Here is a 72,089-nt window from a genome sequence, read left to right on the forward strand (position 1 = left end):
TTACCTGGTGACCAATGCCAGCAATGTCACTACTACACATAGTGTGGCAATTGTGAATTTCTCCTGGGGAGGGGTAACTGGCCTAAAAAAAGTTGTGGTTAGTGCTGATCTCCCAGTTGAATGTTTGTTGGGCAATGACCTGGAGAGCTCTCTATGGTCAGAAGTTGAGTACAGGACTCATGCAGAGATGTTAGGGATATCATCACATGTCCTTGCTGTGACCAGGTCACAGGCCAAAAAGTGCCTCTCTGAACCTCAGGTCTTGGATCCTGGAACAATGGACCAAGCACCTTCCAAGAAGAAGAACAGGAGGGTAAAGGCTGTGCCTTCCCAACTGCCTACAAGTGAGGATCAGCCTTCACAGGAAGATGATCTTGAGACCCCTGAAGGAACTGTCCCTGAAGAGCTTGAACCTGATCAGGTTGAGTTTCTGGGGACAGGGGGACCTTCTAGGGCAGACTTGGGGCAGGCTCAGTTAACCTGTCCTTCTCTTGACCCCTCAGACAGCAGGCTGCTGCTGAGGCTGCTGGGAATGCTCAAGGTACCCATAAAGTGTATTGGGATGATGGGCTCCTTTATTCAGAGGGTAGAGACCCCAAGCCTGGTAAAACCAGGAGGTTGGTTATACCTCTGCAATTTAGGGGCTTCCTTCTAACCTTGGCCCATGATATTCCCTTAGCAGGACACCTAGGCCAGAACAAGACTTGGGACAAGCTTGTCCCTCACTTTCACTGGCCTCACATGTCTGAAGATACAAAGGAGTTTTGCCGCTCCTGTGTAACCTGCCAAGCCAGTGGCAAAGCAGGTGGAACAACAAAGGCCCCCCTGATATCACTACCTGTGGTTGGGGTCCCCTTTGAAAGAGTGGGGATTGATATTGTAAGTCCAATGGATCCCCCTACAGCATCTGGGCACAGATTCATACTGGTGGTGGTGGACCATGCCACAAGGTACCCAGAGGCAATTCCCCTCAGGACCACAACAGCTACTGTTGTGGCCAGGGCCTTACTTGGAGTTTTCTCCAGAGTGGGGTTTCCTAAGGAGGTAGTATCTGATAGAGCTGCCAACTTCATGTCAGGATACTTAACAGCTATGTGGAAGGAATGTGGTGTCAACTACAAGTTCACAACTCCTTATCATCCACATGTAATGGGCTTGTTGAAAGGTTCAACAAGACCCTGAAGGGTATGATCAAAGGATTACCTGAAAAGCTCAGGCGAAGATGGGATATCCTTCTGCCCTGCCTTCTGTTCGCTTATAGAGAGGTCCCACAAAAGGGGGTTGGCTTCAGCCCCTTTGAAATGTTGTTTGGGCACCCTCTAAGAGGACCCCTGTGTTTAGTGAGGGAAGGATGGGAGTTACCTCTCAGAAAACCCAAGCAAGACATAGTGGACTATGTACTTGGTCTCCTCTCCAGGATGGCTGAGTATATGGAGAAGGCATCCAAAAACCTTGAGGCCAGACAAGAATTGCAGAAAGCTTGGCATGACCAAAAGGCTGTCTTGACTGAGTACCAGCCTGGACAGAAAGTATGGGTGTTGGAGCCAGTGGCCCCAGCAGCACTCCAAGACAAATGGTCTGGACCCCATACTATCATTGAAAAGAAGGGAGAGGTTACCTACTTGGTGGACCTAGGAACTCCCAGGAGCCCCCACAGGGTGCTCCATGTTAACAGATTGAAGGCATATGTTGACAGGGCAGACATGGGCTTGCTCATGGCTACAGATGAGGGGCAGGAGGAAGAGAGTGACCCTCTCCCAGACCTGCTGACTCAGAACCCTGAAGATGGCTCAGTTGATTGTGTGGCCTTAGATGGCAGCCTCACTGAACATCAGCAAAATGACTGTAGACACGTTTTGCAGTCATATAGACATATGTTCTCATTGACACCCAGTCAGACTAACTGGTGTATCCATGTGGTGGACACTGGTGACAGTCTTCCTGCGAAGAACAAGATTTACAGGCAACCTGACCATGTCAGGGACTGTATAAAGACTGAGGTGCAAAAGATGCTGGAATTAGGTGTTATTGAGCCTTCAGAGAGCCCCTGGGCTAGCCCAGTGGTTCTGGTCCCCAAACCTCCCACCAACGATGGCAAGAGATAGATGAGGTTCTGTGTGGATTACAGAGAACTCAATGCTGTCACCAGGACAGATGCACACCCTATTTCAAGGGCAGATGAGCTCATAGACAAATTGGCTTCTGCCAAGTATTTGAGCACATTTGACTTGACAGCTGGCTATTGGCAAATCAGGTTAGCTGAGGAGTCTAAAGCCAAAACTGCATTTTCTACCCCAGGTGGGCATTACCAATTTGTGGTGATGCCCTTTGGTTTGAAAAATGCACCTGCCACCTTCCAAAGGTTGGTGAATCAAGTCTTTACTGGGTTGGATGACTTTTGTGCAGCATATCTGGATGATATTGCTGTCTTCAGCTCCACCTGGGAGGATCACCTGGTCCACCTGAAGGAAGTGCTAGAGGCTCTGCAAAAGGCAGGCCTCACTATCAAGGCCACAAAGTGCCAGATGGGGCAGAGTAAAGTTGTATACATGGGCCACCTTGTAGGTGGAGGCCAAGTTCAACCACTGGAGAGTAAGATCCAGACCATAAAGGACTGGTCCCCTCCAACTACCCAGACTCAGGTCAGAGCTTTCTTGGGCCTGACTGGGTACTACAGGACGTTTGTTAAGAACTATGGGTCCATTGTGACTCCTCTTAATGATCTGACATCAAAGAAGATGCCCAAAAAGGTTCAGTGGACAGTAAACTGTCAAAAGGCATTTGATGACCTGAAAAAGGCCATGTGCTCTGTACCTATCCTGAAGTGTGGAAAAGTCAGCCCATAACGCACCTGATGCCCAGGCTGCTGGCGCAGGACGCCTCTTAGTTTCCATCTTGAACAATTACCAAATAAAGAGATGGGCGCTGGAAGCAGGAAGACAAGAATAGAGTTTTATTTCTCATGAGGAGAGCCTGTCATTTCGGACACTCGCATAGTGTCTTCAGGAGGTGCTCTAACAAGTTCTCTGAGGCTTCGTCTTTTATACACATGTTTATGATGCACAAACATTCCTTATTACAATAAGACGCTTTGAAGTAGGAAAAGGCATGCTTGGAATCCCAGCTTCAGGCCTATTCCCATACCAGTCGCTGAGATGTCATCCTCCCCTCCTGAATGTAACAAGAGAGATTGTGATCTCTCAGCCGGACATTCCTACAGGACACGAGGGCAGGAGGGGATGATCAGGTCAAAGGTTGGTCAGGTGATAAGGTGGGACACTTCGGTTGGTGTATCACGGTTTTGTTATGCTGGGCAGGAAAAAGGGGGGGGTGTACATCCACGAGGCTTGGTCTTAGGACTTGGGACCGGGTCAAAAGGCCAAGTGTAGCTGGGGGCTTGTCAGCAGAGGGGAAGGGTGTTCTTGGGAGGAAATGGGGGGGTGTGGGTCAAGCAGGAGTATTTTTTCTAGAGCAGGGTCACGCAGAGGGAGAGGGTCTTGTGGCCGATGCATGAGCAGTACGCGCGGGGAGGGGTGCCGGGAACAGATGGGCAGAGAGGCCATGGTGTCTAAAATGGCTGTCGTGTACGTGTGTGCATGGGTCTATGCTGGCGGGATAACACAGTCAGTGTTTAGCGATATCCGTTCTGCTTACAACAAGGGGTACAGTGAACACAAATGAACGCCGCTTATGTACATATACATTGCCATTTTCAACAGTCACCGCTTTTTTACATAAGCTAGTTCAGTTCTAAACAGTCGATACGATTGGCGGAATGCGGTACATATGATTTTACATTTGTTGGGTTATTCATACAAGTCTAGAGATCGGCATAATACTTAGTTGGAGTCAATCAGGAAAAATGTTCCGAAACATTATAGAATCAAGTTCAGACTTTCTCTCCGGTGACATCAACATACAGTAAAAGTACTCTGATACCTTCGGGTCTTATCAGTGCAATAAGAGACTTTTGGAAAACTAAATACATGAGTGACCGATGAAACATTTTTGAAAGCAATACAAAATAGTTGAGGGAGGGATTCAATTCGATACAAGCACTTAGTCAAGGGGTGGGTAGAAAGTTCAGGAAGGGGGTTTTCGTCACAATGTCTTTTTAACAGAGTCCGTCTTCTTTTGTTGGCGCTGTTGAGCACCGGCGGTGGAGCTATAGGTCCAGCTCGGATTCATCCTTACGCGTTGCAGGGTGCGATCAGTCCTCTGCTGTTAGATCACAGTCCTGTTTCCTAACTGATTTTCTTAGGGGTGCCTCATGCTGGGCACCTGCGTGTCTTTCTTTTTCCGTGGCAAAACCTTATTCTATAGTCAAAAGTTTATGCGAAAAGGGTGATGTTGTTGAATAAACAAGGGAAGAGAGGGCGGAGTGGGATCAGATCTTTGAGCACACCAAGGGACCACAAGGAGCAAAGGATGACGAGCAGGCAGGCCCATCGGTCGGGCTCAAAAGGGACGGGGACTTCAGGCACGAGTGGGTCAGCAAATCGAGGGCTTCAAGGCAGCCCTTCATTCCTTAATCTGCCGAGTTTGAGAGTGGTGCCTCGTCCCGCGTCTCGTTGCTCTGTGGCTCCATCTTTGGCTGAGGTCACACGTGCTTCATGATCTGTGGCCAGGCCGTGCGTCACGTCCAGCTCCTCTCCTCCGGTGATTGTATCTTTAAATGGGTACAAAACAAGTTTTTAGAAAAACTGGCAGGAGAAGACATTTATACATCTCAATTCCGTCCCCAATCCTAAGTAGGTGGGGGATAGGTTCATCGGTCACAGTCAGAAGTCATCACTTATGGAGTATGTAGGAGGGCATTTCCATTGAATTCGTAAGCCTATTTGGCGTTCATTCGTGACGTACGTGGAGAGAAATTGGACCCCTATCGACAGTGTATTATATCAAACTCGAAATCGAGTCCTTAGGTAGAGACTCGCCCTTTTTCTTTTTAACCCAAGTACTGACAATCTTACATTTTCCTTCGGGGTCGGCTAACTCTTGCAAGCAGGGGGTTATCATCATGAGAGAGGGGCAGGGGTTACACATGCTTTTCTTGGGGAGCGACCGTTAATCAAGGTCATCAATTACGCTTCGGGGGTAGCTGATATGGAGCTGGGGTTAATCGGGAGAAGCGAGGACGCTTTGGGCAGGGAGCTGGGGTCAATCGGGAGAAGCGAGGACGCTTTGGACAGGGAGCTGGGGTCAATCGGGAGAAGCGAGGACGCTTTGGACATCCGCACTTAAGTGCAGAGGGGTGAGGTAATCTGGGCAGTGGGAATTGTATTTCTAACGAGCTGGAAAACAGAAGACCATTGACGTTATAGTCCCCCTATGAAAAGGCCAGATTAGAAGACATCAGTCGTCTTACCTGTCCTTTCCTTCATTACCAACTCGGGTTCTATCGTTTTGCAGAAAGGAGAGGTAGTAATATGGCAAGTCACAATCGTTTTAGTTCCTGTCAATTTTGCCGAACACCTTTGTGTTCGAGGAGACCCAATTAGGTTTGTGCCGGGGGGGGGCACAACGCTACCATACAAGGGAGGAGGGACCAGGGGGGCTTTAGAGAGAGAGAGAGAGAGAGAGAGAGAGTGAGAGAGAGAGAGAGAGAGAGAGAGAGAGAGAGAGAGAGAGAGAGAGAGAGAGAGAGAGAGAGAGAGAGAGAGAGAGAGAGAGAGAGAGAGAGAGAGAGAGAGAGAGAGAGAGAGACCGCACTCTAAATGGTCCATTCGGTACACGTATGACATGGAGAGAGAAAGAGAGAGAGAGAGAGAGAGAGAGAGAGACGTGTACAATAATGGGTCATTCAGTGCGCGCACAACACAGAACAACAGGGGTTAAGTAATACGGAAACACAGGCAGAGGGATGACGTAGATCCATACATTACGTACACACATACTCAGGTGAGGGAGACAGTACATGTATTATATACAAAAATCCAAGACAAGACATATAACCGTTATTGGCCATAATGATCTCTTCCTGTATGCTGCGCATCCTTAGCATCCTACGCTCTTTTTACCCTTTTCTTTCCTTTTATTGTCGGCTGCCTTTACTGGTCTTTGTGGTTGTACACACTTACGCCTTTGGCAACCAGTCAAGAACTAACCTGGTCGGGCTAATGTGTTTCCAGGCTGAGGCAACAGTGGGTGTCAGTTGGGGGAACAATAGGGCAGCTTTGAGTTTCCGGTCCATGAGGGTGCGGAAAGGATGTAGTAATTTCCAAACACTGACAACATTCCTAGTCCTCCAAGCGGAGGGTACTAGAGTAAACCTCACCTCAGAATATTCTTTTTAAACTTTCCCTATTTAGTTAAGTGTAGAATGCTTAATCATAAGTGCACGTCATTTTTGGTTGTATTATTCGGGGTGCCAAGCGAGGTCACATTTTGTATTTTTCGCTTCAGGCTGTCCTCTCAAGTGCTAAGTTCAGGGCATTGTTCACTCATCGTGTGTAGGCACCATAATCGAACCCCTTTTTCCCATCTCTTCGTCCGCTAGATCACCATTTTCTTCTTCGTATGTTAATCGACGTTCCAATGTGACCTGCAGAAAGAGGGAAAAAGAAGGGGGGGCGGGGGCAGCATTTAAAAACCCATCAGCGCGCATAAACCCGAAAAGGCTTTTACTTACTACATACTCGGCCTATCTCCACGGAACGCAGTCCTTGCCAACTCGGCATTTAAGCCCAGATGGACCTTTTAGTGTGGGAGAGATGATTATCGGAAGCCGGTGGATAGCATAGGTCACCCAAGTGTGGTATTACGGATCATATGTAGGGAGGCCAGGTGGCACTCCTTCGGGGCGACTTAGGGGTATTTTTAGCACAATTTTCCTGATACAGGTAGCATATAAAGTATAGGCTGAATTCCAGGGTCTTTTAGCGGTTGCTTTAGGCTGTACAAAAATGTGCAAAGTACATACAACAAAAACCTGGACCATTCATATTTGCAATATTTCTGCGTACTATACTTTTTAACCCTTAACTAATCGAGCTGAGCCATTTCACCTGTAATTCAGTTATATCGGAAACAGTGGTCATTTATTCGAAACTTACCAAGTTACACGTGACAACTACGTACGTTTTCTCCAAAAATCTTTAATAAAAAATGTCGGTGCATAAATACGGGCCTACAACCCCGTGGGCCGGCCAGAACTGTACATGTGGGGATACTTATCAGTGGAAAACCTAATGGAGTCGGTGGTCGTTGATTTCATAATAAAAGTGCGACAAGTGCAATAAAATCATATCGAAACTTCAGTGTGAGCAAGTATCATAAGTGTTGAAATTCGAACTTTCAATAATCATGATGCGCCAAACTTAACAACAATTCATTGTCCGAATGTTCAATCAGCACCCATCTCACTTCAATTCATTGTCCGAACACATAATCAGTACCCATCCCATATCAATTCATTGTGTTTAAAAACTGTATACATATTTCATGACATCAAGGCTGAGCAATCGGGGTACAACAAGGAGTTGAAAGTTTCATTTGTACCAGCGCCATTTTGGGTGCAGCCAGGCAGATCCAGGCATAGTCAAAATCTCTACAAACTCGTGGTTGGCCCAGAACCTCTTTCGGCAGTCCAAAAGTTCCGTTAAAGGGCAACAGAAAGGATCGGCAGTATGAACCATCAGTCAAAAAAGGGGGGGGAGGCAACATTTTTCCCTGCCGGGTCATACTGGGTTTTTCACCGGAACTGATCCGAACTGTAGTCTGCAGGATTTTAGTCATTCAAATTGAGGCTGGCGTCAGCATGGGAGCGCCGACGTCCCGCGGCTACATTTTCATCGTTCCACGGGCAATCATGGCAGTCATTCCCCATCGGGGGTATCTGCGGGGGTCGGGGACCCCCGCGGCTCCTATAGAATCTTCAAGGTCGAGGAGAACTTTTATGATGGTGGGACTCGTTTCTTAATCAACAAGCAACCGGGCCATTCCTTCATGCTGGGCCCGCTCTTGCAGGGTCGACCGCCATTTTGAGAGTTCGGCAGCTACCGGCAATCGCGGGGTCAAATGAGCAGACGGGCTCCAACCTGTCGGGCGAGGCGTCGCAGCACCGCCACAGTGGACGAGACCCTGCTGGGTGAGTGGAGCGTCGCTGCACCGCAAGAGTGGACGAACCCTTTGCCGGGTGCGAGGAGCGTTGGGGGTGCAGCTGGGGAGCCTTCACCTGGGGAGGTGGGAGAGGCTCGTTCGCGCCGCCTCTCCCTCCCGGTGCACCCCACGGCGTCTCGCTTGACATTTGTTATGGCCGGACCAGGCGATGAGGACGAGGGGGGGGGGGGTCGGAGGCATGTACAAGACATCCCCCCCGTGTTGTCGCAGCCATTATTGAAGAAAGAAGAAGGGACGCCTGGCACATTTCGGGCCGGGCCTACAGCCGATGGCGGCCGGACGCTTCTTCGCCCCGGCCCCAGGAACGGGTCCCTTGGTTCATCCGGGGGACAGGCCTTGGCGCGTGGTGCCGCCTTCGGGCTATTTGCGTAGTGGTCCTTCCACCCCAGGCCGCCCCTGACGGTTTTTGTAGACTTTAAAATGCCCAAAAACTACTAGAAAGTAGCCCAAAGTAGCCCAACATTGCTACTTTGGGGAAGGAAGGACTGGAACGGCGTCAGGCAGACGGCGAAATGCATTGTGGGTTTCGTTTTGTCGTTGCAGCCGTTTGTCATGTAAATAGTTGCTTAAAGGTTTTTTTTGTTTGTTAAAAAAATAAAACATGTTCACCTGTTACTTCGCTATAGTGTTGTATATTTTTTATTATTCGCGTAAGGTTTGTCGTTAATTGGGCGGGGTGGGTGGTGGAGCCAAGCTGCCTCGAAGTCATAGCGTTGAGTTCGGCTTTCCTCACCAGTTTCATATTTCCTGAGGGGTTGTTCCCTATGTTTCCATTTCAGCGAGGTTGAAAAGAGATCTCATCAGCGGCCTACTGATTTCACTCGATTCCTTTTCTTTTCCCTAACGATTTTTATATATATATTTTTTTCTCTTTTTTTTTTTTTTATTTGCTAGCACGATACAGCGGCTAATCCGCATTTTTTTTTTCTTTAAGGAACTAGTTTACCAATCAGTGGGGAGTAGATAGGCATGACAGATTACAACGGGGGACAAAGGTCCGCATTACCTACCCTTCATTACTTGCAAAGACTAGACAGAACATTTCTATTCCACGTTATTTGCAAACAGAGAATGCCTCAAAAGAACTATTCCTTGAACAATAAATGTCCAGACGATCAATCAATCAGTGGGGAGAAAAACAGGCATGACGGATTACAACGGGGACAAAAGTCTGCATTACCTATCCTTCACTGTCTGCAAAGGGGGGGGCAGAATATTTCTATTCCTCCCTGTTTATAGACAGGGAATATCTCAAAGAGCAATAATCGATAAAAATCGATAACAAACAATCAATGGGGAGAAAGATAGGCATGACGGATTACAACGGGGACAAAAGTCTGCATTACCTACCCTTCACTATCTGCAAAGGGAGACAGAATATTCCTATTCTTCCCCGTTTGTAGACAGCGAATGTCTCAAAGAGCAACAGAGCAACCAATCAATCAGTGGGGAAAAAAATAGGCATGACGGATTACAACGGGGGACAAAAGTCCGCATTACCTATCCTTCACTATTTGCAAAGAGAGAGGAACGTTCCTATTCGTCGCTGTTTGCAAACAGAGAATGTCTCAAAGAGAACCAATACTTCAAGTAGCAACCGAGGCTAAATGAACCAATCAATGAACAATACCAGTATTTTAAATACTGATTCCAAAACAATCAATCAATCAATCAATCAGATGGATAAAGCCATCCTACCAATCGGACGTAAAGAGGTCCTACTTAACCTTACCCGGACCGGACCGTGTGGACAGTTCTTCGCCTTCCCTTTTTCCAGCGCCCGATCGTTCTCTTTTCTCCATGTTTTTACCGCAGCATTCCTGTGGGATTCCAGTCAGGACAGTAGGTCACTTGAGAGAGAGGTCCGTTCGGAATCAGTGAAGTTCATTCAATCGGCAGCCGGACGAGGGCCCTCTCAAGGCAGGTATACTCCATTCGTTTAGATGTTCACCCCATCGTCTGGACCTCTCTTACCGGACCTTATGTCGCTGATGGACCCCGCGTTGGGACGCCAATTGTGGAAAAGTCAGCCCATAACGCACCTGATGCCCAGGCTGCTGGCGCAGGACGCCTCTTAGTTTCCATCTTGAACAATTACCAAATAAAGAGACGGGCGCTGGAAGCAGGAAGACAAGAATAGAGTTTTATTTCTCATGAGGAGAGCCTGTCATTTCGGACACTCGCATAGTGTCTTCAGGAGGTGCTCTAACAAGTTCTCTGAGGCTTCGTCTTTTATACACATGTTTATGATGCACAAACATTCCTTATTACAATAAGACGCTTTGAAGTAGGAAAAGGCATGCTTGGAATCCCAGCTTCAGGCCTATTCCCATACCAGTCGCTCAGATGTCATCCTCCCCTCCTGAATGTAACAAGAGAGATTGTGATCTCTCAGCCGGACATTCCTACAGGACACGAGGGCAGGAGGGGATGATCAGGTCAAAGGTTGGTCAGGTGATAAGGTCGGACACTTCGGTTGGTGTATCACGGTTTTGTTATGCTGGGCAGGAAAAAGGGGGGGGTGTACATCCACGAGGCTTGGTCTTAGGACTTGGGACCGGGTCGAAAGGCCAAGTGTAGCTGGGGGCTTGTCAGCAGAGGGGAAGGGTGTTCTTGGGAGGAAATGGGGGGGTGTGGGTCAAGCAGGAGTATTACTTCTAGAGCAGGGTCACGCAGAGGGAGAGGGTCTTGTGGCCGATGCATGAGCAGTACGCGCGGGGAGGGGTGCCGGGAACAGATGGGCAGAGAGGCCATGGTGTCTAAAATGGCTGTCGTGTACGTGTGTGCATGGGTCTATGCTGGCGGGATAACACAGTCAGTGTTTAGCGATATCCGTTCTGCTTACAACAAGGGGTACAGTGAACACAAATGAACGCCGCTTATGTACATATACATTGCCATTTTCAACAGAAGAGTCCTGACTACTCAAGAGAGTTCATTGTCCAAACAGATGCTTCTGAGTTGGGAGTGGGAGCTGTGCTTTCACAACTTAATGTAGATGGGCAAGACCAGCCCATTGCTTTTATTAGCAGAAGGCTGACCCCCAGAGAGAAACGTTGGTCAGCCATTGAGAGGGAGGCCTTTGCTGTGGTGTGGGCCCTGAAGAAGTTGAGACCATACTTGTTTGGCACTCACTTCAATATTCAGACCGACCATAAGCCCCTCTTATGGCTTAATCAGATGAAGGGTGAAAACCCCAAACTGCTCAGGTGGTCCATTTCCCTACAGGGGATGGACTTTACAGTGGAGCACCGCCCAGGGACTGACCATGGTAATGCAGATGGTCTCTCCAGGTACTTCCACTTAGAACATGAAGACACAACTGGTCAAGGTTAGTCTAATGTCCCTGCGTTTGGGGGGGTTGTGTAGGAGAGTAGGGTCTGCTATCCTATGGTCACCCCAAATTTTTGCTTTTTGCTTCACTGGTTTATGACTTAATGTGGCTGTGGGCCTGCTAATCAGACCCACAGCCTGCTGTTCTCTCTCTAAATTAATGCCAATGCACACCAGGTGCATTACGAATTGGAACTGGTTCACCTTATTGGCCCCTGTAACAGTGTACCCAGGTACCCAGGGCATAGGTGTTTCCCAGGCCTCCCAGGGGCTGCAGCATGTATTGTTCCACCCCTGGCCTGGCTCTCCATATTTGACACAACTGGCTGATCACTCAGCTTGGGTAAGTCGGTGTAATCACCCCTAACTTAGGTATAGTATGTCTATATCTAACTTAAAATGGACACATATGTTCCTATCAGACACTCCGATGGAAGGCCTCATCAATCCTGGAGGCAGAGTGCTTGGAAATATGTGAGATGGTGCTCTAGCATGAGCTGAGCCTGTCTGCAGGTTTCGGAACCACGTCCTTTAGCTGTTCCATGATACTGCCATACCATATACTCTTAAGTACATTGTGAACCTCGCGGTTAAATGCTATCTTTGGTTTGGCTTTATCAAAACATGTCGAATAAGGTGTCATACGAATTGGAATACTACCCCCTCGCCAGTTCTGGCGACGGGGGTAGCATTCCACCCTTCTAGAGGGACACGACATGTACCTAACCTGAAACCCAGGTAAAGTTAAACATGAGCCTCAGCATCACAAAATGGATGCTGCTACCACAGACACAAGTCTGACCTCCTGCTGCTGGGAGTCCTTCCAGCGAGGGAGGCTTGGACAAAGGGTTTCCTGCCTTGGGAGGTGCTAGCATCACCCCAGACAGGATTTTGTGTATTGGGTAGGACAGGGCTGAATAGAATGAGACATGCCTGGGGCACACAAGGTGTCCCTGTGCATAAGCCAGTCCAAACCGGTGCTGGGGCTTCACAGCCCCAGTCTTGGCGCGGAGATGGACAAAGGAAAGGGGGTGTAGCCATCCCCCTACCTGGTCCCACCCAGAGGAGGGACCTAGCAGGTAATCCGGCCCCTAGATTTGGAATAAGAGTAGGAGCTGTGTCCCAAGACTTCAGATCATCCTGAACTCGACTTGAAACTAAGAAGAAAACTGGACTTCGACGATCTGCTGCACAGAAGACTGAAGAGAATCTCCCTTAAGGCCAAGGAGTGACCACCCTGTGAATACAGGCACCAACCAGCAACTCAACGTCTGCTTTGCCGCCGCCTCCCGCCCGGAGCCCGAGCCCAGACCCCAAAAAGACCTGGATTCCCAGACATCTCACAGCCCGATCCACAGTCCCTGAAAAGAAGAGACCCGTGGAGGCACCGAGAGACGTGGGACCGGCCATCTTGGAAGACCCCTGAGAAGCTGACTGCGCAGCACTGTAGTACTTGAAATTCTGGACCCGTGCTATAAACATCATCGTACCATGACGTTTTTGATATCAGAAGACCGAGAATGGTTAGTACACTATGCACAAGCATTTTCGTCATATTCGAGTGACGATTTTACCTTAAAATCATAGTTTTCGTTCTGAACCCTCGGGTTCCATTTTGTGTACGGCAGCCATTTTGTGAGTTGCCCTCACATAGGTCAATGATGAAGGCAAACATGGTCCTGAAGGACACGTACACCTTTCCTGACTTCTCTGCGACCTGGGCAAGCTGACTCCACTGCCCCAGGCCAAACCTGTTCGGTCAGTTCCTATCCCAGTGGCCAAACGAGATAGTATCAAGGCACAACGTGCCATAAACCTTTCATCGCACACAAACCATGCCTAATCTCGCACACACCTGTCCCTGTTTCCTACTTTATGACTTGCTTTACGAGGAGGAAGTGCCCGTTTTATTGGGGGTCCGTCGATATCTGATGAAAATACTGGGCCTTACCGGGTAATTGATTGTGGGCTGAACAAACTGAAATGTGGGATTGTCATCATGATTCTGCTTTTCCTTTGTAGTGAAAATATGTGAATGGTCAACTGTAAACTTAAGAATGTTTGCCTGAAGCATAATATTTTGTATAAAAAGAGAAGGCTGGCTTTGTAATTTTGAGCAGTCTCCTGAGAATATACACCGTGTTGTACTTCTAGGATACCTGTTACTTGGTTGCAGCCAATAAATTCGACCTTTGACTTCACCTAGAAGACTCTGAGTTTCTGTAGTCTGAAACAGGAAGGACCCGAAGTCTTAGGGTGTTGTCCCTGGCACCGCTGGGTTACCGGTTCAGTACCGGTTCTGAAAAACCCAGTACTTCAGCACCCGATGCATGTCGACGTGGTCCAAAAGTCTTTGCTGCGAGGTTCCCCGCTTCCCGACGGCTACGAAGGACTGCTGCTCTGACTATCGCCCTGTTTTGGACCCTTGATGATTGGTAGAGCGAAACGATAGACGAGTCTTCTGGTGCAGTCATCGATACCTCAGTTAAGTATAAGTGGAGCGTCTCCCAGTCCTTAGTTGGTTCTTAGTTTTGAGTATCCCTTGGGATCTTTGATTTGGAACTTGCAAGTACCAAAGCCGAGGGACTCGTGTATTCACGAGAATATCGTAACCGATAATCCCTTGAAGTTTGAAGCTAGACTAGAGAGCGAAGATGCCTGGTCTTAGCAGACTTGGAAATTTGTTTGGTCTTGGTTGTAATAGGGATTCCCGATTGGAGGACTCGTGTCCGGTTCCTCCGATTGGAACTCCAACTTATGAATTATATGTGAAACATGGAGTAGGCCCCATCACATATAATGAAGTATGGATTAAATACACCAGAAAGGATGGTGTTCTAAAATGGCCCCAATATGGTAGCTTTGACACGGAAATCCTAGATAATCTAGAAGTTACACTTTTCAAGAAGAAAGCCCGGCCGGGGATGTTTGACTCTTTCCGCCTATGGCGTAAGGAAGCCAAACAGAAAGAAATTAAATTAGAGAAGAAAAATAAGAGAGAAAGAAGTATCTCGGTAATACAAGCTGCTATGCAGTATAAAGATAACGAAGAAGAACAAGCGAGTGAACAGTTGCACAGGCAACGTAAAATGGTAATCGATAAATGTTATCCAGTTTTGCCGCCTCTTCAGCAAGATGCAGCAAAAGAACTTGAAAAAGACCCCCTAATGTCGCATTTATTGAGTTCGCCACCCCCATATGCGCAGAGTGCTACAGCACCCCGCAACCTTTAGTCGTGCAACCCCCAGTTGTTGTGCCTCCTGCTCCTCCACAACCGCCAGCACCTCTTCAGCTGGCCCCTACTCCTATGGCCCAGCCTTCTCAAGGGCCACTGACTTCGCTACCTGCTCCGCCTTCACCTTCTGTAACTTCTCCACCTGTTCTTACTACCTCCGCTACTGTTCCTACGTTGACCTTTTCTCAATCTGCTTTATTTCCCGTCCTGTCGACTTCTCCTTCTGTTCGACAGAGGATGACTGACACCGTTGCTAGTCTTATATTTCCTCTCTTTGGGTCATCTGGCGTGACCCCTGATTCGGAGCGTAAACAGTTGCGTAGTCAACTGCCTGATTCCCGAGAAAGAGAAATGTTTGACCGTATGGCGCGTAAATGGGTTACCGACCCGACAAGATATGAGTTAGAATCTGTTATGGATGTCTTCCGACAATGGGAAGCACCGAAGCAGAGATATGTTTTTGAGAAAATGTGTGCTTTTCTTTGTGAGGAATTGGAGGATAATGATTTGGAATCCAATCCGCCTGAGTTGTGCCGTGTACGGTTCGATTTTGCGAAGGGTATGATTGTGGGTTCTGATGTTGAGAAGGCGGTTGCGGCCTTGTTATCGTTTAGGAGCCAAGCTATTTCCCAGCAAATGTTCGAGCCTGATTTGTCAGTTAAAAGGAAAGCGAGACAATACCCCATGAGAGAGGTTCCCCCAGTATGGAAGGAAGCAGTAATGGCTGGTCTGAATAATGTTCCCCCAGCTGTTCCAGCACACTTTCAGCGTGTCTGGGTACATGTTCCATGGAAACGAGCTGAAGTTTTGGCCCTTAAGCAGACTTTGCTTGATCCCCGTAAAAATCCTGCAGGGTATTACAAGGAATTGTCACAGACTGCAAGCTCGTGCATTATGAATCTAGCCGACATAGACATGTTGTTTGGAAATGTTGTTCCACAGCCTTTATGGGGAAAGATTTGTCATGCGGATCATGATCAGGAGTTAGGAGACACATGGGCTAATATTAGTGCTGCTGATGACCGACAAGTTGGTGGTGCTAAACCGGAGCCTTTAGTAGCAGACCTCCCTGGTAGGATCATTACTTACATGAAGACTTTAATGCCTGCGATGCGAGTGAATTGTGCCAAATTGTCTGCGTGTAAGCAGAAGAAAGATGAGACCGTGTCTGATTTCTTCACTAGGTTTGAAGAGACGTTTGTTGACCACAGTGGTCAAGATATGAGTACAGAAGGTGGTCAACGGTTGTTCGTTGACAAGTTCGTGCACAATTTGCTTCCCGAGTTATGTAAAAAGTTAAAAGATTCAGAGAGTTCTTGGGACGTTTCCTCTTCAGCACAGATATTGGCTACTTCACAGTATTATGAAAATAGAGATAAAGATGAGAAAGATAGAGCAGACAAGAAAACGAAAGAGTTCAAAACAAAGGTTCTTTTACAGCAGGCGTACCCGCCTCGTGGTGGTCAGAGTAACTATCAGCAGCCTCAGCAGTTTCAGAGAGGCACACAAGGAACCGAATATCCTCAACAACGTTTTCCTGTGGGCCCTAATCAGTGTGCATATTGTAAAGAGGAGGGCCATTTTAAAAGTAGCTGCCCTGCTTTATTGCAGCGTATGAATGGTGTTTCTAGCGCAAGAGGTCGAGGTATTTCACAAGCACCTAGAGGTAGAGGACGTGGAAATGTCCCCCAGAACGCGCGTTCCTTTCCGCCTCAAAATTCAATGAATAGGTTTGATCAGCAGAATAACGCGTCTGGTAGGACAGCTCAGTACTATGCTGATGACTACTATGCAGAAGATGAGCACATGGAAGGTAATGATTGCTAGGACAGCCGTAGACAAAGGGAGGGAGTTGTTTGATCAGAGTGGACCTTATGTTGAGGTGATTACATCAGGTGTGTCAGAGCCTTTTCTGTTGGATACTGGTGCTACAAAGAGTTCTATTATGCACTCTAAACTCCCTGGCGCACCTTTGTCTGGCGAAATGAATGTCTCAGTAGGCTTTTCTGGCACCCCGGTTAGAAACCCAGTTTCTAGTCCTATGTCCCTTTCTGTTGGACCTTGTTAATTCGAAGCACCCCTTATTCTGACGACAGGTTGTGGTGAAAACTTGTTGGGATTGGACTTGCTAAAAAGATTGTATGCGACTTTGTACTGTTCTCCTTCGGGAGTACAACTTACACTGGGTAAGAAAGTGATTTCTCCAATGTATTTGTCGAAGGATAAAATTCCAACAGAATTGTCATTTCTTCCTGATACTCTTTGGGCTACTGGTCCTAATGATGTGGGTCTTTTGGAAATACCGCCATATGTTGTGACATTGAAAGCCAATGTGAAAATGCCACGAATTCCCCAATACAAGATCTCTAGTGAAGGTGAAAAAGCGTTGCTAGCAATCATTTACGATTTGATTGAAAAAGATGTAATTGAAGAGACAAGAGGCAACGTTTGCAATAGTCCTGTTCTGCCTGTTTTGAAGCGTACCGATCCTTCTCAGCCACCTGTTTACAGATTCGTGATTGATCTTAGAGAGGTAAATAAAATAGTTGTGCCACAATTTCCAGTTGTTCCTGATATCACTGCCCTATTGACTATGATTCCAGCTTCTGCGACTTGGTTCTCGGTGATTGACTTGAAGAATGCTTTCTTCAGCATCCCGATTGCTGAGGAAAGTAGGAATATTTTCGGCTTCAGTTTAGGAGGTCGAAGCTTCCGCTTCAAACGCGCTCCCCAGGGCTACTGTGAAAGTCCATCAATATATAGTCAAGCTTTGAAAACACAACTTGATACGATTATTTTACCTGATGGCGCTACCCTTATTCAGTACGTCGATGATTTGCTCATTGCTGCAGATACTGAGGAGATATGTAAAGAAGCTACGTTGTCATTGTTGCGTCATTTGTCTGATTCGCATCACAAAGTGTCGCTTTCCAAATTGCAATATTGTCGACAAGAAGTGACCTACTTAGGTCATCTCTTATCGAAGGAGGGAAGGAAACTGACCCCAGAGAAAATTCAGGCAAAAGCGAAACTAAGTGTGCCAAAGACACAGAGAGAAGTGCCTGCTTTCTTGGGTATTACATCATATTGCAGACAATGGATACCAAATTTTTCTTTGTTGGCCAAACCTTTGGTAGCATTAACTTGTAAAGATACACCGAATCCCCTTCCATGGTCTGAAGAGTGTCAGAAAAGTTTTTCCGAATTGCGCAATGCATTATGTTTGGCTCCTGTGTTGGGTACCCCCGACTACAGTAAGCCTTTTACATTGTATGTCCATGAGAAAGAAGGTTGTGCATTATCAGTGTTGACACAGTTGTTCGGAAACAGGCAGCGTCCATGCGCGTATTGTTCGTCGACCTTGAACCCGGTAGCTAAAGCGTTGCCCAGTTGCTGGAGAGCGACAGCGGCAGCAGCTGTTTCTATTCGGCAGTCTGCTGGTTTGGTCATGAATAATACATTGATTGTGATGGTTCCACATGCAGTGGACACGTTGTTAAACAGAACCAAGACACAGCACTTACCTAGTGCTCGGTTGTCAGGTTACGAGTTGACACTGTTAGCGAGTCATGTACACATAAAAAGATGCAACACGCTTAACCCAGCTACGTTGTTGCCAATTGTAGCAGAGTTAGATACTTCTGAACAGCATGATTGTTTTCTCAGAACAGAAGAAGAAACGAAAGGGAGAATAGACCTTCAGGACACTCCTCTTGCAAAGTGTGATGGTACCTTATGGGTGGATGGTTCGTGCTTTAAGCTTCCGAATGAAGATACGACTGCGGTATATGCTGTTACGACTTTGCATACGATTGTTGAAGCTGCACGTATCCCACATAGTTCAGCCCAAGCAGCAGAATTGATTGCACTTACACGAGCATGTGTGTTGTCGAAAGGAATGAAAGTGACCATATATACCGACAGCCAGTATGCATTTGGTGTGGCTCACAGTTTTGGACGATTGTGGAAAGAACGTGGGTTTTTGACTTCGCATGGAGCCAAGATACAGCATGGTCAATTGGTGAATGAGCTCCTTGAGTCACTTACTTTGCCGTTGCAAGTTGCGATTGTGAAATGCAGTGCACACAAGAAGGTGACTGACGATGTTGGTCGTGGAAATGCATTTGCTGACGACGACGCAAAAGAAACAGCAAGGGATGTGATGAGTCGAATGTATGTTGCGGGCCCTGCAAGATGGATTGGTGACGTTGGAATGTGTGAAGACACGATATAGAGTGTAAAGTCCATTCAAGCTGAAGCTACAGATAAAGAGTTGAGTACATGGAGAGAGAGTAAGGGGAAATTGGATGTGAATGGTTGTTGGGTTGAATTGTCAGAGCATCAGAGATGGTTGTTACCCGATGCGTATGTGCTTGCAGTAGTTCCAATGGCCCATGGAATGGCTCACATCAGTGTGAAAGGGATTTGTAAGTTGTTGGCTCCAGTATGGCAAAACGCTGGAATTCCCAAGTGTGCAGAGAATGTGGTCAAGAATTGAATGGTGTGTCTGAAATACAATCCTGGTAGGGGAACCCCAACTCCAGCTGGTCATTTTGCGCCTCCAACGTATCTGTTCGAGGTTTTGCAGCTAGATTTCATCCACATGGAAAGGTGCAACAATTTGAAATACGTACTCGTTGTTGTTTGTGCCTTTTCAAGATGGGTAGAAGCTTATCCCTTAAAGGACAACACTGCCATGTCCACAGCTAAAGCCCTTGTCAAAGAGTTCTTCCCTAGATTTGGAATGCCGAGAATGGTCTGGAGTGACAATGGGAGTGAATTCGTGGGTCGAGTAATGAAGAAAGTATGTGAAGGGCTAGGCATCCAACAGAAATTCCATGCTGCAAATCACCCCCAATCAGCTGGACTAGTAGAGTGCTACAATGGCACGTTAAAACTAAAATTGGCCAAAATCCAAGCGAGTTCTGGCCTTAAATGGCCTGACGCTCTGCCTTTGGCACTCCTATCAACCAGAATGACTGTGCACTCGCGAGTGGGAATTAGTCCCTATGAAATCGTGTTCGGCCGTCCGGCCAACATATGGGGAGTGCCAAGGCCGACCAAATTCAGTGAAATCGAACATCCTGTTTTGCTTGATTATTTATACGAATTGACGGCTAAATTGCGTGTTTTACACCAACAGGTTCACGATCCTCTGCCCCAGGTCTCTGAAGCTCCAGGACATCCAATCAATCCTGGATCCTGGATGCTGGTCAGGAACTTCCAGCGAACAAAGAATGACCAGCCCCGGTGGACCGGCCCTCATCTAGTTCTTCTCTCAACAAGATCAGCCGTTCGAGTGGAAGGGAAGAAGCACTGGATCCACGGCGTACATTGCAAGAGGGTACCATTGCCTCTACCGTACGACCGGTGGGTCCAGGAGGGTGTCGCTGACTCAGAGACTGAAACTGTGCCTCGATTTCTGCCTTTCAGTGATGCATGCATAAAAGGAACAATCTCTGAACAAGAAAGTGACAATCTCTTGCAAGAAGCTGTGCCACCGTCAATTCGATTGGACACTACAGAGCCTGAACTCCTTTTTCAAGACCAGACAAAACCTGGAAAGAAAAGATATAATCTGAGGCCGAGAACTATGGACAAATAAATATTCCTTTTCTTTGCTATTTTTGAAAGTGCAGCTCTCTCATCTGAGAAACTTTTTTTATTTTTGTTTTTCGAGCCACCATCCGGGTTCCGCTGTAGGGTCGCGATTGCCCAAGTCTTTGGGGTGCAGCTGAAGACGTTAGGTCGACAGTTCTGGTTGGTCTAAGGGAGTTGCTCTGGACTGACAGAAGCATTCCTTAGCATAGAACACCCTACTATTGCGAGCAGCATTTTAGAGAGGATGGAGTTTTTTGAGATGGAGAGACCTGCCAAACAAGTGAACTTTAAGACTACAATTTGCAGAATGATGACCAAGAAAAGTTTTTTGATACTATGTACTTTCATGTTGTTCAGTGTTATGATGTTTTTAGCAGGATATGTTTTATTCTCTTTTCGAGTGACATTTGCACCCACTACATCGCCCATACCTCCTCCTACTGTTTCCTCGCATTCTTTCCACCCTTCTCCTGAACATGAATCCGCTAGGAGATTCAAGTTTATTAATAACTCCTTCGTTCAGCTTTTGCACCAACACCAACTAGTAATGAACACGACTAACTGTTGGGTGTGTGGTCTTATGCCTCACACAACGGATAAAGGTATCCCTTATCTGGTTCTGCCTTTCAGCCATAATGGTTCCGTTTGGGCATACAGGACAATGTTCATTTACGCACATGAGACCTACCCCCTACGTTCTGTGGAAGATAATCCTAAGAATAGTGCTCTGGTTAAGGGTATAGTAGACATGATTAGGGAAGATATCTCCTATGAGACTATCCCTTAGAGAAGAGACACTAGTATATATAGGATGGAACGTGACCGGATATGAAGTTACTCTGAGTGAGAAACAGCAAGCTAAGAGATCTTCCCCGATTTGGATTGTACCCCATCAGGGTCAGTTATGTCTGCAAGGTATTGGGAAGAATCCCAGAGCTCAGCTAGGGAAAAGCACCTGCACTGAGACATATGTTTTTGCGTCTCAGACTTCCCCTCCGTTCTTAGCAGCTAAGGGTACCTATTTCATCTGCCACGATAGAGCCTATACATGGTTGCCATCTGACTTTTCGGGCACATGCTTTGTTTCGTTCCTGTTGCCTCCCACCTACACAGTGGCGGCAAATTACCATAAGACAAGGATAGTTAGAGGTGTCTTCAGTGAAGAGGACACTGCAGAACAAGAATTTGGAGACTTCGTGAGGGGTTTTCTGCCGTTCTGGGGACCCATGGTTAACAGCAGGAACATAAGGCAATTAACAAGGGTGGTTGAATCCACCGTGGTTGAAACTGCTGGTGCCCTTAGTAACTTGACTGCTGAGCTCCAGTCGGATCGTCTTATGACCCTTCAGAACAGGGTCGCGTTAGACGTCATACTTGCAGACCGAGGTGGGGTATGTAAATTGATCCAATCGAGTTGCTGTGTTTTCATTCCAGATAACGCTCCAACAGTGTACCAGGCCATCTCCAAACTACATAAGATTTCCGAATCTAATCATGTGGACAAAGGAGATTGGTCGTTATTGGGATGGTTCTGGGAACTGGTATCCGGCTGGGGATGGAAAATTCTGATGGTCATTGGGATGGTCTTAGCCATCCTTTTCCTGTTCTGTCTGTGCGTACAGTGTGCTCCTGCGATATGTGGCCTCTGTGCTACATCGTGTATAAGGAAGCCTGTATCGAGGGACGAGCTAAGTAATAGGATGATGCTACAGCAACATCTCAATGACTTTAGGAATGTAGACCTGGACTCAGACTAGCATGAGTATAGGTTATTGCCTATGTAAGGGCAAAAGGAGGGGCTGTAGTACTTGAAATTCTGGACCCGTGCTATAAACATCATCGTACCATGACGTTTTTGATATCAGAAGACCGAGAATGTTTAGTACACTATGCACAAGCATTTTCGTCATATTCGAGTGACGATTTTACCTTGAAATCGTAGTTTTCATTCTGAACCCTCGTGTTCCATTTTGTGTACGGCAGCCATTTTGTGAGTTGCCCTCACATAGGTCAATGATAAAGACCAAACACGGTCCTGAAGGACACGTACACCTTTCCTGACTTCTCTGCGACCTGGGCAAGCTGACTCCACTGCCCCAGGCCAAACCTGTTCGGTCAGTTCCTATCCCAGTGGCCAAACGAGATAGTATCAAGGCACAACGTGCCATAAACCTTTCATCGCACACAAACCATGCCTAATCTCGCACACACATGTCTCTGTTTCCTACTTTATGACTTGCTTTACGAGGAGGAGGTGCCCGTTTTATTGGGGGTCCGTCGATATCTGATGAAAATACTGGGCCTTGCCGGGTAATTGATTGTGGGCTGAACAAACTGAAATGTGGGATTATCATCATGACTCTGCTTTTCCTTTGTACTGAAAATATGTGAATGGTCAACTGTAAACTTAAGAATGTTTGCCTGAAGCATAATATTTTGTATAAAAAGAGAAGGCTGGCTTTGTAATTTTGAGCAGTCTCCTGAGAATATACACCGTGTTGTACTTCTAGGATACCTGTTACTTGGTTGCAGCCAATAAATTCGATCTTTGACTTCACCTAGAAGACTCTGAGTTTCTGTAGTCTGAAACAGGAAGGACCCGAAGTCTTAGGGTGTTGTCCCTGGCACCGCTGGGTTACCGGTTCAGTACTGGTTCTGAAAAACCCAGTACTTCAGCACCCGAGGCTCCCTTGACACTGTGCTTTGGGGTTTGAGAAGCCCCACCACCGAGCAGCATCTGCACCAAAGATCAGCCCCCCAGCATCTCCACGATCTGCGTGGGGCCCTTTTGCACTTTGCCACTTGACGCATCATCCCGGTCACTTGCCACGTGGCTAGTGGCCATCTTGGCGACGAAATCTACAATCTACACCGCTGGTCTGGTTGCTCAAGACTGGCCCTCGCTCCTGTAAAAAGGAGCAGCCCCTCTGACCTTGCTGGTCCGAGAAATAAGCTTTCTTCACTTCCTGCGTGGCTTGCATTAGCCAAGGCCTGTTTCCTCCAATCAAGTTGCCGACACCGCCATCAGCTAGAGCCTTCGTGGGCAGCTCGTGATCGACTCCTGGACGTCCTCGACCTCTTCGTGTCCACGTGGCTGCGGAGACAAGCTGCACCTCATCGCCTGTTTGCACCCGACATCGCCTGGTTCCATCCTGGTTCCACGGTAGTCACTGGCTAGTGACTTTGAACATTGTCCCCTCTGCTTTCAGGTCTTCACATCTTCAGATCCATCTTTGGATCCACCGGAACTCTCCTCGACGACCCGCCTGCAGCATCTTCATCTCCAGGCACCATCGACCTGCGTGACGAAACCCGACACTATTTGGCACCTGTGCACCCGCTTCCTGTGGGTGAGGTAACTCAGCAACGCGGTGTTCCTACACTGGTACACACCTCTAGTACCTAGATCTAAAGTTTTGTCCTTCTAGGTCAGTCGGAAGGTTTCTAAAACAGTAACTTTATAACTTTTACGCACCATTGACATTGCATTGGTGCATGCGTGCACTTTAAGCACTGCACCCGAGTCCCGCGGGCCTTTCCCGACTTCTTCACTGTTAGTCCCGAACAGCTCCAGCGATTCCCCAGGCCCTGGGCCTAACTCCTTTCCAATTGGTGGTTCTTATACCACTATTTTAGTATATGGTTTAAGTGGCCTCTAGGGCTCATCCATATTGTGCAACTTTTGTATATTTAAACTGTGTTTTGTTTCAACGCATTCGCTTCTGTGCTCATAAAGAGTATAGGGGATATTTGTAGTAAATAAATATATATATATTTTCAATATATATCTGTGTGGTGTCCTTTCATTTGGTATTCAAGGGGATTGTGTATGGTAAAACAGCTTGCTTCACATGCCTTTACAGAGTTTAGCCTAAGACTGCTTTGTCCACGCTACTAGGATAGCTGGTCTATAAGGTTGACTTACAACCAATCATCATAAGGGTTGCTTGGCATGGTACAAGGTGATCACTAGAACTAGTGAGCATCATATACCAGGCCAACTTCTCACAAAAACAATTCCCACAAAATCAAAATTCCCTCTCTCTTGCCACAGAGATGGGGATGCTTTAGTCCCCAGGGTAGTAGTGAGACTGTGGAGGCTTTAGGAAAGCTTGTGGACCTTAATGACAGCATGAGCCTGACCCCACCCTATTATTTTATGAAAAAAATATTTCTTGCATTTAGTGAGCTCTCTGCCGCCCCGTAGGGCAAACTGGGGCAAACCCCATCTCTGCCCTGGGGGTAGGGACAGAAAAGAATTGTTTGCATCAAATGGGGGTATGGCCCAGTCCAGGTTGAATGCCCTCAGCCTTGCCCAAATGTGAAATCTGTGTTGTCCAGTTGGCTTGGAGCACCCCAGGAGGCACATTAGGGACAACCTCTCCAATTAGGACAAACATCCTAACTGCCCCATCTGTGGTAGGAGTATGGCTCATTGCAAGGGTAGGCTTCACGCATCTTTTTGTTTGTTTTGATGCCATGTTGAAATCCTTGGTGTCTAGTGGCCTTTCTGTCTCCCTGGGGCAGATTTGAATAAATACTGATGTATCCTTTCTGTCTTGGAGGCATGGCAAAATGCCTGGGTGACCTGCCCAACCCACCTCTTTTTTTTTGGGCCTAATTTTCTCCTCGTGACTATTGGCCTTTCTTATCTCTGGTGCATGCTCCCAGGGGTGGGGGGCAGAAAGTCTGCTGTGATCCGGAGGAGCGGGACGAACTAGCCCATCAACAAGGGGGCCTCCACCACACCTTGGCACATACATTTCCTTGGTGTCTAGTGGGCTTTCTGCCCCCCTGTGACACATTGGAGGTAAACACCTCCTAGCTGCCCCCCAAGGGGGCAGAAAGATTGCTTGGGTATTTTATGGGATGGGGGGTGATCCTAATGTCTGGGTGGGCCTCCCACTACTTTTTATATTTACTAAATACCTCCCTGGAGTCTAGAAGGCTTCCTGCCCCAGGGGAGCAGATTGGAGGTAAATGCCATATATCTGCAGCCAAGGGGAGCAGAAAGACTGTTCGGGTGCTGGGGATGGGAGCTTGGCCTGATGACTGGGTGGGCTGCCTCCACCCCTTTTTGTATGGAAAAGTCCCTGGTGTCAGGAGGGCTTTCTAGCCCCCCCCCCCCCCGGGAAGGGTAGACAGACTGTTGGGGTGTTTGTTAGGGGTGGGGGCTTGCAATGTATGAGCAAGCTGACCTCCCCCTTTTTTTCATTTTTAAAAATACTTCCTTTGTTTCTAGTGGGCTTTTTGTCACATGGGGGGCACATTGAAGGTACAAATCACCCATCTGTCCTGTTTGTTGAGATGCTTGCTTATCCCCATTGCTCATTATCAAAAACGCATCTCTGTTATCTAGTGGGCTTTCTGCCCTCTCAGGGCAGCAGATAGGGGGCAACAACCTCCTATTTGCCTCAGGGGACAGATAAACTTTGGTTGCTGGGGGGGAGGGTGGAGCACTAGGCCATTGCCATTGAGCCTGATTCCCTCTCTGGAAGTAATCCCTGGTGCCTAGTATGTGGATGCCTGTTTTATTTTACCCTTCCATGGCAATCCCCAAATAGGGATCCACTACAGAGAGGTGTCATTGAAAATGGGAGATTCTCCCCTTCCCAACGGTACCCCACCCATGAAAATCAGGGACTGGAGCTGACATATACCCCCAAGCACTAATGCAGTGATGGTGAACTTAGCCAATCAGCTCATTGCACCTTCAATTTCAGTGAAATGATCATCGTTTCACCAAAACAAAAGAAAAGACTGTTGGGGAAGGTCCTCCCCAGCACTCTCAACTCCCGTCTGAGCATACCCGTCCCACTCAAGGTGACAAATGCAAAAACAACAGTTGATGGACAGAATGCAGAACAATGTCAAGTTGGCAGGGTATGCCCAGGCGTGGGTCCCTTGTACACTTTGCCACTGGATTCAAGCTAGCCTGGCTAATGACGGCTGATTAGCCATAAACCAGTCTCAGGATGCTTGTTTTCGGTCCAGGGAAGACATGGCTTGGCAGTTCGGGCTGGACCGATCCCATGAGGCACAGGGTAAGACAGATTTGCATATGGCCATGTCTGAACTGGGGTGGTGGAGTGAGCTAAAGAATGATGATGGATTAAACCCAGATCAGTTGACTGGGGGTGAGTGCTTGCATTGTTCAACACTCCGTCCATCATCCCCTTTGGTTTTGCTTTATTCGCCCTAATTTGGCAGGGTATGCCCAGACGTGGGTCCCTTGCTCACTTTGCCACTGGATTCAAGCTAGCCTGGCTGATGATGGCAGATTAGCCAGAAACTGGTCCCAGGATGCTTGTTTTCGGTCAAGGGAAGACATGGCTTGGCAGTTCGGGCTGAACTGTTCCCATGAGGCACAGGGTCAGACTGATTTGCATATGGCCATGTCTGAACTGGGATGGTGGAGTGAGCTAAAGAATGATGATGGATTAAACCTATATCAGTTGACTGGGGGTGAGTGCTTGCATAGTTCAACACTTCGTCCATCATCCCCTTTGGTTTTGCTTTGACAGAAATTGCCCAACTCCCTATTAATAAAACTTTAAAAAGGGGCAGTCCTTCCTATTTGCACTAATTTTTATATGACTAGTCCCTATGTATTCCCAGTTATTTTTAAGGTTTTTGGGTTAATTCATAAAGCCATGTAAGAGTATGTAAAAGAGCACTACAGGTGTAGTGCTTTACATACTTTAAATGCCTTTGTGAATTAGTAGCCCTCTCTTCTCGAAGGCTGCTTGAAAGAGAAAAATCGGCAACTGGCAAAGGTGGGAAGACCAAAGAAGCAGGGCCGGACTGGGAATCCAAAGCAGTCCTTGCAATTTTGTAGGACCACCCCACCTCCGCTCAACCCCCAGGACGGGGAGCAAGGGTGGCTCCAAGTGTGAAACACTGCTACTTTTGTTACTGAAGGCCAATATTACAGCACTGCTGCAAAACTGGCCCCAGAAACAAAAAAACGGCCGCAACAGCTGAATAACCAGTCCCCACCCTTCCAGCCTCCCGGGAAACCCCTAATGCCTGCTACGGCCAATCTGGCCCTGCAAAGAAGAAACTGCCATCGTTTGTTTCCCACAATCCCATATGAGCAAGTTTATCAACACATACTATCATCCTTATTGTATTTTTGTGATTGATTGCTATTTTCTAACTTTACTCTTTGCATTTAGTTTCACATGTATACACAAAGGCCATAAATTGCCCCCAAACCAATAAAACGTAAATTTGAAAATATTTGAATGTGAGATGTTATAGAAAGCGTCAAGGTCTCTATGAACTTTCCGAACTCTCAAGTGATCCAAGAGGCCACCAGCCCTCAACTGGCACAAGCCTTTCTGGAATTATCCTAGCTTCACTATGGGACTATGTGCCTCTGATCTCACCTCAACCTAATCCCCTACCACCTAGCCAAGCCCACAAGTGACACAGCAAGTCACAGACCTAATTAGAAAATAAATAATCCTCCTTGAGTTGCTGGAATTCTGAATGCTTTACAAATCTCTATCAGAGAGAGAAACCTTAAGATTAGGCACATCTCTTGCTTGAATTGCCAGTGGAGATATTGGTACTTGCGAAATCCCAGACTCACTTCATTCAGAGGAATTCAGTTGACCTGCTCGGTCAGCAAGGTTTTCCAAGTACGGCTTGCCGTTTTTTCCAATCACAAACAAATTACAAGAAAGATTTTGGCTAAGTGAGGTTTGTGCACCGTGGCTACGAAATGCAAAACCGCTGAGAGAAAGCGTCATGTCATGGATATCATGTGAATGTGTCATGCTCCTCAGTATATGGGTCACTGGCAGCCCACATCATGCATTCTATGATGACTCCTTTGTAAACATGCCTCTATCCCTCAGCAGACCTGCACCAATGCCTGCACATGGATATCTGTTGAATGCTGAGCCTGTTGGACAAACACATTACCTCCTGAATATATTTCAAAGTGGCTCCTTGCTCACTAGAAAAATGATTGTTGAGTGTGAAATACAGTACCTCACAACCCTCCAGACTTCTATTCACTTTGTGGAAAGACACTGAAAAGAACATTGTTACAAGTGTTCCACTCACATCTTTTCTTGGGAAAATGAAAGGTGCTCTGCCCTCCCGTCCCTTGTTCAGGGCATAATGAATGATGGGAGAGGTCTCTTAAGCTCCTGCTTATAAGGTTTCCCCCAGACCACTGTTTGGGCGTGTCCTGCTGGCTTGGAACCGACCGTAGCAAATCATTTAATAAAGAAAACAGATTATGTTGATGAATCGTCACCAAGGTACGTTAGAGGGGTAAGGAACTCGTAATAGAAACGCACGCTCCATTAATCAGGCCTGGCTGTCGAAGCACTGGGGCCAGACAAGGAGTCGGCGCTGGCAAATTAGCCGACGCGCAGGATAATCGTAGCCAACAGCGACATTCCTGGCTGCTATCGAAGTTATGGATAACATTACAAAAGCAACAATATTACCAATTTACCGATATATGTAAACAGTTATCACGCGTTCCCCTTGTATTGTCAAATCTGTCAATAGTGTAGTTTTACTTTGTTCTGACAGTGGATGCACCTTTCACATCCTTTTCTTCTTGTTTTTTTTTTGTTTTGTTTGTATGTGCATATTTTCCTAATCGTTTGTCCTCAGGTAGAAGAAGCTCAGAGGAAGTCATTCCTCTCTCACGGAGCATTTCTGCCAGTTCTTTATTTGAAACATTAACCGCTCAGAGAGGCGGACTAGCCCCGTCACTGTAAGCTTCATAGAGGGGTCCCGTTTTAATGGGAGGGCAGGACGATCAGGAGATAGCGGGATAATGGCTGCCATGCGGAGGCGAGCGTCGGGCATGAAGGGAAGAATGCGCATCTTTATTCCCTTCTCCCGCAGGCCAGGTGGGAGCCTCGGGCATGGCGGGGTAGTGCAGCTGGGGAGGTGTAGTAGGCATTGTGCCCATCCTGCCTTCTTGTTTTCCTCTCTCCAACCCTCCTGGTGCAGGAAATGTGACCAAGCGCTAAGTTGCGGTTTGAAGCAGGTGCACGCAGAGGAGGCGGGGGTAGAATGTCCACATCCCTCGTGCAGCTGTCTTGTCCAGTGCGGTCTCCCTCCATAATACCACCTGTTACCAAGGAGGATACTCGAATAATGGCCACACCGATGAATCCTCCCCGTCGCATTGTCCAGGCCTTTGTGTATGCCTCCATGGCCAGCACCTGTCAGTAGAACATAAATATCCACTATACATGTAGACTCCAGACAAACACCGGGCAAATAGCAAATCTGTAAAACCAGACCCTGTTGGTGCACACACATATATGGCAGTTCCCGGGGCCAGAGCCAGGATAATACTGGGTAAAGAAAGACTATGACGTGTGAGGAGGACGCTGCGGTCTCAATATTTAATTTCACATTGCTGCGCCAGCACTTTGTGAACCACAATCACCAGCTACACGCATAGAGAACACGCCGGGCTTCTGTGTACAAGAGAGAAGAGACATGTGAGTGGCTACCTGCACGTCCTGACTTAAGGAGGTGTTGCAAATGGTGCATTTTCAGCTTTCTGCTGAGGATCAGGTGAATTCTTCAGAACCCCAAAAAATAGCAAAACGCCTCTTGGCCCAACTATAATTATTATTTTATACTAGATATTGGATTAGGGGAATTCAACTGAAAATTCAAGCCCTTTAATTGACACGTGATCAGTTGTGCTCAGACCTCAGTAACCTTTATATGAAATATAGTAAGGCAGTCAGGCAAATGGAGCTTTGTTTGTTTCCCATACCATATCGTGAATGTTGTTATTGTACTCGCTCGCTTTGTTTTATTTGTTGTGTTCTTTTTGTGACAAACACACAAGGGATACTGTAGGTCTATAATGGGCTCAATATTGTGTGCCAATTCCAAAATGAAGCATGTATGAACAAGTGTCTGATCAGTGAGGAAAAAATAGAGTGTGAGAGCAAGACAGAAAATACTCCCATCAGCCCACCACTTGGCGGAAAATCGTCATCTGGGATTTTTTGTACATAAACTGGTATCTGTTAGGTCTCTCACCTGATGATATTGTGAGGAGACCTAAAAACAGATCCTCCAGTGACGATGAAAATGTATAAATAACATGGCTAGATGGGAGGGGTTGCAGTGAAACAAATAGTGAAAAAAGAAAGTGAGATAAAATTACCTAGTGTGATGCCAAGGCAAAGTACTTTATTAGGGGGGTCATCACAGAGGTAATATTAAAAGCAACAGTACGTGGATAGTATTTAAACAAATATTACTATCAATCAGATGGATCTGGTCAACATGTTTCAGCCTGTAAAGGCTTTCTTCAGGACCTATGATATGGGATACTACTGCAACAGATACTATACAAGTTAACAATCACGTACCTTGGGCTTTAACTAAGCCGAGGGGGACCTCCCCCTCGGCTTAGTTAAAGCCCGAGGTACCGACGGACAGAGCGGGGCCTCTTTTAGACCTGAGCGAGTGCCAGGCGAGGTGAGGCCTTTCCCCATAAACTTTTTGAGTGAGAATCTACTGACCTACTAGATGGTACACGGTAGGCATCCACATAGTTTGTGGTTTTTCTATCAAGTGATTGTTAACTTGTATAGTATCTGTTGCAGTAGTATCCCATATCATAGGTCCTGAAGAAAGCCTTTACAGACTGAAACATGTCGACCAGATCCATCTGATTGATAGTAATATTTGTTTAAATACGATTTTCCGCCAAGTGGTGGGCTGATGGGAGTATTTTCTGTCTTGCTCTCACACTCTATTTTTTCCTCACTGATCAGACACTTGTTCATACATGCTTCATTTTGGATTTGGCACACAATATTGAGCCCATTATAGACCTACGGTATCCCTTGTGTGTTTGTTACAGTTGGATTGGGGGATAGGATACTTTGTAGGTCTTTACATTTGTTTCCCCTATAGACCCTCCCACACAGTTGTTTTTTGTCGTGTTCTTTTTGTGTTCAAATATTTTATTCATTCAGACCATACAAAAAAGAGCGTCGGAAAAAAGGTACACCTATGTTATAGTTTGCTAACTAGTGAACTATCTAACAGTTAAACTTTTTAATATCGGCTGAACAATCTTAAGTACCCATGAATATAATTATATACTGTAATAAAAGAAAAGCAAGAAAAGGAAGACAAGAATAATAAAAAATGAAAAAGAAAAGAATAAAAGATAGAAAATAGATGTCATTTAATAGAACTAAATATTACAAGTTATTATGACTCTAGTAAAATTTGAGTAGAACTACCTAGTTATATTAAACATAGTTAAACAATTGTTAATTTACTCAACAGATTAGATACAGTCATGGTTTTAAAGTTATATAATTATCCATTAGTTCACAAAATAAATGATAATTAGAAGTGTTATAAATAACACCTGTAAGGGGCAAATTGGCTCCTCTTCTGGGAAAAAAATATCCATGTCCACCATGTATGTACTGACAGTAATGAAGCATTTTTCCAATTAGTAGTAATAGATTTCAACGCAGCTAAAATTAAAATTGTTTGTTGTCAGGGCCGGATTGGCTACAGGCGTTTTGGAATGCTGCTGAGCTGGGGGCTGATTTCGTTGATGGAAACAGAACTCGTTTTGCTTTGTTTATTTCAAAGCACACGCAGGTCTCCATCAACAAAATCAGCCCCCACCGCAGTGAAATCAGTCCCCAGCTCGGCAGCATTCCAAAACACCCAGTAGTCAGTCTGTCCCTGTTTGTTGTGTTCTGCTGGACACAGTCTAGTGTTTTACCAGCCTCTCCCACGAGGACTGGCTCATACACCCACCCCACCCCACCCCAATCCAAGACAGGCGTCATCGGTTAGATGACCCTGCCAATAAAATGGTTCAAGTGTACATGCTCTTGGCCAGTTCCGAGTAGCCTAATACTGTCTCGATTTCATACTTATTTGCAAAGTATGTGGGCAGAGAGCCCACAACTTCACATTGGCAATAAGCAGGTCTGAACCCGTGTCCTATGCCGCCTCAACTGCAGTTCTGGATGAGAAAAGCCTCCACGGTGCAGGTATAGCCTGACTGGGGCAGCATGCACACCACCCCTAGAAAAGGGGGAACCATCTCCTTGCTGTGGAAGAAGAGGGAGAGACGAGACCATTCCTCTCCTACACCTCGTTGCTCTGTCTGCCACCTGCCTGAAGAGACTGAATGCTGCATTGGGCAACATAACACAGTAAGGGCAGCGGGGCTGACAGGGAGCTGATGTCTGAGGTGCAATGGCATATAAGAAGATGACTGGGCCCACACTATATCAAGCCCCTACCAGTGAGGCACCCGTAAGCTGCATGGGCTGGCTGGCAACAGCCTCGACAGGAGGAGGGGAAGCCGCAGAGTAAGAACAGCGCACCCCTGATGCCTCCCTGCTTATACCACTCTGAAACTGCTGCCATCCGCATGCCACGGTCTGTCCTGCAGAAAAGAGGGAAGGAGCACCTCCAGTAAGACAAACTGTGCCTAGTGTACCATGGCACCTCCCTTATGCCGAAGGCTTCGAAACATTTTTCTGAACATGTTGTGGCAACTGCTTCTGCCTGTTTGCCATGGTCCGGTGAGGGAGAGAGCCCCTGCTATGCCCATAGCACCAGAATGACTACAGTAAGCGCATACTTGAAGTGGTAGCGCTCTATAGTGAATTACTCTGACGTGGAGGCCCTGACCAGGCCTGACTTTGTTGAAAGACAAGCCACACTGCATCTTGATGGCCTGGAAAGGTCCCCTACACTCAACAGTATATTCTGGTCTCTACAGCGCCCAAGTAAAAGACATGGCCCGAAGCCCTGGGAACGTTCCTGTAGCCCCTGCATTGAAAGTGCAGCGACATTTACTTGGGCACATCATGCACTGCGGCCCTAACCGGGGTTAATGTAGTGAGGAAAGGCTCCGTGCTGCACCTCAATCACCAGCCCCAGTGTAAAGTGAAAATCCTCATGCAGCCCGCTGCTGCAAAGAAGACTGCACCAGGGGAGGAGAAGGCATGTTAGACCCTTAAAAGGAGGACAAGACCACAAGTGTAGGTGGAGGATACCATGCACCCCTGGCGGTCGCCTGCTGTCACCATGCAAGCAGAGAAGTAATGCGTTTGTTCCCGCACTTTCAGCGCCACCTACTTCCCTGAAGTGCACCACGTGACCGCGGAACTTTCAAAATAAAGGCACAAACACCCGTAAACAAACTACAGAGCCCTGTTCCTGAATCTCTAAACCCTGCACAGCTTGCAGGTATTTGAGTGGCGCTGCAGGGAAGGAGTAACTGTAACACAACCTAGTGGTGGCTAAAAGCAACGTACCTGGCAGTAGTGACCAGCATAGGAACAGCCCCCGACTGGGCTAGGACTTTAAAAATAAATACAAAAAACAAGAAACTGCTGTGGCCAGCATGACTAGTGAAGCCTGGAGTAACCCCGCAAATTGAACTAAAGCACTGTGAGCCACAGAGACTGTGCAGGAGGCCACATTGTGCTCGCAATGCCAGTAGTGGCAGGATTAGCGATTGAAGAGCTGAGAGGGGAGCCAAGGGCACTGCAGCACCACCTGGTGGCCACTCGCCACAACACATGCCAGCCGGCACACGGCATGGAATACTGAAGACATGATGTCAGCACCAGCCTGTCCTGCAGAGTCCCTCACCAAGTAGCTGCAGCAACATGGAGCCCCAATGATGCGCAAAGCTGCCCCAGCCTAGAAAGTAGCCAGCTGAGCAGCATACCGAGCAACAGCAAAATGATACACAAAACTGAGGTATCACCATGTTCCCTAGCATGAACTAAGAAGCCCCAATAGTGGCAACAGGCCACTGCTGCTCTGCCATGCCAACAAGAGATTGACCAAGGAAGTGCCACCACGAAGAACTCCTAAGCTCAAAGCTGCCTTGGCAGTGAAGAGAAAAATGACTGACTTTCTCCTGAATGGGAGAATAGCACCTATGCCCCCTGGTGGCAGGCCGCCACCACTGCATGAAAGGAGTATCACCAGCTGACTGACCATCACTGCATTGCCACCGTTGGCCAGTCAGTGAGAATCGAAGACATGCATGAACCTGGGCAGGATCCAGCGCCACGAAGGTGCAGCATCGAGGCACAAGCACTGAGCCTTCAAATGAAGAAGAGGCAAAAGGGAGATTACCCGCCATTTATGGAGTGAAGCACAGAGGAAATCCCAGAGGAGGGGCCTGTGTGGCCCGAATGCAGGAAGGATAGCATTTACACCCTAACTGCACTAGCACCACCCCAAGGGAGGCCAAAGAATACTCAGGGAGTGCCCCCAACACTGCATTAAGACTGCAGCACACACCAGCCCATTACAGGCATGAGGAGAGTCGCACATCCCTGTGTGGCAAGCTGCCACCAACACAAATGGAATGAGACTCGTCTCCCACAGCGATCCTTAGATGCAGCCGGAATACCTTGTCGTGGAAAAGATAGGTATGGAAGAGGCTGCTGACGAGATCCATCAAAGCACATTTACCTCCACTGCCATCCATGAAATGGCTGACTGAAGTAGATGAATTGAACACACTCTGGGAACAGGAACAAGTAAGTAACTAGATTTATTGAGCAGAGTAACGACATGCACCTCGCCAGCTGATCAGACTCTAACTGTCAAGTCTGGAATCTAGCTTGGCTGTGGTAAGATAATGGAACATAGCTAACGTTCTGACAATCTACTTAAAGGGAAAGAAAGAGAATATGCTGATAACCATTTCAATATTGATGAAGCATAATTTACAACACACCTCCTTCCCCTAGGGTAAGAAGAATATGGTAAAGAAATTAACATATGTAGTCATTCAAATAAACAGGTAGTCTGCGAGATCTTGAACTTCTGGTATTATGTGAAACAGAGATATCTTGAGAAACATAATTTTGAGAAAGTGTACCATTATTATGAGTTACCTGTACTCCAACAGTTTCAAAAGCATCACCACCACCTTCCTCCCTTCGACTTAGAGTAGATGGAGATGAAGTAACTTCCTCTGGGGTGGAAATCATGTAACCACTATTATCCACTGAATCATGAACTTTCGGACTTATATTTTTACAAGAAGAAGTACATTTTTGATATAAAGCAACCCTGCGAACATTCCACTTTTCATCATTATCTAGAACAACATAGTGTGAAAAAACTTTTTTAACTAAATAAGGACCTCTAAATTTTGAAAGTCCTTTTGTTATCCTACCTGGTTTCACTTTCATCCAATCACACCTGAAACATCATTAGAGTGAATATCATTAGATGATGAGGGTGTGCTTTTAAACATACTGTCTTTGAGCCATGAGGGTGTCAGTTTAGTACCAGCAACTCTTCCACGCATAAGCTCAAAAGGTGATTTACCATTTTGTTTATGTGAAGCAGTGTGATAGGCCCACACCATTTCTTGAACAATATAATTCGAAAATGAGCCATTTGTAAAATTCCTTTTGCCGCCCTGTTTGCTCTCTCACAGAGACCGTTTCCTTGAGGATTATAGAGAGAGGTGCGATGATGTGAAACACCACAATTTGACAGAAACAATCTCATCTTGTTTGAAATTAGTTCTGTACCATTATCTGTGATAAGAACACACGGGAAGCCTTCATCTAAAAATAATTTTTTTAGAAAATGTATTTTTGAATCAGTAGTGATTTCTTTTACAAAATTGACCATGAGCCACTTTGAAAATACATCTATTGCAACAATTGCAAATCGATGAGAAGATGGTAATTCATCCATTGGACCTATAAAATCTAAGCACACACTGTGCCAAGCTTGACTACGGGAAGAAATATGACCCTTATTTGAACTTGATCCAACTTTCAGTCTCTTTTCTCCCTCCTTGCAACAAGAACAATTCTCAACCCAAGATGCTGTCTGTGTATCAATTCCTGGCCACCAAAAATCTGCTTTAATTCTCCGTTGAGTAAGTGTGTGTCCTAGGTGACCCTCATGTGCAAGTTTAATTAACTTTGTTCTCAATTCAAAAGGTGGAATAAATCTGTCACCCCTCAAAGGAATATTGTCACCATAAATTGAAAGTTCATCCAAGTTTTTAACAAAAGGTCAAACACTGCTTTCATGACTAGAACCTAACTTAATTAAGTCAATCACATTAGCAAGCACAGTGTCTTTCTCTATAGCTACACACCATTCCTCCTTAGTGAAGGTGCCCTCCCCTAACTTTAAGATATCGTGAATATAAACAACCGCACTTTCTTCTTTAGCATCAAAAACGTCATCACTAGAATCCACACTCTCCACTGGAAGCCTAGAAAGACAGTCAGCTTGTATGTTGCACCAACCTTGAATATAGGAAATATCATATTGATATTCTTGTAGTCTAGAGGCAAGTCTTGCTAGCCTGGGAGATCCTTTACCGGCACCTTCAGGAGACAAAACACAAACTAAAGGCTTGTGATCTGTCTTAATCTGAAATTTCGTCCCCCACAGATAATTCCTAAAATAATGTACTCCCCACACAGCAGCTAGAGCCTCCTTCTCTATAACTGAGTAGTTTTTCTCTGAAATAGTAAGAGGACGTGATGCAAAAGCTATGGTTTTCTCACCTTCCAAATGCTTTTGTAAAAATACTGCACCTAAACCAATGCTACATGCATCCACCATTAATATTGAATTTGAGTTACTGTCATAAGGAGCCAAAACCTTTGCTTCACATAGTTCTTTCTTTATGCCATTAAAACAGTTTGTATGTGATTCATTCCACATAAACTTTACTCCTTTTTTAAGTAGAAGTCTCAAAATGGCTGTCTTATCTGAAAAATCGTTAACCAATTTTGCATAGAATTCAATTAAGCCCATAAAGGAACACAGTTGATCCTCATCGGAAGGACAAGGTGCTAATTGTATAGCCTCTAAAAGATTCTACTTTGGTTTGACCCCAGCAGAAGATATTTCGTAACCTAAGTACTCTATTTGTTGAATAAGAAATTAGCATTTTTCTTTGCGCAATGTTAATCCTGCATCACCAATCCTGTGTAAAACAATTTCAGTATTTGATTGTGTTGTGAAATAGTCACAAAAACAAGTATGTCATCTTGAAATAATACTGCTTTTTTTATACCCTTAAATAACTCAGTTACCATTCGTTGAAAAACACTGGCTGCTGAGATGAGGCCAAATGGGAGCCAAGTGAATTGGAAGGTACCCTCAGTTGTTATAAATGCTTTTAAATGTTTAGACTCATCATGAAGTCGAATTTGATGGTACGCGCTCTTCAAGTCTAACTGTGTAAAAAACGTGGCTCCTTGTAATGTGGATACCAATTCACCAATATTGGGAAGAGGAAAGACATCAGCCACAACACTTTTATTCAGGGACTTCAAGTCCACACAGAATCTAATTTTTTTTGTCAGCTTTCTGTGTGATCACCACTGGAGAAACCCATGAGGAAGCCTCTACAGGTTCTATAATGCCCCCTCGTAACATTTAATCTATGACATTTTTCACTTCTTTTCTAACAGCAATTGGTACTCTTCTCACTTTGTGCTGCATGGGCATGGCATTTTTTTAACTGAATTTTGTGAACATACCCTTTAAGTTCTCCCAATTCTTCCCTAAAAACACTCTTTTCATCTCTTAAAATGTCCTTAATAGTGTACTCATCTACCACCATGACCTACACAGAAGCTCTAGGATTGACTATTATATGCAAGTCATATTGACGAATCCAACCTAAAATTGATGGACCATCAACTGACACATACACTTTACCATGGGTGGATCTGTTCATAAGGATGATATCTGATTGAAAACACCCTATCAACTCAATTGTTTCACCTTGATAACCAGTGGGACATATGTCACTATCATTAAGTAGCATATCACCCCATTCACTCTTGAACATAGATTCAGGGATAATGATATACCTTGACCCTGTGTCTACCAAGAGACTCACTGTATGCCCCCCAATTATGAATTCCGCCTTAGGTCTATTCTCTCTTTTTTCATTACATGTAACAATATTTGCATCTGAACTATCCATTACTAAAATTTTGTCTCTATCTCTTCTTATTTCTAAAGAGCTCTGCTCAACTACAGCTATTTTTGTCCTACTCTTATTCCGACACATTCTTGTGAAATGGTCTAGTTTACCACATTTGAGGCATTCATTGTTGTTAGCATAACAAAATATCGCCTCGAAGGTATGCGTGTTACTGCCACATCTTGTACAAAATGTGCTTGCTACTTTGTTTGGATAGATCTTCTTTTGTGAATTCTTGCCTTTCACTTTTACTATAGCTACACCTTCTTCATCATACTGATTACTCTCATTCATCAACTTTTCTGATACTTCAGATATTTGACCCTGAGAGCTGCACTTCTGTAGTTCTTTCATGCACTTTTCTCAACAACAAAGCTTTTTTCCTTTTGGCTGAAAAGTCTTGTCCATCCAGAGCTTCAATGTAGTTCTCAAACATTTTTACCCAATCTTCCCATGAGATGGATGGTGTGCCAGGTTCACTCAGAAATTCCGGAGGTGATACTACTTGTTGAGCCATGGTTATCTAAATATGAGCTTACTCAAATATACACTATAAAGATTGTTAAATGAAATCCCTTAAAATAAATTTCCACCGCGCCGGTATCAAACTCAATATGGCCGCTTAACGTGGTACGTCACACGCTGAGCTACGTGATTGACGTTACATCCAATGAAGAAGCAACGCGTCCGTAGCCTTGCAACACTGCTTCGCGTCGCGCATGGACACTGGCTCAAGGGAGAGCGTCTGTATCCAAGCAACGCTGCGTCACCGTGGAAAGGTCTCGTTGCTATGCAGCAAATAAGCCGACCACGTCATGGGATTGAGCATGCGCACAGGGCATAACTCACGGTTTAGATAATGACGTAGGTTGTCTCCAAAACGTCTGCGTTTACACCACTACTCAAAGCAGGAGCTTTCAAGGATCACGTTCCTCCGCACGACATGGATTCTTCTTAGGCAAGGCGTCTTTTGTTGTCGTCCGTCTCTGCTCCTCCTTCCCTTCGTGCTTTTGTGTTCAAAAAGCCTTTCACCATCTGATCAGCAGTCTAAATTGTCGCCAAATTGAAGTAGATGCACCTCGCCAGCTGGTCAGACTCTAACTGTCAAGTCTGGAATCTAGCTTGGCTGAGGTAAGATACTGGAACATAGCTAACATTCTGACAATCTACTTAAAGGGAAAGAAAGATAATATGCTGATAACCATTACAATATTGATGAAGTATAATTTACAACACTGACGCCCCTGAGAAGATGCCCATTCCAACAGACAGGACCGAACTGGTGAGTGGTCCGTGATGGGAGAAGATGGTCAGTTCAACGGGCATGACAGAGCTGGCAGGAGGTCACCATGAGAAGAGCTGACAACATTTGGCCTGTTTTCACTTTGCAGCATGTGCAGACAAGACATGCAACATGTGGCCTGTTGCCAATTCACAGCATATGCAGAGAAGACATGTGGCTGAATACCACATCACACTGCAAGTAAGAACTGAGGAAGAAGAGATCGTGGCACATTGTGAAGAAGAAAAGGAGTGGAGAGAAAGGAGTGTGACAATCCTGTCACATAGAAGAACAGACGACCACTGGTGCACAGGAGGAATTAACACGGGGACAAGCATGAGGACTCGTACCACTATCCGAGTGCACCTACTAACTCAAGCCAGCTACCAGGGTGTGGTGACGTCCCGAGAGGTAGCTCAGCTGGAGTACCAAACATAAGCATGCGCAAACTGTGTATCTGCCCGATGCTTCACAGTGGGACCGTGAAGCCACCTGTCACTGGCTGCTTAAAACAAACAGCATCCCTGTTTGCAAACGCACGTGCCAAAGAAGAGCTGCACTAAGTACACAATCAGCAACGTGGCTGCAAAGTCCCTCCAGTCACCCTTCCTCCATACAAATCATCGCCACCTGACGCACAAGCCGTCGAATAGCAGCCACTCCATCATTTTGCCATGTTCATCATCCCCACCCATGGAGCATCAAGTAACAAGGCTGAAGTCCTGCACCTTTGCCATACACTCTGACAAGAAGCACCAGTGACGATCAGAAGAACCAGTGACCACTTGCTCACCTGGTTTACATCCTGATCCCGGTAGCGAACGCATGTTCTGACCAGGACACATCCACCCCTGACGTTGCCCGAGTGACTGGGCAGTGGCTCTGAGGTGGTCTTGCGACTGTCCAGATGCAGATATGTATGCAGCCCGGTGCAGTCCATAGGCAGTCCTGTGGCAACTCATCCAAGGGGCCTCTTCAAGCATGAGAGATAGACTTGACTAAGCCCCACCGCTGGATTTCAGGAGGTAGCCAAGTTGGGTAAAAGAGAATTCAACAGGTCACAGCACACCTAGATGGTCTTCAGTGGATCAAGCAACACCATTGTCAAGCATTCATAATGGACTCCACCGATGCTCCTGGTGCACCAAGTTTGAACTGTAAATCACCAACTGCATCACAGTGAGAGCATGCTGGACTGATCAATATCAAGTAGGTGGACTGTAGCAATTAGTGTGATGCTGAGGTATCCGAACTTCTTAAGGACTGCATTTGTGTCCAGAAGTATCTGGTTAAATTATGGATGCGTGCCGAGATGCCTGGGTGCTCCCAGCTGCACCTGTCCAACGTTGTCCTGCAGACTGCCTATCAAAACTGTGAGTCTTAATTTGTTTTAGTTGTTTTTAATTGCTTCCCGCTGGTTGGATTTTGTTTTGTTATTAATAAAATTTGGGAGGAAAGTTGTGTCCTGCTGGACACAGTCTAGTGTTTTACCAGCCTCTCCCACGAGGGCTGCCTCATACACCCACTCTACACCCATCCAACAGAGGCGTCACCAGTCAGGTGACCCTGCTAATAAAATGGCCAGAGTGCACGTGCTCGTGACCAGTTCTGATTAGAAAAATACTGTCTCTGTGTCACACTTATTTGCAAAGTATGGGGGCTGGAGTCCACGACTTCACACTGTTTGGAAAATGTGTTGAATTACATCAGCTAAATATGTGTATTTGTTTAATTTAGTTCTCTCTGACTTTTCATTTGGTTGTTTAGTCAAGTAGAAGAAATATACATTAGCGTGAAATTCTATATTTTTGATGAGTGGATGCATTCACAACAGAACAATAGGGGAAAAATATACATGGGCGTCCGCAGAACTTTTTTCAGAGTTGGCACAATTTAAAAAACAGAATAGGGGCAGGGGGACAGCAAGCGTCCCCTTGTGGATGCTCATGGGAAGGAACAATTCTCAAACACACAGACGCTCAGCAAGTGAAAGGATGCACGCTAAAAACATAACAAAATAAATAACCCTCTGTATACCAACAAATGCTACGATACTCTGATAAGACACACAGGGCGCAACAAACAAACATCTAAAGGAAGGGATTCTTAACTAAGGTTCCAGACTGTGGAAGTACAGATGCCAGGTCGACCAGAAGGCTTAGAAATAAAGTACTGTAATATGAAACAACCACTGGCCAAGCAAGAAGACAAATATTTCTCGCCTTTTGGCTGTGCCAATAGAGATCTAATGGCTTTACAAATTCTTTTCATTGATGGTGTTCAGCATCGTCAAAAAGAAAAAGTGTGGCTATTACTGATGCTGAAAAGCATCCAATTTTTTTTTACACTGATATGTATGCGAGCATGCATCATAATACCTTTGTTTGTATTTGCCATGATTAGGCCTGGGTGGTAAACTCCGCTCTGCAGGTAAAGTTCAAGGACTTTTGCCACTCTGTGCTCAGCTTGGAGTGCAGAGTTCAGCAACAACTCCACCTGTATCATGTGGCGGAGTTTACCGGTGCTCACCCATAGTTTTCACTTTCCAACCATGAGGCTGCAGCGTCTTTTACTGCATCTATGCAGCAAACCAAATGAGCATGCGCATCTGCTGCGCCCTTTATACTCCAGCTCAACTCAACGTATTGATTCGGGTGATCAACAGCGCTTATGCCGGTCCTACAGTGTCAGTGAGCTCAGCAGCATTATTGAAGGGATTTCCAAATCCAAAATGTCCCTTCTTGCAGCGTACTACCTCAGACGTACCTCCGGCATAAAATATTACCGCGCTGATCAATGGGGGCTCCCAGCCCATGGCGGAGATTAGTAGAATCAGCAGCAGCGCTACAACCTGGCTCCCAGCCAACAAGACCAACCCTGGAGAGGAGAAACCCACTCTTTACAAGGTGAGTTTCTATATCTTCTCAACTGCCTCGTGTCAAAAATCCCCAGTTGTCGCACCAGCTTTCTCCTTCTTTAAGGGACTTGGGGGCATATTACCAAGGGCATTATCGCCGCATTAGCGGGACTTTTTCCCGCTAATGCGGCGATAATTTTATCGCCCTATTACCAAGCTGACGCTAACACCACTTAGCGACAGTTTGTAGGAGATAGCGGGCATTTAGGGGCCCGCTTTGCATGTCAGCGATAATTATCGCTAATGACATGCAAAGAGGGCGTGCCAAGATGTTAGCGACTGAAAACAGTCGCTAACATCTCTAACTCCTATTAACAACTTTTGGAAATATTCGCGCTAAGCGCGAATATCTCCAAAAGCTAACGCCTGCTAGAAGCAGTTCTTAGCCATGTTATCCAATGGAAGGTGGATAACATGGCTAAGAGCATTGTCACGATAATGCCTGAATATCGCTGATTTTTCAGCGATATTCATGCATTTCGCAGGATTTTTACCGCTTTTGAGATAAACCTTGATAATATCAAGGTATCTCAGCAGTAAAAATCCTCGGTGCTCGGCGATATTTTTTTCCCGCTAACCAAGCAATAGCGATAATTATCGCTATTGCTTGGTAATAGGCCCCTGGTTTCCTTACGAGCTGCCACATCCTTTGCACAGTCCCTGAAAGTTGTGTATTTCGGTGTGGGGACATTCCAAGCACTGCCAACAGAACTCTGAGCAAGGGGACATCGTCATATTCAAAGTATAACATGAGAAATCTTTTTTTAAGCTGTTTTAAAATGTGTGGTGTATCAGTCTGGAACCTGATAACCGGACGACATGTAGACATGTTGCCCGTCAGCTAATATTTTATTGTATATTGAGTGCATAGGATATGCTGGCATCGTGCTATGTTGTGCAATTTATGTCTGCTCAGCACTGACCACAGTGGAGGCCCCTGATATATCAATACCTGGGGGCTGCAAAGAGCACAAAACCTCTGTACGGTGCCCTCACCAGTTGGCCAAAGAATGTATGTCGTGATTTTTCAGCATTACTTACTACTCTTCTCGGGCAAAAAAATAGTGAAACAGCGCAAACTCCCTTTGCTTCCACAGGCATGCGATGCATTTAAAAAAGCAATACAAATTGTTGTGGTATGGCACTTGTGTGATCAGCTGTTCCCGGCTGTCTTCTGCCTTCTTTTACTTCTCATTAATATACTTGGTGAATGACAGGAAGAGTTTTTTTAGGAGATGTGCTGGACATATAAGTCTACTCTGCCTGCTTGCAGAACTCTGTGGAATTGCACAGAGTTATTGGTAACTCAACAGAATACCGCAAAGTGGAACTCTGTGAGCTCCGGCCAGGCCTAGCCATGATGCTACGGTGACCCAGAGTGATGATGTATACATGTGCATGCAATACCGTGCATGTGCAAACATGTGTGTGGATGTAATTGCCATTTTTTCTTCATTTATCATTCCAAGATGGTGGTTGCCTATCTTGGAGTGGTGAATTAAAAAACTAAATAAAATGTGGCCGAAAATGCAAACTCTGGAACAAGCAACTGGTAACTATTTGCACCTGCTTGGCCGTCCTGAGAACTAAAACAAATTAAATGAAATAGAAAAGAATCACATGTGCCACAGAGTAATGGGAAACTGGACAACATAAAGCAAGCACCACCGATGAAAATAAGCAGTGAGCTGGGAGAGGTGGAGTTACGCAAGAGAGGGTTACTAAAAAAATCTGAACATGGCTGGGAGCGAGGGATGAAGCATCAGTAGAGCTGGGTGGTAGTAGAGGAACACATAGAGCATGGTAAGGCAGGGGTGTGAGGGTTAAAGAAGCACACAGGGGAGAGAGTGAGAAGGGGATAGAGCAAGAAAACACATGACCTCCCATAGAGTGATAAAAGCAAAAGAAACAAGCATTGGCAACACCAACAGATCTTGCCTTTGGGACCTATTGGCTGTGCCAATGCCTTTGGATAATGTTGCACAACATCACAAAAATAAACAAGCACCAAGCCACATCATTTTGCAGGAGCGCCTGCATCACCACACAAGTGCCTGTAGTTTTGTATTCTACCGATCCAAAATAGATCGGTAAATAAAAACTAGGCAAATGAAGTAGTGGGAAGACACTTTTTTAGGGCGGACGAGCCAATAACAATTTGTTGCCGGACTCTCCAAAACAGAGGAGAATAATGTGTGGTAGATGAGGGGGAGGGCAAATGCAGAACATAAGGAAGAAGCAAAACAGAGGGCAGAAGATAAGCACAGAAAGAAGAGGGCAACACCGAGCAAGGGGAATTTGATGAGGGGCAAGCACACGTGAGACAGCTTGCAGCAAACAAGGAAAAGTACGACCTGGGGGTTGGCATTTGTGGGGGAAGAAGCTAAAGAGAGAGAAAGAGCTGGAAAACAATTGTACTCTCTTGCAGTGCTAAACAAAAAAAAGAAATTGTTCCTTCATAGTGTGCAGTGAAAGGATAGAAGCCATCCAATCAAGAGATTGTAAAGCATCAATGCTTCAGGTGTGGGGCAACCTCAAGAAGGACAATGAAAACAATTGAATAAGAAACATGCAAAAGAAATTGACAATAAAGCCGAACAATGGTAAGCAATGAGCAGGCTGTAAATGATGGTAATCTTTTGATCAGCCCACAATAGGTATTTTCCAACAGCAGAGCTCTCTTGTAGGTGAGACCTCAAAAGGACATGCAAGAGAAGGACAGAGACAGGAAGTAAAGGGTGCTGGAAGAAAGAAGCACACGGTGGATTTAAGACTAGGCAGGTTTGGTATTTTGCAATCAGTAGTGTCTGCATCGGGCTCCTCAGAAAAACTCTGGGCCCTTTTATTTATTCTTTTGCAAATCGAGCACTGCATAAATTGTGAAGAAGCTGTGATGCTAATTTGGAAAATGAAGCAAATTCCAGTGCTCGGCATTGCAAACAGTCCAGCGTCTTACTGGATGAGATGCTATCTCGACTTGTGTTTTCTATCCAGACCGTTACTTTTTTTGTTAGGCGAGACCTCAAAAGAACCTGCAAGAGTAAGATAGAGACAGGGTATCCTGGGTGGTCAAAGAAAGAGGCATGAGGTGATTTCAGCACTAGGAGACTTTGGTAATTTGCAATCACAGCAATCAGTAGTGTCTGCAGTGGGCTCCTCAAAATAACTGTAGGCCCCTATACTTATTCTTTTACAAATTAAGCACTGGGTACATTGTCAGAAAGCTGTGATGCTATGTTTGCAAATGAAGGAAGTGCCAGTGCTGAATATTACAAATAACCTACCATCTCACTGGATGAGATGCTATCCCACATTAAAATGTATTTATCTTGAATTGGTATCAGTACTGGGTCTAGTGAGGGTTAACATTTCCATAGTCATAAGTGTGGTTTGAATGGGTGGAACAGACACTTAACTCTCGACACCCTTCTCCTTTACACAGGATGTGCTTAGTGGTTATAATAATAATCGTAACTCTTCTTTGTCTATAGCGATGCACAGTTTAGTAGGTTTCTAGTGCTATAAATACCAAGTGCCAGATTACATACTGTATAGCTTCTGCAGTGCACAGGATTAGTGCATGAAAGATGTGCACTGGCAAACAGATGTAAAACAAGCACTGGCATAGCCAATAGGCCTCGCCTTTGGGACCTTATAAGTGTTTAGTTATCCAGCACAATATCCTTGGTGCAACAACGTCAACTGTTGCATGGCTAAACACTTATAAGGTCCCAAAGGCGAGACCTACTGGCAATGCCAATGCTTGTTCCCGTGAGGAGCTGGAGAAACGTTATCAGGGAAAGTCACAGGTTAGATGGCACGTGGTGCTTCCGGTAACGGAAGAACATATCACTACTGATGGCAATGTCTGACCTGCAAGAACGACTCAAGAGCTGACAAGCCACTGGGGCAGCAGCCTGGCACACATCCTGTTCCCACAATCAACTATAGCGAAGCATTGTGGATGAATGTGAACCAGGGTCTACCAGTGCGCACATGGGCACTTGGATAATTAGTACTTGCTCTTTGGGCGTGCTGTGTAACAGACTTTTTAGGGAATATGCTGTTTCTGTTACACACAAACTTTACAGTCCTGAACAAAGCAGCTACATTGCTCTACAACATACCTTAGAAACATTGCCAATATCTCTGGCTAAACACTTATAAGATCTCAAAGCCGAGACTATTGGTGATGCCAATGCTTGTTGAGATAGCATGTAATCTTTGGATGTAAAACTTTAAAAAGGAACAACATTATTTGCATGTGGAAGAGCATATTGCACTTTCGTACTTGTTTAGCACTTACCACCCCCATGTGATATAACTAAGTGCCTTTCAAGACACATAGCACCCTCTACCAAGATATGTAAATTTTTGCATACAAATGCCTGATGCACAAAGAAAACTTAAATGGAAACTCTCACAATACACCTATTGATCTGGGTCGCCCATGACCTATGTAAAGGAACTTTTGTAAGGGGATGCAGCTGATCTGGTTCTCTTTTGATCATTAAAGGGGAACCACGGGCATCTGTTTGTAGGCAGTGTCTACTGATAGACACAACACCCACAAATTGTGCTGGCACTTGTCTATGTGAAGAAGACCATGTATATTCTCTCAGGGTGTAGCTTGGGCAGTAAGATTGAGTAGGTTTAAGCTTCAGATTTCCCAACAATCATGCTGACATTAAGGGGTCGATTCCGATTTGGGAAAAACCGCCCCGAATAGCCGTACGAAGCGTTTTTCCTGTACGAATCGTACCCTGCAACATCCCCCATACGTACGACGAAGTACGATTCGTACCAGGAGCTGGACTCCGTACGAATCGTACAGAGACCGTACAAATCAAACCCCCATACAAATCTCCCTCGGATCCCGCTGTACGCGACATCCATACGGTTCTTGGCTGGTTTCACTGACCCAGCAAGTACGATTCGTGTCGGGTACGCACCGTACGATGCTTTTTTTACGGGAGCCGAAAAAGTCCGGCGAAGCAGAGTTCGCCTCGAAACAGGTATGGAATGCCCCCCCCCCCCCGGGTACAGTGCGTACACTCCATGATCGCAGGGGTACGGTGCGTACCTCTGCGATCATGGGGTGTATGCACCGTACCCCACGATCATGTGGTACGTACACCCTGCGATCGCGGGGTACGGTGCGTACACCCCAGGATCGCAGAGGTACGCACCGTACCCCTGCGATCATGGGGTGTACGGACCGTACGGTGTGTATGTGATTGTGTGCTTTTCCGTACAAATCGGCCTTACCTCACGTGGACCGTACAATTCGCGTCCTCATACCCCGGTCCAGATCGTACTCGTTGGGTCGTACGGCATATTTACGATTCGTACGGAGAGGGCTCCGGATACGAATCGTACGGACGTTTTTTTTCCAGGAGCGGAATCGACCCCTAAATGTTAAAAATACATTTTATGAGAAGCAGGACATGAGGGTTGCTTAAGAGGCAGTGGAATAACAGAGGAGTGACGATTGTTAGGGGTACTTAAAACACAATAGTTTTCAAACTACTAAGTTTTAAGGCAGAGATGAGAGAGTGTGTGTGTGTGTGTTTTTGCAGGTGTGGGTATGTAAAAATTCAGGGTGAAATCTAACAGACACCTCACCATACCAGACTGAAAGCACCTCTTCCCAACTTCCCAACTATTTACTACAGAATACATTTTTTAGGGAGGTGTAACACCCCATGTCCACCCTGCTCCGTCCCCCATGAAGCTATGCCCATGGATTCTCTGTTGAATCACAGTGGGAATAACCAGCTCTTCCCCACTCTTCTGAACTCCAGGTGATTCTCAAGCACTCTACACTTTGTAAGTAGGGAATTCCATCATTTGGCAGCTTGAGTTTCAACATTAGTGCCACCAACCGTGCTCTTCCTGTAATCTGGGTTTACTGGATGTGATACCAGCAAATATATATATAAACTCGCATACTGGGCCTTGTAGGGTACTACTAAAACGGGGAAATGTCAAACCTAGAATCACAGCACTCAAATTGCTGTTGGGCAAAAAAGGGAGGAAGTCCAAAGTTTTCTTTTGCCAGAAAAGTTTTGCAACTGTTCCGAATATGTGATTTCGAATTGTTTGCAAAGTTTCCAGTTTGCCTTGGCTTGTGAAAACATGTTTTTCTCAGCTTAGCTACTTCCTTTTAATTGAAGCGTGATGTGTTTTTACTCGAATGGGACACAAACAAACGTGAAAATGTATTGCATTGATTTTTGATTCTTTTATGGTAATTTTGATTACCAAATAAAGATTTATTGAATTGCATTGCAAGTGCATGCGAAATTGTAGTCTAACTTTTTGCACTTTTCTGAGCATTACTGCAAGCGTACGCAGCCTTTTTCTCTGAAACTTTACTTTTTTGGGCACTTTTCTATGCACAACGGTAAGTTTATGGAGATCTTTGCTCTGCAAGTTTACTTTTATGGCGATTTTCTATTGTACAACAGCAAGCTTAAGCAGAAATTTTCTCTCAGAATGTATGCTTTATGGAGATCTATGCACAACAGTCACCCTGGTAACAGATCTAAGTTAAATCCATTGTTATTTTGGGCACCACGTCACCCCAGTTTGGACCCAGCCGTATGCAAATCAGTCTTTCCCCTGTGCCTCATGGGAAGAGTCCAGCCCAAACTGCCAGGCCAGATCCTCCCTGGACCAGAAACAAGCATCCTGGGACTGCAACCTTAGGCATAATGTTTCTTTGCAACTTTATCTTTTATAGTGATTTTCTATGCACAACAGCAAGCATAAGCATAATGTTTTGCTGCAATTTACCTTTTACATTAATTTTCTATGCACAACTGTAAGCGTAAACAGATTTTTTTCTCTGAGATTTTACCAGATGTTGTGTCTGGTGGCTTAGTGGACTAATGTGTCCACTGTATGGGCCTGTGTTTGACCTCGTGGTCACAGGTTTAAATCCTGGCGAGTCCACTCAGCATTTTATCCTTCCAAGGTCGATAACATGAATACCATTGAGTTGGGTAACAATACACATCTGTTATTCAGCGCCAAGATACCATTCTGGGAACGTGCACTTCACAAATATATATTATGTTTAATGGTGATTTTCTATGTGCAACAGCAAGGGTGAACAAATTTGTTCTCTGAGACTTTACCTTTTATGGTGATTTTCTATGTGCAACAGGAAGCATAAGCATAATTTTTCTCTTCATGTTTACTGTGTGTAGTACGCGTAGTACATTTTGTGGAGAAGAAAAATAAGTGATTTAGGTGAATATCGAAAGGATATTTTTACAGTGAGTGTTAAATATAAATACATGCAACATAATATGGTCTTAAGTCATGATATTCATGTGAATGTGTCAAAGCGAAAAAAAAATTGACAACCTTTGCAGAGTTTTTCATATACCTTTGTGAAGTTTGAAAAAAGAAGAAATACAACAACCCTATTTGGACCCCCTGGTAAACAGGATGGATTTTAAAGGTGCTTCTGAGGACATGGGTCCAGTTGCTGGGTCTGAATGCTTCGCCGTATAATACTCACATGTCCTCTCAGTGCTGTTGCTTTAAAGTTTCTGCCTGAGACCACAGTCGTCTTTCCCTCCTGCACTAATCCCCAGGCGCTGGGATTCCGATGCAGCTGTGACTCCTACACTGTATCCATAACACAGGCTGGAAGAGGCCGGCGAACAAAGCTGCTGCTGCCAAGCCTTCTCGTGCAGAGCCAGCACGAGAGGAGAGTGGGAGCTGGCAGGCTAACACCCTGCCCCCCTCCACCCAGGAACACAGCCGTGGCAGTGAGCACGCTGGCACCTGAAGCTGTAATTAATCCTGCATTCATCTGCGCCCACTCACCCCCATGCATCTGGCACAGCGTGAGATAACTGCCCAGTGCCACCGCTGCCAACCGTGGCCATGGCACGGTGAGCGCAAAACATGGCCAACAAGCAACTCAGAGAATCATGTTTTTATTAATAGAAGAGCTACAAAATGTGCCCAGGTGCCAACAGCCTATGTTATCAAGCGGCTTGCTTGCTTCCCTTGTTACCTACCAGCCAATCACGCACCTCTTTATTAAAAGGGCACGCATGTTCTAAAAACACTGTTTGCCATATATAGCGCCTACCACCAGCAGTTCAACAGTATAAAAAATATAGGAACTGTGATTGAGAGCCAACGGAGAGGAGGGCATGCGAGGACGTGGGGGTTTGGTCATTGGAAAAGGACAAATACATATCTAAACATGCACGCGCCTCGCGCGGCAGCAGGGGGAGGGGGCCTGCGCGATTCCTTTGTGGGAGCGTGCAGCAAAGCACGATGATTGCGACCATATAGGGCCACCATATTTTGCCACGCGCTCCTGCAAGGGAATCACCAGACGTGCACGACCTGCCATTGCAAGCAATGCAACACGTGCACGTTTTTGCCCCCAAAGCTGTGCTGATGGCTAAAGGTCTCTCTCCTACGCAACACAAGCGCGCTGCGTAGGCGAGACCTAAAAAAGGCTTAGGCCCTAACCGACTAAATGCAAAAACGTTGTACTTGTCAGTGGGTGCAAAAATAGACTGTACCAACGTTCCACTGACTGAATGGTCATAGCTGAATGATAGATGATCTATATCCCTCATTCTGCTAACGAACTTGCTAGAGTCAGTCTGGGCTAAGTTGATCATAACTCCGTCCTGCACTAAAAACAAAGTTTTTAGAGGAGTTGTAAAATTAACAAAGTTAAATGTGGGATGACAACACCAAGAGATATCCTTTGCATCTAGTCTTTAGGTCTGGCTTGAATGTTGCTCTAGCATCACATATTGCAAACCCACATTCAATACAATTTCATGGGTGAGCACCGACTTGGGGGTAGGTTGCAAAATTGTTGCTAGGGTTCTGATTGGATGCCAGTAATATGAGAAAAAAATTGCAGGCAGCAATTACAGGACTGGGGACTTAGGCCGCTGTTCTGAGTTTTAATTAAGAAAAAAAGAAATAAGGGAGCAGGGTAGGAATACCCTGTCCCCCTAGCTCTTGTAGGTGGGGGTGGCATAAGGACTCCTTTAGGGGCCCAAAAAAAAGAGTCAACATTAAAGGAAAAAAAACGACTACTGTCATTTTCAGTTTTATGAATATGATACTCTGGGTAGGTCCAGGGCCTGGGGGTCATTACTGTTGAATATTTGGGGAGGGAGCGTGAGTGGGGCTCCATCCCTGATCCACTCTTCAGCCCCAGGGACTCCATCCCCCGGGGCTGAATTCTAAATTAAGGGGATCGCGACATGTAGCCCCCTCCCCAACCCCCTAATGGGTCCGCGGACGCTATCCCCCAGGACCAAATGTTAAAAGTAGCAGGAGGGTCATGCAACCCCCAATCTTTGAGCCACTAATGGCCCCTGGGAATCCCATCCTGTGGGGTTGATTTCAAAGCAAAAGGAGAGGAGTCACGTGTTCACCCCCCAAGCCTGTAAATGACTGGGGACCCTATCTCCAGGGCCGGGTCACTAAATGAATCATAGAGAGCCCACCCCCCAGGACACAGTAGCTTTCCTGCCCATAGGAGTGTGGCAGGGAAAGCAGGTCTGCTCCCACCTGGCGGGAACTTTAAAACTACCCCTGCCGAGTGGAAGCTGACTTGTGTATCCCTGGCCGTGCTCTTAAAGGCAGGGAAACTCAGATTGCTCCAGCCTGGTGGGTGCAGTGAAAAACAGCTGCTCCTGCCAGGTGGGAGCAGTGCCTGCTCCTGATGCACCCAGGATAGATGCATGCAGGGAGCTTCCAAACAGCCTCTGATATGTCCGCCATCGAAGTCTGACCCCTTCTGACTGGTAAAAAGAAGCTGGGTGTCGTCAGCGTAGGACACGATCTGGGCGCCGAAGGATTCCGCCAGAGCTGCCAGGGGTGCCATATAGATGTTAAACAACGTAGGGCTCAAAACAGAGCCCTGAGGCACCCCTACCTCGAGAGGTGGCATCTCGGTGGAGAACGGAGGGGCCCAGACCGTTTGCCGGCGGCCGGCAAGAAAGGACTTAAACCAATTAAACACCACTCCCCAAAGCCCAATCTCCCTAAGTTTTAAAAGGAGACTGCCGTGGGGAACAGTGTCAAAAGCCGCCGACAGGTCCAACATAACCAGCATGGCCTTACCTCCCGCACCCAACACCTCTCTGATGGCATCCGTAACCTCCAGTAGAGCCGTCTCCGTACTCATGTTGGCCCGAAAGCCCGACTGAGTATCATGGAGGATGTTGTTGCTCTCAAGGAAGTTCGCAAGAGAGGAGTGAACGTGCTTCTCCACGACTTTAGCCAAAGTCGGGAGGAGGGAGATAGGCCTATAGTTGCCATGCAGCAGAGGGTCAAGGTTGGGCTTCTTCAGAAGCGGCAAGATCAAGGCATGTTTCCAAGCCTAAGGAACAACTCCCGAGTTCAGCGAACAGTTGAGCACAGGGTTTATAAGCTCATTAATGGCAGGAGACATTTTTGCCAGAACCTTCGCCGGACAAGGATCCCGTGGAGAGCCGGATTTGAGTTTAGAGATCAGATCCAGGGAGGAAGCAAGAGAGAGAGGGGAAAGTAGCCAGGACAGGACCATCACCCGGGAGTGATACAGAGATAGGGGCATATATATCGGAGGGGATCACCAGAGTGGAAAGGGGAAATGAATCTTGGATAGTCTTAATTTTGGACGTGAAGAAAGTGGCCATAAGAGACACCCAGGGTTCGGAATGATGATGTGTGGGCAGAGCCGAGCTGGGAGAGATGAATTCCTTGACAATAAGGAAAATGTCCTTGCTGGCAATAGCAGCAGCCTCTATTCTATGAGCCAGATAAGCTTTCTTCTCCACGAAAATACTACCATGATATCCCTTGATGGCCTCCCTATAAACGATCTTATCCGAGGGGTCTTAATGACGGCGCCAGGCTCTTTCCGCTTTCTTACAGCTATGGCGCAAAACAGCCAGGGAAGCTGAAAACCAAGGGGCAGATGTCCGAATACAGTTTTTGCGGACAGTTGTGACAGGGGCTAATTCGTCAAAACGCTCCGTCAGCCAGCTCTGCAGGCGGTCGATATCGACCTCAAGACTGCCTGACAGCTGGCAGGGATGTAAAGTGAGAGCTTGAGCCAGCATGTCCGGCGATACTCGACTGAAAGCTCTCGACGTTTGACGAAAACACTCAGAAGGTCGAGAAGTGGACTTGTTAGTCAAGGGAAACTGGAATTTGATAAGATAATGATCTGACCATAAAACCAGTTCAGGGGGAGATACAACAATAGGAGTTGTAGAAAACACCTGGTCCAGGGTATGCCCTTTATTGTGTGTGGGCGTAGTAATAAAGGGAATAAGGTCTAGAGGGGCAGTTGCATCCATTAGCTTGACGGTGTCTGCATCAGAACTTGTGTCCATGTGAATGTTGAAATCCCCCAACAACAGGCACTGATCTGTTTAAACATATAGCGGCAGCGGCAGCGTGAAGGTCTTCATAAAATGAACTTAAGGGTCCTGGGGTCTGTAGACTAAGAGCCCCGCACAGGTCTGATGAGGGAATATAGATAGAGAAAACCCCAAAGATTCACATCCCGAGATGTCGTCGGTGGGAACTAAAACACAAGGGAAGCTTTTGTCAACTATCAGGGCTATCCCACCTCCTCTGCCCTGAAACCTGTCCTTCCTGAAGATGACATAATTTGGGGGGATGGCTGCCGCGAGGTCAGGTCCTGAACAGGCCCAGAGCCAAGTCTCGGTGAGGAAAAGACATAAAGGTTTAGAGTCAACTAGAAGATTATAGACATCCGGAGAGTGTTTGCTGAGAGATCTCGTGTTAAGCAGAAGGCAGGATAGAGATTTGGGCGGGTCGCGGGAAGGCAGGGCCGGCGGTCCAGCCAGGCCCCATCCACAAGCAGAGCAGCGTTTTTTATAGGCATACTTCCCAGGAAAGTTTTTATGACAGTTGCCTGCATTTCCTCTTAGAGAAAGAAGCTCCGCAGAGGTGTAGGTACCCATACTTTGCAAGAACGACCGAATAGAGAGTGGTAAAAGAGCACCGCCCGCACCCGTCCGCTTCTGAGACGCTGATGGGCGCAGACGGGCTTTCCTTAGGCGCTCCTTTGGCGCGATAGTAGGCGCACCCGCACCGCGCGTCCGCTGCGCGGAAGAAGGCGCCTCTATTTTTTTACCAATCAGGCTACAGGTGAGAAGACCGCCCCACTGGTCCGCCGACCAGCGTGTCAGCAATCCTCCCTAAGATGGCAGCTGATGCAAAGTGCAGCCTCCCAGCCTACCAGTCCCAGGATGCCTTGTGGTCCCTAGTCAGCCCAGCAAGGTATGGTGAAAGGTGATCGTGAAATTCCACCGCGATGCTGGTGCCACCCAGCAAGGCGAGGAAGTGCGGTGAGGAAGGTGCAAAAGTCAGGGGCAGGAGACCACCCGGCTAATTCGCCTCAGGTGGGAAAAAAGAGGAGAGCAGGGAGAGAGGAAGTATGCCGTCAGGTAAGGCAGAGACGAGAGAAACACAGCGCTAACAGTCAGCGCGCTAACTGGAACAATGCAGCACTATTCAAACACCCTCGCAGTCAGCGCGCGATAGCACTAATGCAGGCACACAGGATGAAATTAAAAATAAAGTTTAAAAAGCACTATCGGTCAGCGCAACTAACGAATGATTAAAAAAGCACAGCAATGATCCTGAATGCCTCAGTCCCAAACGCACCCAGCATCCGCCTCCTATTGCAGCGGGGAAGGGTACTACAGCCACTATTAAACTTGCAACCATAGAGTCTTTTTTTGCTTTTACGCTCAGAACTTTATTGCTCTCTAGCTAGGTTTGCGCTCTACAAATACCCATGGGCTCATAAACATGTATTCAGTACTCCATAGGTGGATGCTAGACCTGTATTTCTCTTTCTAAGTTATGCATATGTTACATTTTCACTTTCTTTTCTGTAAAGAGGATATTGCCCATGCCTGTTTTAGGACACCTTAAAAAATAATGACCTTTTCTTGCTTGTGTGATGGGATCATGCATACGTTTACCACGCATGTCGATTCCACACAGTCATAACAACGTAAGTCTTAACCACACATACACCTTTACCACACATGCCTTTACAACGAATTATGCGTTGTTAAGGGATGTTGGTAAAGACATATCCATGGTTAAGATTTGGCAGGTAAGTCTTAACCCTGACCCCTGCCACCGCTCTGAGTCCTAAAACTACCACCTCCCTCATGAATACCAACTCCCTGTCCCCAGTCCTAAAACGTCCCTGCCCCAGTCCTAAAAACAACCCTGCCCTACCCTAAACCCATAAAACTATCCACCCTCTCCTAAGCCCTAAAAACTATCCTGCCCTCCCCTAAGCCCAAAAACGACCCTGACTCCCCCATGAGCCCTCAAAACTACCCTGCCCCCATAAGCCCTAAAAAGTATTACGATCCCTGGCCCCAGCCCTGAAAATGACCCGGAATACCCCTGAGGCCTGCAAACTACCCCGACCCCCCCAGTCCTGAAAACTACCCTGACCCCTCCAGGTCTTCAAAACTACCCTAACCCATACAAACAGCATCCAAATCCCAGCCCCAGCCTACTTACCTCACCACATCGCATCCTCTCCCAAACCTCCCTGCTTCCAGCTTCAACCATCCAGCTGCTAGATTGCGCACTGCCATAATCATGCATGTGCGTGGTTAAGGCATATGCGTGGTTAAGAAGTTGGAACACGCGTAGCTCTGCCTGCATTGTTCCAACTGTTTTCCCCTTATCTTCTCTGTAACTGACCTGAATAACAATTTGGTTCAACATGCTTTTAGTCACACACATGCATACACACCTTCTATGAATTCAATAAGACTGTTTCCTATTAAAGAATGTGCCATAATTGTCTGGGGTAGAGACCTATGTTGTCTTCCAGTATAGCAACTCACTCAAATAGGCAAAACAGTCAGCATGCTCTAACTTTGTGCTTGGAATCCAGCTGAAACAGTTCATCTCTTATCACTTCCACTAGATACTTCCACTAGCTACTTCCTACAGATGAATATATATTTCCAGTGGTTGACACGGGGAAGGGGGAATGGCATAAGAGAGAAAACAGAGATGCTAAACTCCACCATTCTAACTTGTCACTGCTGTTGATGAAGGGTATATGCAGGGTGTAGTGGATGCCTGCAAGACAACAGATATCTTAAGTCATTTGTTATTAAGATATCTACACTTAACTGTTTGAGGGAATGGATATACCTTATCAATATCGCTGTACAACCATATCAATACCCTTTGATGTGAAACAACTCATTCTAAAAACCTAAACACACAAAGAATGAGTACCTCAATCCTATATACACTAGCACCTCTCCCTATGCTTTGAATAACTAGTGCAAACTTCATTTCTATGCACTTATTTATTGGAAGATGAGTTTAGTTTCTACATGTTTTAGTAGAACTGCAAAATAACAAAAATTTAAATAATCTCCAGGTCCCTATTCTTATAAATTCATATGTGCATTCTAGAAATCAAAAACCTTCTGCATGACATTTGTTTTTGCGTGTGCAACCTATCCGAGCCTAAGAATACTAACTGTTCATTCACAGAGTAGGACATACCCTAATATAACAACCCCTCATCTTAGAGGAGTTAAGATAACTGTTAAAGAAATAGATAAAAGTTAATTTTCATCAACAGCACCTTATTTGGGAATTTTCTCTATTTTCCCAATGCACATCAATACAGATCATTTGAGAGCAACAGTTCTTGACAAGGGAAATCCAAGATACATATAGTGAGCAGCAACACTATATTATGGTTGCATAGCAAAGACACCAAAAAACACGAGGTCAATTATACCCGATAAGACGAGATGACCACCGACTCTCCAGCATACGCAAGCATTCATGGCCTGCTGGAAATGCTGCCAAGACAGCTCATCCCAGATAGATCCAACACTCCGTGATGACTGCCATCATTTCCTTTGCTGAAAGGAACTTAGAGAGAGCAGGTTTGGAGAACCACTTCCCTGTGCACGAACCATATTAAATAGTAATTCGTTTCTCCAAGCACACTTACCGACAAGCACTTATAAAGTGAATAGCTACCCTTAGGCATCCCAGTACTGACAGTGCAGCACAGAGTAGTTAGAGGAGTTTAGAGAGAGCTCTTCTGAAAGAGCTGGGTCTTTAATGATTTCTGAAAGGAAAGTTTCTTTTGTGCAGATCACAGAGAGAGAGGAAGGCTGTTCCACAGTTTTCCTGCATTATAGACAAAAGAGCACCCTCCATATTTGGCCTTTCGAATCAGAGGTACTGTGACGAAATGTGCATTAGAAGAGTGTAGCGTTCTGTTGTGAGGGTAGGGCAGTACCAATGAGCGAGAGATCAGGGGCCCTTTATCAAGGATTGTTCTGTGGATGATACACAATGATTTAAACTTAGTATTCTCGTCCATAGGGAGCCAATGGAGGGCACTCAAGGCTAGACAGACGGATTGGTGTCTTGGGATGTTATAGAGAATCCGAGCAGCAGAATTCTGAACCTCCTGCGGCTTCCTTGTTGTAGCTTTTGGTGCTCCAAGATAGAGAGAGTAGCCATAGTTGCAGCAGGACAGAATGAGAGCCAGGACTGCCAACCTCTTTGAAGTAGGGGGAAGGAGAGGGAGAATGTTTCGTAACATCCCAAGTATGCTGAGCAGATAGCTGCGAGTTTTACTGCTTGAGCATCAAAATTCAAGGTTTTGTCCAGCCACATTCCTAAACTCTTTATGGCTGTTTTTGGAGCAGGAGGAGGACCCAACCAGCTTGGCAAGCCTATGTTATAGAGGAATTAGGATTTTTGCCAAGAATCATACGCTCTGTTTTCCCTCTATTTAGTTTAAGCCAGGAGCTTTTCATCCAGTTTGCATTTTTCTCCAGGCAAGGGCCTAGCAGAGAGGGTAGGGAGTTTTGGCTCTGAGTGAGAGCGAAAACCAATTTGAGTATCATCTGCATAGGAAATAATTAAAATCCGGAAAGGCTTTTTGTTCCTACATATGTTTAAAAGGGTAGGGCTCAGTGAGGAGCCCTGGGGTACCCCACATATTATGGAGAAAGTATCTGACGTGCATGCGCATTCAAAAACCTGGAAAGACCTATCAGCAACTAAAGACTGTAGCCAGGAGAGAGCTATATCTCAAATTTCCACGCTCTGCAATTTGTCTAAAAGGATATCATGGTTTACCATATCACATGCAGAGCGGAGATTGAGGAGGATGACAACAGACAATCCTCCCCAGTCTAACTGCCCTTTGGCTTCTTCAACTACTGCCACAAGGGTGGTCTCCATTTTATGGTAGGGTCTGAATCCAGTCTGTGAAGAGTGTAAAATTGTGTGGCTTTTTAGGATACGGAAAGACTTGGATTAATACGTTTCTCTAAAATTTTACTCATCGTGTAGAGAAGGGAAATCGCCCAATAATTCCCTAGGTCAAGGGGATCCATGTTAGGCTTTTGTAATACGGCTTTAGCCATAGCATGTTTCCAAGTCGCTGGAACTACTACCAAGGGTAAAGAAAGATTCACTATTTCAAAAAGGATGGGAAGAATATGTTCTGCTACTATGGTTAAATACGTGGAGGAGCAGGATCTTTGTGAGAGCCAGATTTAATTTTACTCAAAATATCAAAAATACTTTTTGACGTTAAAAGAGGACATTTTTTCAACATGGACAAGCAAATCTTCCTTCAGATGAACATAGATGGTTTCCATAGACTGTGGGAAACTGTTATAGATAGTCTGAATTTAGTTCTGAAAGATTTTGCATGATCACTGCATGGCAAAGATGAGGGTTCCAGTGGGGGGCATGTAGAAGGAGACTCTAAGATGGATTTCACTATGCGAAACATTTCGTGAGAAATGTATCATCATTGTTAATTCTTTCCGCAAAGAAAGCTGCTTGAGCCTTTTTAATTTCCATAGGATAGGCTCTGCTAGTGTTTTGATATAGCTGTATACTTGCCTCCCCATAATCTCTTCTCCAGATTCTTTTGGCTTTTTCACATTCTTCTTTTAGTTTGCTAAGATTAGGAGTGTTCGAGGGGGCAGATTTATCTTTTGCTCTTCTGTTTTGAGTTCATTGTGGAATGACCTGATCAAGTGTGGAATTAATCTACTGGAGGACTTTGACATTTGCTACGGTTGGGTAGGAGCCTAGAATAGGTTGTGAATCTTCAAGAGCCTGCTTCCTGGATTTAATGGACAGTTTCAACAAAGAGCACTATTTCCATATATACATAGAGGTTTCATACTTTTATTATTGTGCATTGTGGATTTTATTTAAAGGAAGTACATTTTTGTCTGATTTCAGTTCAACTTTCACTACAGATGTACCACTGAGACGTATCAATCAAGTGCTAAGAAGTATTGCTTAGCTATATTTGTTCCTATTAACAATGCTACTAAACATGTGTTGGTCGCAGGATGCAGTGGCGGCTCCTCGAGGGAGTGCTGCGGGGCGGTGAGGCGGGGAGGGGCAGGGTGGGGGGTAGTAAACTCTGCCATATGGCCGAACAGAGTTAAGTAAATAAATAAATAGAGAAAACGGATTACAATCGTGCACTGCATCGCCGATTGGCATTTTAGTGCTCACAATGAAATGCACAATGTAATGCACTTCCTCGAGGAGCCACCACTGACAGGATGGGAAAGAAAAAAATAGCTGCCATGCCAAGTGTAACTTTTGGCATGAATTTCTTGCATACATTTCAAAAGAGACCGGCACCTAAAACTTAAAGGGGGCGATTCATAAAGGGTAGACTTACATATTCACAATTCTTCAGTTTAGGGGAGTCAGAATAAATGCAATTTACAGCCATAAATGTACTACTAATAACTTTATGACTGTATTTCATGCTCCGCACACTTTGCACAACTATTGCAGCAGGGACAGAGAACTCCACATCGAAGGGGATGTGAGAATTATACACACCTGAAACCAATCTTAAAAATCTGACACCCAATTCCTTCCAACAACATAAATACTGCCAACATCATAGGATATGTTTTTTTCCTATTCATTTTTCACATCATACAGCCACCATGTTAAGCCTGAAAGATGTAGAGCACTGTTCTGGTGAGGATGAGAAATTTCATAGAGTAGGAGACAGCCCTTGGAGTTAAATGTGTGGTAAAATACTACAAACAACTACATGGGTGGCCTCCATTCACCCTCAATCGAACCCAGGAGGCAACCTTATAGCAGGAGGTGGCAGACTCTATTAATGCATTGTGGGGAGGAGGCTGGCACCATGTGGATATTAAAAAGAAGTGGCAAGATGAGAGGAGGCGGGTGAAGGAGAAGTTCTCCCTGATTCAACTAGCAGAGTTCTTCATGGAGAATCACCTGGATCCCATCTCTCTACCCTCAAGGGGCTGTCCTTTCTACAATGCACCCCCACCTCCTATAGGGACTGCCTTTTTCCTTCTATACTAATTTGGTGCCAATTAAGATAAGATAAATGCTTTCTTTTTTGCCTTTGAATCTACCCTCTATATGAATTGCTGACTGGGTAGCTGGATGACTTATGTCACACATCTCTATTGGCATCATGCTCTATATGTAATGCCATTGCTTAATTATTATGGGGCATATTTATGAGAGTTTTGCGCTACCGTTGTGTCACTGACCTTTCATCCATATCTATGAGGCCACACAAAGGTATTTTGCATGGCTTTGAATGGCCTCATAGATATGGAGTAGGACAAGACAGAGCAAATAGCTTGCCTTACTCTGCATCAGGGAAGCTTTCTAAGGGCATTGGGGTGGGTGTTACCACATGTTACAAATTGAGGTTTCTGGTCTGTAGAGTATACACCCTGCCCAAGCAGGAGTATAGGCAGGGTAAGTCGAATATACAACCGAAATTAACCTGTGTTCACCCTCTGGGAACTTGGCACCGAGCAGTCAGGCTTAAATTAAGAGCCAATGCTTAAAGTATTTGTGCAACACTTTAAATACAGAGACACAGTGAATACCCCACAAAAAGACTCCATACCAGTTTAGAAAAGTAGAGAAAGTTTACCTGAATAAAACAAGACCAAATTGACAAAAAGCCAATCAGTAGAACTCGAGATATGAATTTTGAAAGATTAAATCCAAAAGCAGTGCTTAGAAGTCAATAGCGCTAAAAAGTTACTTGAGGTCGCACTAGACCAGAGTAAATCTAAAGTTCAGTTGACCACAATGGAGTGGTGTGGCTCACTTGTTAGAGGCGGCAAACCCGGAAGCAGAGGACGGCCCGGGACCAGGGTTCAATTCCCGACGCGGCAGGGTCGTGGACCAGGGTCAGCGGACTCGATAATTCTCGCCTCGGTGCCTACTCTAACCAGGAATCACACTCGGCAACTCTGGGCATTAGCTTGCCTCATCTCCACTACGGCCCCCCACATACGCCGGGGATGCCTGGTTTCACCTTGGAGATACCCAGTAGGGACCATCTCACACGGAAAGCTAGGACGGGTTCCCCAGCGGTCTACAGCGCAGAGATACTCCTTCGGGAGTCGATTCTAGCGCTTTAGAAACCCACAATGAATTAATTAATTAATGGAGGGCAAACTGGCTTCAGGACCCACCAGGGCAAGCTGAAAAAGTATCATGGATGGAGCAAGCGTCGGTGTCGAAGATTCGATGCATCAGTTCCGATTCACGCAGTCGGGACGATGCATCGAAGTCGAGCCTCACAGTAGGTGACGAAGGATTGGCGCTGCGTAAAAGTTGAACCTTGCAGCAGCATCTTCATGTTGGCACTGCATCGTCATTGAGCCTCGCAGTTGGGACACACACTGCCTCAGCGGGCACTGCCTTGGTTCCGATCAGCACAACAGCATCACTGTGTCACTTTATGCATAAAACAGCTGCAGAACCCACCTCTCAGGCCCTGGACTGGAGGGGCACCTCAGACAAGGCTAGGACTGACAATGGGCAGAGTTCAGCAGCACCAGCAGAGTTGCAAGAAGTCTTTTGTGACCCTGAGACTTCAGAGAACAGGAAGCAAGCCAGCAAACTCTTTGAGAAACTTAGGTTGAGGGATGTAGAGAACTCGTCCTATCCCTCTCACTCTAGGCAAGAAGCAGCAGGAAGCAGGTCAGTATAGCAGAGCAGGTAGCAAAGTGGCAGTCCCTACTACAGTACAGCCGCTCTTCTTCCAAGCAAAATGCCCTTGGTACGAGCAAAGTTCAGGTTTGGTGGTCTCAAGGGTCCAGTACTTATACCCAAATGTGCCTTTAAAGTGGGGGAGACATCAAAGAGGTCTTTAAAGATCACATGGTTCCTACATTTCCTGCCCTGGCTCTAGACTCACTAAAGGTGGGTATGCAGCTCTTTGTGTGAGGACGGGCATAGCCCTATTTAAGTGTAAGTGTTAGCTCCTCCCTCCCAATCTACCTCAGGAAGGCTCATCAGCCTGGTGTGGGCCATCAGGATGGAAATGTCACACCCCAGCTCCCTTTGTGTGATTGTCTAGAGGGAATGTGCAAAGCCCAGCTGTCACCCGACCCAGGCATGTATTCAGAGACAGGCAGAGGCATAGAATGGATAAAGTAAGTGATTGCAGTTTAACTCCGTAGCTTGAGCTAGAGTCCACCCCTTTAGCGTATTTTTGGTTTACTGATTTTGAAATGAGGTCAGAAAAAGCTGGAAGTATTACTGTTTCTCCTGGCAAGACATTTCTTAGAAACTTAGGGGGGCAATCTTTGTCAGCCAAGAGAATGTCATAGCTGAATGGCAAATTCTCCCCAAAAGAGAACATAACGTACGTGGTATATTTCCCTCCATCTAGAGTTGTAATTCATATAATTGACTTGGGACACTTATGGCCCAATTAAGGTGCCGGTGGTCAGATCACCGACATCCATTGCGGTGGTCAGGAGACCACCCGACACGCATGTGGCGGTCTGACTTTCGTACTATGGTCGGACCACCAGATTGGTGGTCCAAAGTCAGTGGTACCATGGAGGGTCTGTGCCAGGCCAGGAAAAGGGTTGCACCACATGCCGCTGCACATCCATGCCATGCACCACGTTGTGCATGGCACATGGTGCATGGAGGTCAGTGCCACAGAAGGGGAACACTACATGTGCCTCAAAGCACCCTTTTCCAGGGGCATGTGGGCTCCTTAATCCCCTTTCTGACAGCCTTTTCATGGCAGGGCTCCTGCCAGGAAAAGGTTGGTAGAAATGGACATCGTAGGGTACATTTAGGTACATCTAGTTAGGAAGGCATCATAGGAGTACGTACTTTTTATCATGTATTTTATGTACTTGTATGTATTCATGATTACTGCAAAATGGTAGAACTGTACCATCACTTCACTTTTGTACTACTACTAATCATATATCTCTGCTACTGTCTAATGGTTGTTACAGCTCATCTATTCTACACTAGAATAATAACTGTTCAATAAATTCTTATTGACAAAACGCCCAGTATGTTTTATTCTGTGTATCTCTGAGACAAACTGAGTGAGCACCAGTGACTGAGTGAAAGGTAGTATATTGTTTCCACGATTCTGAGGGATCAGGGTTTTCATGTTCTGAGGTTGCCAAAAACGATTCTCTCCCCAATAAGAGGAGATTCTAGTGGCACTGGAGCTAGCTGATAAAGACAGGCTAACATATCTGATGGGTGTGCATGGAACCAGTCTGCCACCAATCCCACAGTTTATGTTATCCAAATGCGCAGATCCAGTATAGGGTATATAGGAACTACACAACACCACCTGGACGTAGTCACTCATTCCTATTGCCACCAGACACACATGAGATTCTGACAAAGTATTGTGACTTCTGTCATGCTGTCTTGCACAGTCAGAGCCCATTCCCTGTTCAGAAGCAGAATCCTCAATATTTGTGGTATGTTTAAGCTTTATTCCAGCCGCTTTCTTCTTTTTAAATTGAGGCTTTTACTGTGGAAGTTTTACTTCCTTTTTTATTAGAAGTCAGAAGAGCATTGTGGGTCCTTATTCTGTTTCACGTACTCCTCTGATCTGTACTCTGATCGTCCTCCTCTCTCTGAGCATTTTTTGGATTAATCCTCAAAGGAATCAGAAGGACGTGTATCAGTATCCTGATAGCTATCAGGCTGTGTAATTGTATCACATTTGCGCAAGTTATAGCGCTTACCAGAGGACTTCTAATGAGGAGATCCACCCCGTTGTTTAATCTTTTCTTTATTTTTCTTATTTTCCCACCATTTTTTGTTTTTTGTTAAAAGACTGTTGTGCCTGTTTCAGATTATCCTTTTCAGAATTGTCCTTTAGTTGTGGTTTATTAGGTCTGGCTCCCAAATTATCTTGACCTATTGAGGAATAGGTTTCTGCAATAGTTTTAGGTAGTTTGGGCTCTCAGTCTACAGTAGCAGCTTGCCGCAAGCCTACTGCCACTGATGCTGCTTCCCCTTTTATGCTACTTAATATCCTTCAAGTTACTGTAGCAAAATTGCCCACTAATTTCATCCCGTAATCCAGGGCAGAGCTGCCCCATATTTATTTTAAATCTGTTTGAGCACCTCTGGCAAGACAGATAATAATAGTCTACCATGTGTTATGGTATAGGCTGCAGCAAAGACTGTGCCCCAAGTGGCGCAGACTTCCATCAGGGGAACCATCCCTAATGTTAGGCACTTTGTCATAATTCTCTGTTTTTCTTGGGGCCCGAATGGGGAAACACTGCTTCAAGCTAATTAATTTTTTGTGCATTCCTGAACAGAATCTCATCCCGCTTGACAAAACTTTACCAATTATTACATTAATAGTTACTGGACTAATTCCAAGTGTCGCAAATTGTGCTTGAGCACCTTGAGTAGTCCTTGCTGGGTTCGCATAACATGGTGTATTAGTCATATATACAGTTTAACTGTACCTGTGTATAATACACATAGCTCTGGAGCTTTAAGGTTTCTTATATCTAGGTATGATGAGTAACGGACTAGGACTGGCCATGTTGCTCCCTCATTAATGAGGGTACCTAGTCTGACATTTTCTAGTGTATGTGGTAGGGTGCGTAGGAACCAATTAATATGCTCCTGATATGTTAATGGGATTTCTAAATACTCATATGGTCTATAGTTGTTTGGTATTTATGCTTCAATTTATGTGTGAAAATTCCCTGTGTTTGCATTTTCTGCTGGGAATATGATCCATGAACATAATATCTCTGTTCTATACACTTCATAGGCCTCCACCACAAAGGTAACATCCCCACCCATCAGGTTGAGCCCATGGTGTAGTAACATTTGTATAAGTGCATGTCTGCAATTTAGTGGCAAAGTCCCTTGTGCTGGATTAGCCATGTGAAAATCTGAAATTCAGAGAGTGCACCTCTGTGGGGTGACCCTTTTAAAGATTCAAGCTTGAACAAACTACAGCCAGAGACAGGGGTTTCATTTTCCGCTGAGGAGGATTTTTTTCCCTAACACCACAGACGTCTCCGGTTAATAGGCGAGTAGGGTCTTTGGTCACACAAAGGAAAAACTACTTGTGAAACCCATTAAGTAAGTACCCAAGCTAGAACGTTGGTAGCTCCATGTTGTGTGGTGTGACTCCACGCACACCATCAGGATATGTTGGCCATACTCATGGCTAGTTCACAGGGCACCATCTGGACCTTTAAACCTTACAAGGTACCAGAGGGCATGTGCAACTTCAGAACATGACAACTCTGACTTCTCAAGAAAATCGTTGGAACAGATCAGTCCCTTTCATTAGTAACTAATGCATGCCCAAAGGGAAACACAAGAAATACTCAAATTTGCATTTCAAATATTTATTGAAGCATTGTGATTCTTGTGTAATCCACTGCAATAATTAATAGAATGAAACAGAACAGAGTAATCAGCATTGTGCTGTTACATTTATTATAAGCATACATGTATAATCATATAATATACTCCTTCCTAGCGCTTCATAACCTAATTGGCTTAGGTGTTGTGAATCTGTCAGAATACTCTAGGGTGATATAACTCCCCAGTTACTGTTATGTGCTCAGGTTAGGCCCATGTAGCGAAGCTGCCCATTTCTTACTTGTCCTCTTTTTCACAATAACATTTCTGTTGTGACCTTTTGCACATACTCACATGTGTGACAACGTTGGATTAGTTTCTCTTAGGCTAGTCTTTAGACATCTGGTTTAACATAGCATTATCACAATGCCTTGAACACCAAGTACAAGGCCTCTATGCACAAATGTACAAATGTCGTTCTATCTTCATCCATGGGGCTACAAGGCTATCTACATATCCATACATTGGTAATCTATATGTACATCGCAAGGGTGCTGCTACAGAATATCGAGTTGGAAATGTCAACTTACACAAATATCGATTTGAAAATACCATGATTCAGAAATATCAACAGCAAGAATATCGTGGTCGAGAATATCGACTTCAAGGTAAGAAATCGTTAATATTGTTTGCAAAAATATAGATATTTAAAATATAGATTTTTTTAATTAGTGTAATGTATTATAGTTTTTATTTTAAATGTATGTGATGTATGTTTTTTTGTACAAGTACTGTTTATGTTTTTTAATATGTGTCAAATTTTTTGTAGTTATGCATATTATTTTAATTAAATTTAGCATTTGTTATTTCCGTAGAGAGTTGTAAGTTTATAGGGGAATAGGGTGGGAAAAAGTTTAATTACAATAAATTATGGATTACTTTTTAGTTATTTGATTTAGATTTTATAGCATTAATTATGGGAAGTAATTTATTTGTAATTAATTACTTATTGGTTGTTAATTAATATTAATTAATTGATAATTAATGATGGTAATTGTGTAATTTATTTTAGGTGCATGTTGTGAGATTTATAGGTTTAAAGTGTGGGAAGTAATTTATTTTTGATTATTTAATGATTAGTTGTTAATTTATATTAATTATTTTATTGAAAATTAATTATGGAAAATGTGTTATTAATTTTAGGTGCGGATTGTGGTGTTGATAGGGTAAAGGGTGGGAAGTAATTGTTCTTTAATCAAATAAATATTAGTTGATCATTAATATTAATTCATTAATTTATATTTAATTAGTGTATTTGTATATACGTTTTGTGTGTGGGTTTTATTGTTAGAGTGGTACAGTGTGGAGAGTAAATAATTTTACTTACTTTATAATTAGTTGTTAAATACTATTATTTTTTTAATTGAAAATACATTTTAATTGTGTAATTAATTTTTTTACAATTTAATTTTAGCTCTGGGTTGAGGGAATTATAGTTGTAAAGTGGGAAGTTAAATGATTTTTATGAGTTTTAATTTGTTTTTTAATGAATAATATTTCTTTAATTGGTAATTAATTATGTTAGTTGAGGAAGTACATATTTAAACATTTTGATGATTGTTGTGAATTGTGTGGTGTTATTGGATAGGAAATAAAAAAAGCAAATTTATGTGATAAATAATGTTTTTGTTTCTAAATAATTTATAATAAAATATATTTTTTTGTTTGCAATTATTTTTTATTTTATTCAATATAATATTTGTAGGTAGCTTTTATATGTATTTAACATTATATTATGTTTTTTTTATTATAATGATAAGTATATTTGTATTTAAATTTTTTGCAAATTTATATATTTTTTTTATTTTTTTTGGGAATATTTCTATCGTTGTTGACATTTGATTTGTTTTTAATTTTGAACTGATTGGAGTGAGAATATAAATTTTTAGTCCTCTGCAATCCCACACTTTCCCTACTGTTGCACTCACTGGAGTGGGTATAGTAATTTTTACCCCTCTGCTGTCCAACACTTTCCCTATTGTTGCACTCACTGAAGTAGAAGTAGTCATTTTTACTCCTCCGCTGTCCAACACTTTCCCTACTGTTGCACTCACTGGAGTGAGAATAGTAATTTCTACCCCTCCACTATACAACACTTTCCCTACTGTTGCACTCACTGGAGTGGGAATAGTAATTTCTACCCTCCGCTATCTAACACTTTCCCTACTGTTGCACTCACTGGAGTGGGAATAGTGATTTTTACCCCTCCGCAATCCAACACTTTCCCTACTGTTGCACTCATTTGAGTGGGAATAGTAACTGTTACCCCTCTGCTGTCCAACACTTTCCCTACTGTTGCACTCACTGGAGTGGTAAATTCAAGTTTGAAGATTTTTAAATAACCTAATGTTTTAATTTATAATAGAATGTTTTTTAAAAATTAGATTGTATGTTACTTGTACACACACATGTATATATATTTGTACATTTTTATATAATTTTACAATTATAAAACTAATTAAAATTTATAGTTTATTAATTTTTTTATAGTAAATATATATGAATTATTATGTATGTGTGTTTAAGTTTTTTTAATTACGTTTTTTTTAATTAAACCTACTTTATTTTTTATATTAATGTTATTACAACTATAGTTTTTTACATCAATACTTTTTGCGATATTTTTGTACTTACCTGTTTAAATATGGGAGTCGATATTTTTGTATTCTATATTGTTGCATCAATATTTTTTATTTCTATATTTTTAATATCAATATTTTATCAGTGAACCCATCGGTATACACCCGTTACAACGCATCTTTTACTCCGCACTACCATTACAACGCGACTTTTACTCCGCATACCATTACAACGCATTGCGCTGGGGGGCGCTCTAGGATAGGGAATAAGTATAATTTACTATCCAACACCTTCCCTAGGGTCCACGGGGACTGGAGTTAGAATAGTAAATTATACTTACCACTATCCAGCACCCCAAAGCGCTATGCGTTGTAATGGTATGCGTTGTAAAAGTCGCGTTGTAACGGTATGCGGAGTAAAAGTATGCGGAGTAACATGGTACATCCAACCCATCGCAAGGATACCTTTTGTTATAAATAGTATGCATCTCATACAATTTTCAGAGGAGGCACTTCAGCTGACACCGAGGGTCCCTGCAGGCGGTGAATTCACCATGCAGTGGTCTGACATCTCCGTGAGCGGTGTCCTGTGTGTAACCAAGATGGGGTCCTACATTCTCTCCCGCCAGGTAATGGGGGTTGGATCAACCCTTGGGGGATTGATGGCTTTGCACCTACACACACTCTAAGAACATACAGAGCAAGGTTCACATAGTAGGAGTATGCCTGATTACTACCTTGTTTTAAATGCCTGCATATACACACTGTTTTAGCACAATGGTGGAACTATATCTACTATTTACTCTTTTGGTGCTTGTAATCATTTTCATCTGCTTCTGTCTACTGATTGTCGCAGCACATGTATTTTATACAAGAATAAAGTTGGTTCAATAAATATATTGAAACTGTCCAATTCTGCATTCTCTGTGTATTTCTCTGAAAGCAAGGAGCATGAGTGACTGGGAAAACGGATCTGATTTGTTACCACAATCCCTAAGGGGTCAGGGTTGTCATGTTCAGTGGCTTCCAGAAACCATTCACTCCCTAGTAGGGTTAGGGGGGATTATGGTGGCACTGTGAGCTAGCTGGTCTCTAGGCCAATATATCCTGCGGGGTGCTTGAAATCAGTCTGGGTACCTCACCCAAAGTTTATGTTGTCTGCAAAAGCACATATCCCACGTATTAGTGGGAACTACACACATTACCTGAAGGTATGTTTCATCTGGGAGCTTGGTCTTGTTCAGAGCAGGCCATCATCCTTCTCAGGTAGGTAAAAGGGATTGAACTGGCCTGGAATTCCAGCATGGGTTGACCTCGACAGTGACAGCAAAATGCTCCTCTGTATAAACAAAGGTTTGGTGTTGTTTATATAATAAACTTCACTCATATTGCCATGCCGGAGCTCTAGTCCAGTCGTCATTATTGATTCTACCCTTGCATGTCTGCCGCCTATTGGACAACAACAAACATCAACATTTCGTGCAGTGAACTTAAGCCTCGTACAGAATTTTAAAGGCCATTATAATAAGGAGAAGTGTAAATATTAGCAAATCCATTTCAGAGAATTTTATCCTATATGTGCGTGCATGCAACTGTGTGTCAAGAGTCAATATTTAAGAAAGATGTCAACTTTAAACGTAAACAAGTAAAATGGTGGTGTTTCCTGTCTGAGGCCTATGTAACCACAGGACACTGAGGGCCCCATTACGATGGCGGGCGGACTTTGTCTGTCTGCCACTGTAACGGATAACAGGACTGACCACCAGAGGTGCGTGCCACCTTGTGTATGGCAATGTAGGGGGTACCATAGGTACCCCCCAAGTGCAGCCCCCCAGTCTCCCCACCCCCACCCCCTGGTGGCCCGTAACGGGCCCCAAAGCAATTCCTGCATGCCTTTCCATGGCGGTATCTCCACCATGGAAAGGCCTTTACCGCCAGGCATCCTAATATGGATAGCGGCGTCTTCCAGACACCGCCACCATATATTGCCCGAGTTCCGCCCGGCCGGCAATCGTGACAATTGCCAACTGGCAGAAATGCGGCTGACGGACTTTCGGTCCGCCGCGGTACCCCCGCCCGCCATCATAATGGCCCCCGAAGTAAGTTCAAAAACACACCAAAGGCCGTCTGATATCATCTCTGGCCTTAAAGACTACACTAATTTATTAACTTATAAAAGGCAAAATTATCAAAATGAACCCCTTAATGAGTGTCTTCTTTAGTTGATACTGTTATACATTTAACACAGTATGTCACAGTTACTCATCAGACAAATGCACAAATGATGGACAAAATGCAGAACAAGTCAAATATTCACCCCAGTCACAGATCTGGGTTAAATCCATTGCTTTTCTGCTCACCAGGCCAGCCCAGTTTGGACCCAGCCAAATACAAATCATTCTTGACACTGCTCCCTATGGGAATAGTCAAATCCGAACTGCCAGGCCAGATCCTCCCTGGACCGGAAAGCAAGCATTCTGGGACTAGTTTCGGGGAAACACCACTCACCAGTGAGGCTAGCTTGAATCCAGTGCTATAGTGAGCATGGGACCCACTTCTGGGCATAACCTTCCCACCTAGGGCAACAAAGCAAAAAAAAACAACACAAATGCTGGACAGAATATAGAACAAACCAAACATTCACTCCCAGATCTGGGTTAAATCCATAATTCTTTTGCTCACCACACCACCCCAGTTGGGACCCAGTCATATGCAAATCAGTCTTGACCCTGATCCCCATGGGAACAGTCCAGCCCAAACTGCCAGGCCATATCCTCCCTGGATCAGTCATTACATTGAGGGTTGTTACATCACAGGTAAGTACATTTGGTGAGTCAATATTTCACAGGGAAGTATATTAAAGTATATCAGGAGTTTTTCTTTGCATCTATTTTGTAAAGGTTCTTATTTTGCAGGCCTTTACTTTGCAGGTAGGTATAATTTTTACGCACATATTTAAACATATATAATGATGTTTTTAGGGTTCATGGATGGGTAATGTGTAGGAGTAGTAAGGAGTTTTAGGACTCGGGTGGCTAGTGTATAAGGGTAGTATGGGGTACAAACACTTAAAAGTAAATTAAGTTTTATACATTAAATATTAATAATAATATAAATGAATTAAATAATAAGGAGTAATGCTTGCCTACATACCTGTGAAGAGACTGCGGATGTAAGACATGAGATGCAATAGTACTCCTGATGTAATTACATGCAATTTAATGCTACTCCCAGTGTAAAAA

This window comes from Lissotriton helveticus, chromosome 4_1 (assembly GCF_964261635.1).
Source record: "Lissotriton helveticus chromosome 4_1, aLisHel1.1, whole genome shotgun sequence".
NCBI lineage: Eukaryota > Metazoa > Chordata > Amphibia > Caudata > Salamandridae > Lissotriton > Lissotriton helveticus.